This window comes from Rhinoderma darwinii, chromosome 4 (assembly GCF_050947455.1).
Source record: "Rhinoderma darwinii isolate aRhiDar2 chromosome 4, aRhiDar2.hap1, whole genome shotgun sequence".
Classification (NCBI taxonomy): Eukaryota; Metazoa; Chordata; class Amphibia; order Anura; family Rhinodermatidae; genus Rhinoderma; species Rhinoderma darwinii.
The window spans coordinates 374,613,355-374,685,443 of NC_134690.1; the positions used below are offsets into that span (position 1 = coordinate 374,613,355).

General features: G+C 43.6%; 1 protein-coding gene across 3 annotated transcripts; it reads right to left on the reverse strand.

Annotated features, from left to right (window-relative positions):
• Window positions 1–29,415: 29,415 nt before the first annotated feature.
• On the reverse strand, window positions 29,416–43,691 carry LOC142761363 (uncharacterized). 3 transcript variants are annotated; one of them, XM_075864548.1, is made up of 11 exons: window positions 43,647–43,691; window positions 42,196–42,331; window positions 41,458–41,491; window positions 37,241–39,502; window positions 37,028–37,162; window positions 36,844–36,909; window positions 35,762–35,853; window positions 35,606–35,670; window positions 34,090–34,241; window positions 32,602–32,754; window positions 29,416–29,791 (listed from the first exon to the last, which is right to left on the reverse strand). In XM_075864548.1, the coding sequence occupies exons 2-11, from the start codon at window positions 42,307–42,309 to the stop codon at window positions 29,472–29,474; spliced, it is 3,393 nt and encodes a 1,130-aa protein (XP_075720663.1). In that variant the 5' UTR covers window positions 42,310–42,331; window positions 43,647–43,691; the 3' UTR covers window positions 29,416–29,471. The 3 variants fall into 3 exon arrangements, with proteins under 3 accessions (XP_075720663.1, XP_075720662.1, XP_075720661.1); XM_075864547.1 differs by having other exon boundaries at window positions 29,416–29,773; window positions 37,028–39,502; XM_075864546.1 differs by having other exon boundaries at window positions 37,028–39,502.
• Between the last annotated feature and the right edge of the window lie 28,398 nt (window positions 43,692–72,089).

Genomic DNA, 72,089 nt, shown 5'->3' on the forward strand with positions numbered 1-72,089 from the left:
TAATAAAGTTTAAAAAGATACAAGCATATAGAAAAAATATTTTATTGAAATAAAAAAACACAGCCCTCATTAACCATTTTATTGAGAATAAAAAAAACGCCGTCATTGAAGTCCTCGTATCCGAAGTCCAACAACCGAACCTGTAAAAAAAACACAAACACAAAAATAATCAGTAACACATAAAGAAGCAAAATTATTATTCTTACCTATCCTGGGTCCAGCGCTGGAGCCGCAATGTCAGCGAGCTGGGCCCTGTATCTAATCCTATCATGTGTGATACAGTTTGCTGAGCTGTGTATCTAATCCAATCATGTATGATACTGTCTGCTGGGCCCTATATCTAATCGTATCTTGTGTGATACTGTCTGCTGGGCCCTATATCTAATCCGATCATGTGTGATACTGTCTGCTGAGCCACTGTATCTAATCCTATCATGTGTGATACTGTCTGCTGAGCCACTGTATCTAATCCTATCGTGTGGTACTGTCTGCTGAGCCACTGTATCTAATCCTATCGTGTGGTACTGTCTGCTGAGCCACTGTATCTAATCCTATCATGTGTGATACTGTCTGCTGGGCCACTGTATCTAATCCTATCATGTGTGATACTGTCTGCTGAGCTGTGTATCTAATCCTATCATGTGTGATACTGCCTTCTGAGCCACTGTATCTAATCCTATCATGTGTGATACTGTCTGCTCAGCCACTGTATCTAATCCTATCCATAGTTTATAGGGTCGTAGTGCTATAGATATGCTATGCTGTCTCATATACACACTTTTTTTGGGGGCGGACACATATGTATTGGGGCTATTTCCCGGACATTTTAAGCCCTGAGGGTATGTTCACACGGCAGCGTCCGTTACGGCTGAAATTACTGTGCTGTTTTCAGGAGAAAACAGCACCGTAATTTCAGCCGTAATGGCATGTGCAGGCGTCTTTTGCTGCGTCCATTACGGAAGTAACTGAAGCTGGTTTTCCATGGAGTCCATGGAAAACGGCTCCATTTACGTCTGAAGAAGTGAGAGGCACTTTTTTACGCGCCGCCTTTTGACAGCGACGCGTAAAAAAAAATGACCGTCGGCACAGAACATCGTAAGACCCATTCAAATGAATGGGCAGATGTTTGCCGACGCTTTTGAGCCGCATTTTCGGACGTAGTTCAATGCTAAAACGCCCGAATTACGTCCGTAAATAGTGTGTGTGAACCCAGCCTTAGTGACGCCCCGGCTGCTAGTGCTGCATTGTTGGGTCACTTAGGAGACCCAGCGATGCAGCTGAAAGCGGACCGTCGGCCATGAGAAGTTTGCGGGGGGGGGGGGGGGGCCCAGTAAGAATTTTTGCATCGGGGCCCATGAGCCTCTAGCTACGCCCCTGTTTGGATCTGTGGCATACGACATGGATCCTGAATATAATCGTTGTGTATGAGCCTAAGGCTATGTTCACATGGCAAACCAAAAACGGCCGTATAATATGGAGCTGTTTTCAAGCGAAAACAGCCCCTGATTTTCAGGCGTTTTTTAAGCAAATTGCATTTTTTTGCGGCTTTTTTTAGCCCGTTTTTTTTTCTATTGAGACAATGAAAAAAAAATTTTTTACGGGCCATTTTTTACACGCCGTTTTTACAAACGGCACGTAACAAAAAGCCCCGTGGGAACGAAACATTGTTGAAATCAATGGGCAGATGTTCAGCCCCCCGTATTTTCAGCCATTTTTAGGGGCGTTTACGGCTAGAAAAACAGTTGAAAATAGGCTGTGTGAACATACCCTTAGGCGACTTTCACATGGTAGTATTTTAGTGAATATTTTGCATCAGTGCTGTATTTGGAGACCAAAACCAGGAGTGGTTCCTAAAAAGACTAAGGGTATGTTCACACAGAGTGTTTTCAGCCTTTTTGCGGGCCGTAAACATCCCGAAAAACGGCTGAAAAATCTGAAGAAAAACGCCTCCAAACATCTGCCCATTGATTTCAATGGGAAAAACGGTGTTCTGTTCCGACGGGGCATTTTTTGCGCGGCCGTTTTTCAAAGTTCTTCTTCAGCCGTTTTTGGAGGCATTTTTCATTGACTCTATAGAAAAACAGCTCCAAAAACGGCCGTTAAAAACGCCACAAAAACGCGACTTTGATTAAAAAACGTCTGAAAATCAGGAGCTGTTTTCCCTTGAAAACCTTTGTAGAGAAATTTGTTATATTAGGTTTATGCTAATGAGCATTTAGGTGTGACGAGGGCATCAGGTGTTCATTGACCGTACCATTACGTGGACTTTGGGAAATGGCCGGCCTGGAGGAAGAAACAGACTTCTGAGTAAGTATAAGATTTTTTTTTTTCTTACGAGTTGCGAACACATGAGGTTCTTTATGTTGCTCCATATAGAGCAGCGCTCTCCAATCTTTTCTTAACCAAGGACCAGTTTCATGCAAGACAAATTTTTCAACGGACCAGCGGAAAGGGGGGGGGGGCGTTGTTTCAGGGTTTAGGGTCAGTTCACACGATTCATAAATACTGCGGATTTTCCGCAAAAGGAGTTAATTGTGGAAAATCTGCAGCATAATAGAGTAGCAGCAAAGTGGATGATTTAATAGTGAGCGGAAAAAACTTTCAGAAATGTACCTGCAGTGCAGAGTTGTATTCCGCAGCATGGCAATTGTATTTGTGTAAACGCTGCTTATTTGTTGCGGGCTTTCCCCATTGAATGCAGTAGTTGTTGCGTTTATTGGGGCGGAATCGCTGTGATTCCACCGCAAAAAAACGCAACCCGTAATAAATAAATAAATCTTATACTTACTCAGAAGTCTGTTTCTTCCTCCAGGCCGGTCTCCTGGGATGATGATTCATCCCATGTGACCGCTGCAGCCAATCACAGGCTGTAGCGGCGGTCACATGGGATGAAACGTCATCCCAGGAGGCTGGTCTGGATGACGTCAGAGGGCCGGCCTCCTGGGATGATGCTTCATCCCATGTTACCACCACTGCAGCCAATCACAGGCTGCAGGGGTCTCCTGGGATAAAGCAGGCCGGCTGAATGCTCAGCAGTTTACTGCAGCTGACATTCCAGGTGAAAAACTGCACCACAATTTGGTGCAGTTTTTCGCCCGGTATTCCCTACAGCCACCAGGGCGGATACCGTGGCCCGGTACCAAATAGTCCACGGCCCGATATTGGTCTGCGGCCTGGTGGTTGGGGATCACTGGTATAGAGCATTACATAGGGCTGTTCATACAAGTACTGTTATTATTTCCACATACAGTGATTCTGACAATTTCTTTGCAACATGGTATCAATTTAATCTATTTTGCAGACAAACCAATGCTTGATTTTTGCATTATGTTAGGCTAGGAATTTCACTCTAAATTGCTCTGTGCATTGCCTGCAGTGTAAGAAGGAAACAAAGCTGTTCTTTGTGAATCTAGGCCCACACACATTCCTCTGTAGAAAAAAAAAAGTTGAAAAACACGAGATACCCAGTCGTTAGACAGTTAATTTGTATTCTTAGAATGCACAATTTCCAATTCTAGAACTTTTTCTCAACACTATGAAAATCTAGCAAGTGTCTGAAATGACAATATACGGCAGCTCATCTGCTGTGTCACCCCAGCTGCTTCCTTCCAAATCCTTCCGTACACTCATATCACCCGACAGAGCGAATCACGCATCTTATTTGGAAACATTTTCTGTTTAATTGAAATGCAGACTGTAAAGCTTTTAAAAGTGTAAAGCTTCAACATGACAAAACCCACTGAGCTCTTCCTCGAAATGAATCATTATTTATATTACGTCTGACAGGAACATTTGAGTAATGACTGTGAACAGACATGGGTTTCCATTAGAGAACTAACACCATTACATTGCAATGGATTTTTAATATCCTATGTTTAGAGAAAGTGCACAAGTGTTATTCTTAAAGGGAACCTGTCCCCAGCATTTCACCTATTGACTCTCCTCACCCCTCGCTGGCCGCTGCTGTCAAAAGTTCATTGCCATTATCCCCTCTCCTAAACTCCTCCTCTGATCGTAAATAACGGTCAGCAAATATTTTGCGCCTTTTATTTTAATAATCCGGCAGTATCGTTCGTTCCTCTTTTTATGCCGCCCACCGCCGAAAACTGGCCCACCCTGAATTCCAAAATCTCATCTGAGATAGCGCGCATGCGCCCGTCATGTATGATCCGATACCCTTCCCTGCTTTGTCCGATCCTCAAATCTAGTTACTGCGCATGCGTCGTTTTGATGTCCTGTTTTGCGCATGCACTAGAGCAGGACATCAATGCGCAAGCGCAAGATTTCATGTGTGCTGGTGTGCTGTGTGCTCATTAGCATACAGCACGGGAACACACAAAAATGGAACTCTAAAGGTACAGAGACTATTTAGAAGATAATTATAGGTTACATAAAAATTATTTTTCACTGACTTCCACTAGGTATTAGGATAGGTCTTAATGTTTTATCGGTGGGGGTTTGGCCTGCGGGACCCTCATTAATCATCACAATGCAAGTGCTGTACATACGGTTGTGGCTGTGCCTGGTACTGCAACTTAGTCCTAGTCAACAGTATGAGACTGAGCTGCAGTACCATGCAAAGCTACATGTATGGACGAGTCGCTATGCCAGTGTAAACAATGAACGGAATCCGGAGGTTAAACCTTCACCAATCAAACATTGATGGCCGATGCTGAGAAAAATCCATCAGTGTTTGAGTCACGGAGAACTCCTTTTATACAAATCAACTGCCTGCATATCGAGGACAACTATGTATTGGTGAAATCAAGACCTTTTCTGATCAGTCTGACACCATACATTGCTGTGTCGAGATGTTAAAACCATCTATCATACTGTATATGGAGTTTAAGGGAAATTCATTAAGTCATGTTCATTGATTCTTTTTCAACCTCACAATAGGCTAAATTAAAATGGGCTAAATTGAGCAAACAACCAAAACCTTATAATCAGCATATCATATAATATAATATAATGTCTATAGCAGGAAAGGACTCTATCAAATGTTACTACAACAAAGCATAAGGATCCCAGATGTTTCCAGAAGACTTAGTTCCTAAACCCTTAACTCAGGACATACAGATTCCTTCTGTCCCTCTAGCCCTGATTCTCTTCCTTTCCATTATTAGATGGGGTTGTCCACTTTGGACAATCTCTTTTTGTTAGAAGTGTCCCACTACAATGAGCTGATCTCCCAGTGTCCCGCTGATGGAGCCACCAGCGATCAGCTGTGAAAAGTGGCAGATTAATTATACCATAGTACCTGGGCTGTTCCCCAAACTTTAGCACCCATCCCCGACGGTCGCCTGCCACGCAGTGTCTATAGTCAACACCACTTTTCTGTACTAATTTGCTGTATTTACGCTACGTGTGAACCTGGCCAAACAGGAGATCACACTCTCCTCCTGTGGAGCTTTGTTACTCTGTCCTCTGACTTCAGGATCTGCACAGATATGGTCATGTGACCTTATTCGTGCTGGCCGTTCCGCAGAACCTGTATAAAGTGCACAAAGCAGTTTTGTCGCATTTGTTTACGTGACTTGTGGCAATAAATGCGATGAAACCGCAATGGGCATTAAACCTTCAAATGGCCATGGGCCTCCAGGGAGCCTCAGGCCCCGGGTGGCCTCCCAAACCACCCATATGGTAATCAGTTACTGGCTGTAATTTTTGGGGGAATCCAGAAGCAAGTATTCAATTCCACTCCAGCAGAACCACAAGAAATATGAAGCAATTCCCCAGTAATAAAAGCCTTGAATTTCTATATCACACAGCATTTAAAGCTTTAGGCCCCATGCACACGACTGTAAAACCGCAGGCCCATTCGGTTCTATTGGTTGCAGACACCTTTCCGTAGCGCTATGGATGGGTGTCCATGCCGTAGAACCGTGCCAGGAATTATGGAGCATGTCCGTTTTTTCGTGTTTTATGGGCCGTGCTCCTATACTTTGTCAGGGTCAATGCACCAAGACATACTTGGTTTGAATACGTCCTTGTTTTTACATGGTTTACGACAGAGACTTTACATGTGTGTTGACAAGACTTTCCTGAATGTACCAATAGGTTTTTGTTACTTTGTATAGGAGTGTGGTCCGAAAATGCGGGTGGCCGTCAGCAGCCGGCCATGCCCGCAATCGTGGGCTGTTATTACGGGCTCGGTCATCTCCATGGGGCCTTACTGTTCGCATGTTTAACTATAGGGCTTGTGTTTTATATTGACCTCAGTCAAGCAACAGTCACATGACATTTGTGCTCCAATAGAGCTAAATGGGGAACAAGGCAGCCACGCCGAATTTTCCCATTTACTTTTATTATAGTGTGACCCAAGCAGTGAAAGTTGGGCAACTTGAATTGCAGAAAAGTCATGTGGAATGTAGGAATATCAACAATTTAGGTGGAGTGGGTGTTACAGCACCATCAATTGCTGAATACATATGTTTAGAAAAAAACCTGATTTAAATAATGTAATATTCTTGCCGCTTTGGACTTTCTTATTCTGTGTGGCTTGAAAATAAACTGATCACAGGGTGTCACACTGCTGGGACTCCCAGCGATCACCTGTAATCTGTGTTTAATATCCCTGACTTGCCACCACAATGGAAATTAAGCATTACATGATTCTCATTGAAATCAATAAGTTGTCTATGTAGTTGGTGGAGACATTTTTTGTAGCTGCTCTCCACTCTGGCTTATTGATAGACGTTCCAAATTAGGGCACGGCCAGACGTGGCAGAGTTTTTCCACTGCAAATGTTGGTGCAGATTTGGTGCAATTACGCAACGAATCTGCACCAACCTTTTCATATTTGACAGGTAATTCAGACGTTGCAGATATCACAGCGGACTTGCCAGAGATTTCAGTTTTTGCATTGCAAATGCTGAAATCCACAGTGAAATTCCGCTTCTTCTCCGCAACAGCCAGTGCATGCTGCGGAGGGAAAATTCCGCACCGCAGCCTATGGTCCGCAGCGGTGTTTTCCGCAATGTCTGAACTAACTTGCCTAAAAATGTATTGAAACAAATGTAAAAAACGGCCGCTGGAGAATTCCACTGCAATTCCGCCACGTCTGGCCGTGCCCTTAGGGAGTCTCCTCTACTAGGGCAGTTTAGAAAACCCATTTCCATATACCCTATTAGAGAATTAGAGAGTTAATAGAAGGTAGGGGTCCTCTGTTCAGTATCCTCATCTCTTGGCCAGAATGGAGGGTGGTTACAAAGAGTGTTTCTCTCTCGCTGGAGTACCTGTCCTGTCCTACATTACACAGACTACCCATTAATATGAATACTACGTAATGCTTAATTTCTCCTGTGGGGTTGCTGTAGAGAAATGAAACACTAAGGCTAAGTTCATCCGAGCGTTTCCATTTTGCGTCCGCAAAAAATGCAGCGTTTTTGCTGCATTGCAGTTCCGTGTGGCATTCGTGTATGGTACGCGTCTGCACGTATGTCATGTATGTCATCCGTATTCATTGCGTTTTTACGTCTGCAAAAAAAAAAATGAAGGAGGTAGCAACTGGTGTTTGAATCATGGACAGCACACGGATGACGTCCATGTGCTGTCCGTTGTTTTCACGCAACCATTGACTTCAGTGGGCTGTGTGGCGCTCAGTTTAGTATGAAGCGAGGGAATTTTATCCCTTTAAGGAGGTTTATTCATTAAAACCAGATTACAGTATTATAAAGTCATTTTCTGAAAAAATATATAAAAGACTGGCAGTTATCAGCAGGAAGACGCAAGTAATGATGTTAATGGGGGAAGAAGCCATTTTATTGGAATCAACCGTTGAAGAGAAAACCTCTTTATGGAAACATAATGTCTGATTAATATACTCCAGAGAATAAAATGCCAAACTGGGATGAGAATGACTCCAAATGATTCATCTGTGTAGATAACTGACGAGTCAGATGAGAAGCATTTCCTGAGATCTCCTGTATTCAGCACAATGTGGAGACATCATTTGTAAAACCTTTATTTTTCAAAAGAGACGATTCTCCGCCAGGGAAGTGGAGCAGACGCACTGGTTGATGTGCGAGATGAATGCATTAAATTTACGATCTTGAGGTTTGTTTCCTCCGGAGCACTGTCCACACATTGTATTTATGGAATAATGCACTCATAAAAATATTATATACAAGTGCGGAGAGGTTGTGTGACCATATAATGGTATCAGGCTGTAGGCAGAGTGCTTATCTATCTACGTCTATGGTACTAAAAACCCATAGACCTATGAATATGTGTCCCCATGGTCAGAAAAATTATCATTCAGGGTAACATTTTCTCAGATATTAATGATAAGCTATGATTGTGTTAGCTATGATATAAGAAAAAAAAAAACATATAGATCAAGGCAGATGTGCAATATTGCCATATGTGGACACACTGCTTTTGCAGGCAGAAAAATCTGCCTTAAAATTGCTTTAGGAATTTTGACCTGCCTGCAAATTCTTGCCACGATTTTTGCGGGCAAAAAATACAGCAAAAGATGCTTCTCTGCCTCCCATTAATGGGAGGTCAGAGGCAGAAACGCGGCAAGAAAGAGCATGCAGCTTTTGTTTTACCGCAAGTGGCTAAAAACCGAGCGGAAGAAAAACGCCTCTGCCTCCCATTGAAATCAATGGGAGGCAGTTTCGGATGTATTTTGCTGCTGATCCCGACACGGTTTACACGTTAAAATCAGTGCCAAAAGACTCTGTGTGAACTGGCCCTAAGGCTACATTCACACAACAGTTAAAAACGTTCGTGCGACGGCCGTTTTCAGAACATTGATGTTCTATGGGTGTATTCACATCGCCATTTTTTTAACGGCCCATGAATATTGGCCATCAAAAAATAGGACATGTCCTATTTTTGGCTGTTTTCATTGCCAGACGGCCCCCATAGAAGTTAATGAATCCGTTTTTTACGGCCGTCAACACATGTAACAACCGTTAAAAACGGACCTGTGACATGGGGATTCAAGAGGCAAGGGAACTATTGGTTCACTTGCTAGCTATCGGCGGCACGATAACGCTGAATGCCCTACACACTCACCGATGCAGCACCGTCTTCTGAAGGTGTGGTCTCTAGTCTTCACGGGTTCTGCGAAGGCGACGCGATGACGTCATCTCGCCGCCTTCGCAGATCCCATGAAGATGAGAGACCACACCTGAAGAAGACGGCGCTACATCGGTGAGTGTGTAGGGTATTCAGCCGAAAGTTTAATAAATGTCGGGCTGTGTGGCATCATATACAGGATGGCTGTGTGGCATCTACATCGGGGCTGTGTGGCATCATCTACATGGAGGCTGTGTGGCATCATCTACAGGGAGGCTGTGTGGCATCATCTACAGGGCGGCTGTGTGGCATCATCTACAGGGGGTCTGTGTGGCATTATCTGCAGGGAGGCTGTGTGGCATCATCTATAGGAAGGCTGTGTGGCATCGTCTGCAGTTAGAATGTATGGCATCATCTACAGTGAGGCTGTGTGGCATGATATATATGGAGGCTGTGTGGCATCATCTACAGGGGGGCTGTGTGGCATCATCTACAGAGGGGCTGTGTGGCATCATCTACAGGGAGGCTGTGTGCCATTATCTATATCAGGGCTGTGTGGCATCATCTACAGGGGTGCTGTGTGGCATCATCTACAAGGGGGCTGTGTGGCACCATCTACAGGGAGGCTGTATGGTATCATCTACAGTGAGGCTGGGTGGCATCATCTACAGGGAGGCTGTGTGACATCATATACAGGGAGGCTGTGTGGCATCATCTACAGGGGGCTGTGCGGCATCATCTACAGGGGGGCAGTGTGGCACCATCTACAGGGAGGCTGTGTGGCATCATCTACAGGTAGGCTGTGTGGCATCATCTACAGTGAGGCTGTGTGGCATCATATACAGGGAGGCTGTGTGGCATCATATACAGGAAGGCTGTGTGGCATCCTCTACAGGTGGGCTGCGTGGCATCATCTACAGGTGGGCTGCGTGGCTTCATCTATAGGGGGGACTGTATGGCATCATCTACAGGGGGATGTAAATAGTGTCTAGGTGAACATGTGACCTTCCTTTGGGTGTTTTCAGGGGGTTGGGAGAAAAAAAGCCTGACAAATGAAATTCATCAGTTTTTTTTCACGGCCATGAAAAACGGATGTCAAACGGCCATTAAAAACGGACAGACGGACAGACGGACTGGAAATGAATGAAAATGCAAAGCGGCCATGAAAAACTTTTTTCCACTATCGTGTGAATGTAGCCTAAGGGTATGTGCACACGCTTACTAAAAAAGGTCTGAAAATACAGAGCTGTTTTCAAGGTAAAACAGCTCCTGATTTTCAGCCGTTTTTTAAGCATACTCACGTTTTTCGCTGTGTTTTTTACGGACGATTTTGGAGCTGAAAGACGGCTCCAAAAACATCTCAAGAAGTGACATGCACTTCTTTTTTATGTGGCGTCTTTTTACGCGCAGTTTTTTCAAAATGGCCAAGTAAAAAAACGCCCCGTCGGAACAGAACGTCATTTTTCCCATTGAAATCAATGGGCTGATGTTTGGAGGCGTTCCGCTTCAGATTTTTCGGCAGCTTTTCGGCCGTTTACGGCCCAAAAAACGGACAAAAATAAGCCGTGTGAAAATACCCTAAGGCTCAATGCACGCGATGCATATTACGTGCGTTTTTTCCACACAGATTTGCATATGGCAAATCCACAGTGTAATACAGTAGCAGTATAGTCAATGAGATTCCAGGAAATCTCATGTACACACTGCAGTATTTTTTGTTTTTTAGAATCCGCAGCATGTCAATTTATCTTGCGTTTCCGCTTGTGAATTGTATCTGCCTAGTGCTGTGGAAAATCACACCAAAATCCGCAGCATGAAAAGGCTCCGAAAATGCATAAAAACTTAAAAACTGCACAGAAAAACGCATAAAAAACCGCATGATTCAGTGGGGTTTTTACCTGCGAATTTCCTGCGCATTGCTACGATTTTGGTGCGGATTTTCCACAGCAAAATATGCAACGTGTGTATTTAGCCTTAGGCTGCAAAGTATCAGAGATATTTGAAAGATTCGCTAATTAATAATCACAACAGGAAACATTTTCTTTGTTACCAGAGATTCCCTAACAGTTTTCTTGTCTTTGTGTCTTTCTTCCCAATACTAGGACCAGCGGGAGAAAAATTCACAATGTGCTGACAAATGCTTCTCAGAGTCGTCATTGATACAAACAATCAGATCATTTAAGCAAACAAGTAGCTAGTCGCAGTTCTGACATCCGGAGAAGTCAATAACTGCTGCATTCATGGACACTTGTCACTTTATAGAGAAAAAACTCTCAATAACAACAGTACAGCTTTGTTGTGCAGCTCAGTAAATAGTGCAAATCTGTGCAACATGTGTGATTAATGAGTAACACTAAGAGCTCATTCACAGGAACGTAGCCCACCTTGGACGTGAAAAACTGCCGTTTTCCACGTCCGAGGTGGACTTGTGCGGGATGCGTTGTCACGGATCCCCCACAGACTACATGTCCTATTTTTCAACGGAGCATTCACACTCTCCGTTGAGACAACGGTCGTGTGAACAGCCCCATTGAAATGCATGAGTCCGTGTGACGGCCATTGTTTTAACGGCCGTCACACGGACGTGATTCATGCTCGTGTGAATGAGGCCTTACCCTAAGGCCGAATTCAGACGACTGTCGTATACGTCTATGTAACGGCTGTTGAAACGACGGCCGTTACACGGACGCATGTATTTCAATGGGGCCATGTGAAGGGTCCGTTGAAAAATAGAACATGTTCTATTTTGTTCCATTTTCACGGATCCCTCGATAGAGTGAAGTCTATGGGGATCTGTGAAAACGGGAACCGTACGGGGGAACTTGCTTTCCACATACCAGTTTCCCCACGTTCGTGTGAATCTGGCTTAAGGCTGTGTTCACACATTGCGGTCTATTTGTAGATTTTGCTGCGATTATGCAAAAAGCGTGGCAAAAAATGCAAATTGACCAAACCCTAAAATTCATTATGTAGTTACATAGCACAGTTGAAAAATAACATATGTCCATCAAGTTCAAACAAAGGAAGGGAGAAGATGTATAAAGGGAAGAAGAAGGGGTTATGGCAACATCATTTTGGCAACACAAACAGTGGTAGTAACCGTAGATTTGACTTGAACGAGCACCTGCCTAGAAATTTTATTGGGCTTAGAAATTGTAATAACATACTCACGATGCAAGTTGTTACATGTGGACAAATCTCGGTCCTTTTGTTTTATTTTTGTTTTCTCTGTATTTCAAAGCCGAGAACGCTAAGTTACCCATCTCATGCCTCCTCACCTCATTTTGGGAGAGTCTGCCCCCTTACTCATGCGTGCAGGTGAAGTGGATAGAAAGGCTTATAGGGGTTTTCCACCTTCTGACAATTGATGACCTTTCCACCGGATAGTGGGATAATCCCAGTAGTGAACAGTGTAGAATGGAGACTGTTCTTAGTTATATGAGGGCCCTGGCTGCTTTTGCGGGGTCCTCAGTGGCTTCAGGCCCAGTTGGAGCTGGCTAGACAGGGAGTGGAAGAGGTGGCTGCAGTCCCAGCACCCATATAGCGCCCTAGGAGGTCTCGGCCTCCTGTGCAGCATAGTCCAGAGCTCAGTCCCAGGACCACGTGCCGGAAAAGGAGCCCTGTCAGGGACCCTCTGAGACTGGGGGTGAGCCACGCCTGTTTCCGGCCTCCCGGCGCTTTGGGAGGAATCCGCTGCGTCGGCGCGGTCCTCCGGGTGGGGACCCCGTTACTGGGTCTCCCCCTACCCTACGATTGGAAGGCGGCCTGCCACAGCGGGTGGCCACGTTACGTGGTCGCGCCATTCTGGAAGTGGAGAGGAAGGATGTCAGGGCCTCGGTGGCCGCATGGATGGAGGAGCTGCCCTCGCCTTTGTCTGCTGCGCGGCGGGCAAGTGGTGTTTGTGGAGGGCGTGTCGTGAAGAAGGCTGCTCATCCCACCCATGCCATCAGAGGGGAGCCTGGTGCTGGACTTGGTGGTCGCCAGTCTCCGCCCCATCACCTGTCCAGTGGAGTGGAGAGGGACTTGTTTGCAGGGATCCGCAGCCTGCTGGAGTCGGCGAGGACCTTTTAGAGCCTGAGACATATGCTGAGAAAGGACAATTATCGGATGCTGAGTATACTGGAATCGACCGTCGCGGACTGTATGCAACGGCTGTTTCGGGGTTAGCTCGTAGTCAGCCTGGTAAGTCTCATGGCATGTCTGCACCCTCGATAGGTGTATGTTTAGTTGATGGTGTTGAGAGACGTGCGCCAGCTGTGTTTGCGGTTAGTGAAACTGCTGGATGTGAGACTGGTGATGCTGTGTCTTAGTTTGTGAAACTGATGAGGGATTTGTTGGTGCCTAGTATTGTGCCTCGGCAGTTGGGTGTGAGTCCAGGTAATGTTTGGCAGGCAGTGTAGTCGGTGGGGGAGAGTGTGGTTGCGCCACCGCCGGTATTGGCTGGGGCTAGTGGCGTGACTGTGGCTTCCCCAGCAGCTGGGACATCTGCTGTGGACGTGGTACGGTTGGATGATCGTGCTAGACGTGAGATTTATGTCTGTTTTGATGGCCCGTTAGGAGAGCATTTGAAACAGGATGTACGGGAAAAAATTTGGCGTGATGAGTATGTTGAAGTTTTTTCTCTTTTGCTCCTTGAAAAGTTTAACCTGGACCGTGTGAAACCTGACGAGAGTAAGAAAGAGGAGGAGGAGAAGAGGCCTTATCGTCTCATTCTTTATGCGTTCGCCATTTTGGCTAGTGCTGTGGGGGAAAAGTCTCCCCAGAACTGTTTAGCTTTGTTTTGTTATTTGGATTCTATAGGGGAGGCTTATCGTGTTTATGGGGGCACTGCGTGGCGCCTATATGATGAGCAGTTTAGGCAGAGAAAGGCTTTCAGGCCTAGGTTGAAATGAGACCACAAGGATATCAGCTTGTGGATGCGCATTATGGACGCTCCCCGCGCGCACTTACAGCCCTTTCATGCTGGGGGGGGGGGGGTGTTCTGGCAACGCAGCAGGACCCTCCACAGGCCTCCGAAAGGGTTCTTGTTGGCGTTTCAATGATAAGGACTGCCGCTTCGGCTCCTCATGTAAATTTAAGCACGAGTGCCCCGGCTGTGAGCGATCTCATTGTTATGTGAAGTTTTTTTTTTTAATAAATTCTCTTATTTTCCATTTTCAAGACCACACAAAAGAAAATAAAGTGCCTACATGAGAAGCACAAACATCGGCACACAGGCCAATATATGCAGTTACATTAAATGTGAAAAACATTATCGAGCAACTGAAAACGTTACCAGAAAAACCATCCTATGCGCAAAGTGTTTTACGAGGGGAAAAGGAAAAGCTGGCGACTCTTCATCAAAGGGGATCGACTACAGGATGATTCAGTTTCTAAATAGGTACCCTGATAGCAGTGGCGGATTATCATATGGGCGATTCGGGCGGCCGCCCGGGGCCCGAGGCTCCAAGGGGGCCCATGGCAGCCCGAACCGCACATCTTCCAAACCTATTCAGCGCGCTAGCGCTGCTAACTTCCGAAGATGAGGAGGGGAGGAGCAGGGAATTGGCCGGGAAAGGGGTAGGACACGCCTCCCTGACAAGTGCGCCATTGAGTAACAGAACAGCGACGGACGGCTGTTCTGTTACTCCAAAGCTGCAAGAGAAGAGAAGAGCCGGGCGGTCACCGGCGCTGAGGTTAGTTATCCTCCTACCCAACTGGTTCCCGACCGCTGGCTGTATTTTTACGGCCAGCGGTCAGGGATGGGTCCTTAAAACCCGAGCCATAGACTTTCTACGGCTCGGGTTTTAACTTGCTGCCCGCGCGATCGGGCAGCTGAATGTCGGGTCTCCGGCTGTCAGTGACTGCCGGGGACCCTGAGGAGAGGATAGAAGCAGCTTTCGCTGCTTCTGTCTTCTCCGATGTCTTCTTACACAGCGTTCAATGAACGCTGTGTATAGGAATAGAGACAGCAGCAGCGGCGCTGTCTCTATTCCTCCCGGTGATCATGTGACTGGTCACATGATCACCGGGTGCCGTTAGTGACAGACTGTTGCTGGGTCTAACTAGACCCAGCACAGCCCTATTAGTGACAATAGTCACTATGAGAGGGCTGATTTCCCCTGTAACTGGGGCTGCTGTGCAGCCCCAGTTACAGTGGAAAAACCTGGTGTAAAATAAAGAAAAAATATATATAAAGTTCCCCAAAGGTCTTCTTTGACCTTTGGGGGACAGACCATAGTAATAAAAAAATAGTAAAGTAAAGTGCAAAAAAAAAAGAAATAATAAATACACATAAAATACCCACCCCAAAATAAAAACGTTCCCCCCCCCGCCAAACATTGTTGTAACGCTAGCGCTGACCCAATTACCCTAATATAGACATGTAATATATTAAAATTTACGGTAAACAATGACGATTACAAATAAAAGGTCTATTTTAGGGTAAAACTGTTATTACCAAAAAAAATAGCTGAAACGTAAAAAAGCTTATTTTTTTACTATTATTTTCAAACTTTATGAATAAAAATTCTAAAATAGCAATTGTCTACGGAAAAAACGTCGTAAAAATCACGTCGTTTTTTTTTTTTTTTTATAAAAATGTGTGTTTGGTGCAACTTGTAATTCCGTTTTATTAAAAAATATTTTCACTTTTTGAGATACAGCTGCTTTGTATCCTGTATCCGTCAGGTCAGCAGGACTGACGGGATCAGTGAAACGGGCCCTGCGCTAAATTCTAATCTTAGATGTGATCGATTTGAGGTGGATCCTGCGTGTCACTGATCCTGTCAGTCCTGCTGACCTGACGGATACAGGATACAAAGCAGCTGTATCTCAAAAAGTGAAAATATTTTTTAATGAAATCAATCAATCACACACATACTTATATATATATATATATATATTTATAATATAAAGTTTTTAAATGTGTACATAACCTTGTGCCACTATATACAAGGGGGAGCGCTGTGTTGCCACTATATACAAGGGGGAGCGCTGTGTGCCACTATATACAAGGGGGAGCGCTGTGTGCCACTATATACAAGGGGGGGGCTGTGTAGTGCTATCCACAGTGGTATGTGTGTGGCGCTCTTTATAGGGGGGGCTTTTTGGTGCTATTTACAAGGGGGAGGGCTGTGTGGCGCTCTCTACAGGGGGGCTGTTTGGCACTATCTATAGGGGGCTGTGTGTAACGCTCTCTATGGGGGGGATGTGTGATATATAGAGGGGGCTGTGTATGGCGATATCTATGGGGGTGTGTAATATCTACAGGGGCTGTGTGTGGCACTATGTACAGGGGGCTGTGTGTATGTGGTGTTTTACAGTGTGTGGTATAATTATATTCAGGCACGCAGTGTTTGGTGCTATTATATTTAGGGGCACAGTATGTGGCACCATGATAACTTTATTTTCGTTTATAGGTGTGGAAATGTTGGAAAAGTGAGGAGACGTCTGAGTGGCAAATTCTGCAGAAATGAGTCATGGCCGGGAGAAGTCGTCATGAGCGCTGGACCGGATGGAGAAGAAAAGAGGAAAAAAACTACTAGAATCTGAGACGTCGTCACCTGTGAGTCACTAGATTTATAGAGAATCTGTCACCTCTCCTGACATTTTTATTATAGGAATCCTTGTATTTCACAAAAAGTCTTTCTGCAGTCCAGGACTGATAGACAATTCCCCTTGTCAGGAGGTTGTGTCCCTGCACAGTGTGATACTGTCAGTATGTAGGGACACCGCGCTGTGACAAGGGAAATCGTAACACTGTTAATGCTTGCCCAAAAAGGTAGTGTTAAAAATAGTTACGGCGCGGCAGGGTGGCGGTGAGGAAGGGGGGCCCAAGTTTGGGTAACAGCCCAGGGCCCATGGTCTACTTAATCCGCCACTGCCTGATAGGGCAGCGGCTGCGTTGTTAGAGGAGGGTTTCACTGTTGTTTTCGTATTCCGTCTACGGCCGGAACTTTGCATTTTCGGTCACGGAATTTGAAATTGGCACGACTGTAGTTACGGAAAAACTTGAAAAGGAAGTCGCTTTTCCAAGGATGGCGGGTCCGTTTGCGGAGCTGCCATTTTCCCATTTGCGCATTTCCCTACTCGTGGTGGTACCCAAGAAGGAACTGAATACGTTTCGGTTGATTCATCATTTGTCGTACCCGGAGGGCATGTCGGTTAATGATGGTATTAGCTTGAAATTATCGCCAGTTTCTTATGTGCCTTTCAATAAGGCAGTTGATTGCGTTTGCCGTCTTGGGGTGGGGGCCTTGATGGCTAAAACGGACATTGAGATTACCTTTCGCCTGTTTGGGGATTCCCAAAAGGCGGTACCTATATGGTAAATGGTATGTCCCTACTGGGCTGATGTCTCAGCGGGACGATAATTTTGGCGCAATATTCAGCAGGAGGGCCCTCGAATCGGCGATATGCGGCTGAGGGCGGAGAGGTGGTGCTGATGTTGAAAGGGAGTGTATTGGTGACTTCAAAGACCCCTTCCTGTATTGTTTAATTATTAAATAATTCTGATATATCTAATTTTTTATATATTATATGGTTTATTTATATGTATATGTTTGTGTATATATATATATATATATATATATATATATATATATATATATTTCCTGATCGTCCTACGGCAGCACACTTAAGGGTTAAGATACTTCATCTGACCGGATAGAAGAGACATATTACTCGGCAGTAATCAATTAAACAATTAGGAGGTCCCAGGTAGCCTTAAATAGAGCCCAAATCCCTTCAGAAAGCGTATATTTTCTCTTCTATGAACATGGATAGCTGAAGAAATCTATACCCAAATGGTTTATACAGAGGGTTTCCTCTGTCCCTAAGCTGCGACCCATGAGGACATGGGGGGCTGTATACTGGGGGTTTCCTCTGTCCCTCGGCCTGGCTTCTAAATCTTACTTGGAGGTGTAGAAAAGCCACGCTTCTATTCTGGAGCGGCATACAGGTTTACCTGTCCCTCGGCTCCTAGATGTGGATCCCATACACCTCCAGATGGGTGTTCCAAGATGGCCGCCGCCAAAGTAATGTGTACGAAGTCTTCCAGCACATGCGCCGTGCACTCTCCCGGCTTTGGTGCGGACTGCGCATGCGGCGGTTCAAGAAAGAACCACGAATCCGGGACTACGGCGCTGGTTAAGCTGCTTGACCTTGGAAAATTAAGGTACCTAACTTTCATTGTGATAATGTTAGAGAGGTTTGCTTCCTTGAGGCCACTTACAGATTAGATTGTAAATTGAATGGCTCTTTTCCCAGATGGCAAGTCCTGCATTTCAAGGGAAATGCAAGAGGAAATCCAAGCACAATATGTGTAAAGGTGGTCAGCAACCATTGCCAGGGGATTGGGACCAGAGTTTCTGCTCCTCTTGCAGACCTCCTGAACAATCCCTCGATACTGAAGCCAAGGGGTTTCTGTCCTGATTAAGGATCAGCTTACAGATACCTTTCAGGAGATTAAGTCGGCTGCTATGCCGAAAAAAATCTAAAAGGTAGAAAGCAGACGCCTTCTCTGCATTCGCCTTCTGGATATGATATATCGGAGGATGATCTGGATTCGGAGGTCTCTGATGGGGAACCTCTAGATAAAATTTATCTGTTAAAAACAAGGTCCCGTACTTGCTGAAAGCAGTCAAACTAACCGTCGAGACCAATAAAGATGTGTCTCATAAACCCAAAAAGGAACAACTTTATTATTTTCCGTTCAACAAAGACAGATTCCTTCCTTCCCATCCTGTTATTACAGATTGGGTCCAGAAAGATTGGGATAAGCCGGAGAGACGTATCGATCAAGGGGCAAGGTTTAAACACACCTACAAAACAGATCCCAAGTTCAGTTCTAAATGGGATGTTCCGCCCAAGGTTGATCTAGCTATCGCCAGATTATCAAAGAAATCTGTGTTTCCTTCAGAGGAATCCTCACTCTTAAAGGATCCAATGGATCGAAGAGCGGATTCGATATTAAAAAAAGCCTACTCATCGTCGATTGCGGCATGTAAAGTGGCATCGCCTCCAACCCGGTTGCCAGAGCCCTTCGTATATGGCTTAGTCAGCTATCACAAGATCTAGAGGACGACGTACCGAGAGAGAAGATCTTACATAATATCCCTCTCATGAAAGCGACTGCAGAGTTTTTATGTGACGAACCGCTAGATGTCTTGAAGTTTTCTTCTAGATCCCTGTCTCTCTCTAATATGGTGCTTAGAACCCTTTGGATCAAGCAATGGACAGGGGACGTGCCATCCAAGAATCATCTCTGTTCCCTACCATTTCATCCCTATTCTCTCTTCGACCCTCAGCTGGAAGACATCCTTAAGTTGATAAAATGATGAAAGAGGGATTACCTTCCCACGCCCTCCAATGAGGCCGCCATTTAAAACCTTTCAAAACCGTTCCAAAAGGTCCCCTATGGGTCAAAAATATTTTCGTGGGGGTCACAGGCAGCGTAGGTTCAAAAGCAAGTGGAGGGTAACCCCTCCTTCAGGAAGAAGTCCCTCTTTTAAAGAAATCCTAACATATGACGCCAAGAGAGAGGAGTATCCAGTAGGTGGAAGGCTAGGAAAGTTTGTTCACCTATGGCTAAAAACATCCACAGACGCCTGGCTCAGATACACTATCCAGAGTGGCTACTGGTTGGAACTAAACACCATTCCAAAAATCTAATTCTGTATAAACAGGGGAAGAAATCCGGTGGTTCTCAGTCTCATTCAAGACTTCATAAGGAAGGGAGCATTGGAAGAAGTCCCGTATCATCAGCGATGTCAGGGAGTGTACTCCCCTATCTTTGCCATTCCAAAAAAGGAAGACAAGTGGCGGTTAGTGATAGATTTGACATGCCTGAACCAGTTCTTTGTAAAGAAAAAGTTAAAAATGGAATCTATACAATCAGTCATAAATATTATCCAGGAAAGAGATTTTCTAGCCACTATCGATCTGTAAGATGCATACCTTCATATCCTGGTCCTGAAGAAACACAGGAAATTTCTTCTGGTAGAAGTTCTTCTTCATTATCAAGTCTTACATCTTCAGTTCACCTGCCTGCCCTTTGGGATAACATCAGCATCCCGAGTGTTTACGAAGGTAGCGGTGGTACTGTCTGCAGTACTACACATGAAAGAGATCTTCGTATGTCCTTACTTGGACGATTGGCTGGTGAGAGCCCCGTCAGAAGACATCCTTACAAAGCACCTAAAAGTCACTCTAGACATGCTCATCTTGCACGGTTTCATGATAAACCTCCAAAAGTCTCATCTAACACCATGCACCAGGTTGAAATACTTAGGCTTCATGGTAGACACACAGAAAATGTCGCTGACATTGTCCAGCGACCGGATATATTCTATCCGTCAAGGAGTTCAACGACTAATATCACTGCTCTATCCGTCAGGCCATGAGAGTGTTAGGCCTTCTAACATCGGCTATCGAGGCGGTACCCTTGGCAACGGCACACATCCGAATGTTAGAATCCAACATACTGAAAAGTTGGGACAAGAAAATAGTGTCTCTCCACACCCTAATGTCAATGTCTCCGGACGTGAGCCGAGACCTCCAGTGGTGGCTGGTACCCTACCATCTTGATCGAGGCAGGTCTCGGAGACCAGTTCATCGGATTCTCCTCACTATGGATGCCTCAGGCTCATGCTGGGGTGCACATGTGGGAACATCATGGGTGCAAAAGAAATGGTCCAAATACGACATCTACCTTTCATCCAACATGAAAGAGCTCAGGGCGATCAAACCAGCCCTATTACAATTTCAGACTGTACGCCATCGTCACGATGTCCAAATTCAGTCAGACAACCTACCCCCAGAGTGTTTTATGTGAACAAGCAGGGGGGCACCAGAAGCAATTCCCTCAAAAAGGAATGCAGTCAGATCATGCGGTGGGCAGAACACAATCTGAGATCAGTCTCCGCAGTCCACATTCGAGGAGTGTTGAATCTGAAAGGGGATTGGCTGAGCAGGAAGCGGATTCACCCAGTAGAGTGGATCTTGAATCCGGAAGTCTTCCTTCAAATCACCAGGAAGATGGGCAAACCATCTTTAGACATCATGGCGACCGCAAAGAATACCAAATTAAGGAAGTTTTGCTCCCTCAACAGGTCGGATCACCCATATGCCATAGACAGTCTATTATTGGGTTGGGGAAAGACCTTCATATATGTCTTTCCCCCCCCATTCCTCGGGTATTGAGGAAAATAAGGGACGAGAAAGTGAAGGCCATAGCGATCATTCCTCATTGGCCCAGAAGGGCATGGTTTCCGCTCGTGTTGAGTCTCTCAAGCGGCAACTTCTGGAAACTTCCATTGCATGCAGATCTCCTGCTACAGGAGGGTTGGTTTCATCCCACATTAGACAGGTTACAGTTAACGGCATGGAAACTGAACGACAGTCTCTAAAAAATAAGGGCTTCTCTGATGAGGTAGTCAATACCTTATTAGCCTCCAGGAAACCCAGTACAATGAAAATATATTCTCGAATATGGCTTACATTTTCTAAATGGTGTCAGGATAATGATAGGTTACCAGATACAGTGTCCACAGTATTGCAGTTTCTACAAGAGGGATACCAGAAAGACCTCAAGCCCAATACGTTAAAAATGCATTTTGACGGCCATTAATGCCAATTCAGAGGGGAGGCTCTCCAACCATCCACTGATAACCAGATTCCTGAAAGCAGTTCAAAAATTAAGGCCATACTATCACAAACCTCTGCCCTCTTGGGAGTTGCCCATTGTTTTGAAACACGTCAGCCGTGCCCCATTTGAACCACTTCACAGCATAAGCCTTAAAGAGACTCTGTCACCACATTATAAGTGCCCTATCTCCTACATAAGGAGATGGGCGCTGTAATGTAGGTGACAGTAATGCTTTTTATTAAAAAAAACGATCTATTTTCACAACGTTAGGAGCGATTTTGGTTTATGCTAATGAGCTTTCTTAATGCCCAAGTGGGCACCACTTATAATGTGGTGACAGAGTCTCTTTAAGCTTCTCTCATATAAAACCCTATTTCTGATAGAATTACTTCCGCAAGATGGGTTGGCGAGTTGCAAGCTCTGTCCTGTAAAGAGCCTTATCTTAGCATCTTACCTGAGTGTGTTATCCTTAGAACAATGCCAGGGTTCTTACCAAAAGTACCATCCAGCTCCAACTTAAATCAAGAGATAGTTTTGCCAGTCTTACCAGTAGATTCAGCCTCTAATACCCCTATTGATTCACAATGCTAAGACGTAAGGAGGTCCCTACATGCGTATTTGGAAATAAAGGGCTGTTTCTCCAATTCCAGGGGCCAAATAAGGGGAAAAAAGCCAGCAAAGCTTCACTAGCTAGATGGCACAAAGAAATCATCAGGGACTGCTACTCCTTGAAAGGCCTAGAGTCCCCCTTAGATATTCGGGCCCACTCAACCAGATCCACATTGACATCGTGGGCAGAAAGATGCCATGTCCCCTTAGACCAAGTCTGCAAAGCAGCCACTTGGTCCTCTTCCTCGACCTTCATTAAACATTATAGGTTCGAATTATTTTCTTCCGAAGGTTCTGGCTTTGGCAAAAAATACTACTGGGAGCATCCAAAGCCTAACCCCCCCCCCCCCCCATATTCTCATTGCTTGTTAGGGAATATGGCGCTAGAAATTAATTTTCTTTTTTTTAGTTAAAAAATTATTATTTGAGTGATTACACATTGTTTTAATTTATTTTTATTTTTTCACAAGTCAGGAAATATTATAAATTATATTCTGATTTATAACATTTCCATGTGCTGGGCACTAGCAGGAGCAGTTCCAAAAAATTGCAGCATGGTCAATGTGGTAAAGCAACCTCATTGCTTTATGCTGCAAATTTGGGGTAGACACACGCTGTCTAGTGTCCTCACACAATGCCCCCTCCCTTATTCTGGCTGGTGCCAGGAGAAGGAAGGTTTTCAAACCTCCTACACTGTGTGCCACCATGTTCTGAGTGACTGCACAGTGTAGGAGGATTAGATACAGTGCTCAGCAGACAGTATAACACGAATGTAATACACACATCACATACACAAACATAATACACACATCACAACCCAAACATAAATTACCTGCTCCTGCCGCCTCCGCTCCTATGCCTTGCGCCTTCGCTTCCTTGAACATATGGCCAGAAGCCGCGGCTGGAAGTCGTCATCTTACTGTCCGGCAGCGGCTTACGGTCCACAAGAAAATGGCGCCGGATTTTGCTCTGCGAACGAACTTCGTTTTGGTCTGTATGGGAGCGGCGCATGTGCCGTTCCCACACAGACAGCGTGCGCTGCAGAGAATGGAACGGCTCCCGTTCGCATTCTCTATGGGGTTGTATGTGCCGTATTCCATCTCTGTATGTGTCGTTAATCGACACATACAGAGATGAAAAAAAAATGGCAGCCCCATAGAGAAGTAAAAGTAAGAAAAAAGTAAAAAGTAGAACACAAGAACACAAACAAATAAAATGTATTTTAATATCATACTAAAAGCAATATTATAAAAAATAAAATAAAATCATGACACCTTCCCTTTAAGTCCCTTAAGTGTGCTGCCGTAGGACAATCAAGTAGTGGACAATTTACCTGAAATTTTCATTTCCTGGAGTCCGTAGGCAGCACAAGTTTCCCTCCATATATATATATATATATATATACTGCTGCATACGTTACGCTTTCTGAAGGGATTTGGGCTCTATTTCAGGCTACCTGGGACCTCCTAATAGTTTCATTGATTACTGCTGAGTAATATGTCTCTTCTATCCGGTCAGATGAAGTATCTTAAAGAGGCTCTGTCACCACATTATAAGTGGCCTGTCTCCTATATAAGGAGATGGGCGCTGTAATGTAGGTGACAGTAATGCTTTTTTATTTAAAAAAACGATCTTTTTTCACAACGTTAGGAGCGATTTTGGTTTATGCTAATGAGCTTTCTTAATGCCCAAGTGGGCGTACTTTTACTTTCGACCAAGTGGGCGTTGTACAGAGGAGTGCATGACGCTGACCAATCGGCATCATGCACTCCTCTCCATTCATTTACACTGCACTAGCGATATAGATATATCACTATGTGCAGCCTCATACACAAGCCCTAACATTACTACAGTGTCCTGATAATGAATACACATGACCATCCAGCCTGGACGTCATGTGTACTCAGAATCCTGACACTTCTGACTCTTTTTTTGTGAGATTCCGGCAAGTGACACCAAATCTCGTTTAGTCCGAGATCTCGCGAGATTTCGTATCCGTTGCTGGAATCTCACAAAAAAGATTCAGAAGTGTCAGGATTCTGAGTACACATGACGTCCAGGCTGGATGGTCATGTGTATTCATTATCAGGACACTGTAGTAATGTTAGGGCTTGTGTATGAGGCTGCACATAGCGATATATCTATATCGCTAGTGCAGTGTAAATGAATGGAGAGGAGTGCATGATGCCGATTGGTCAGCGTCATACACTCCTCTGTACAACGCCCACTTGGTCGAAAGTAAAAGTACGCCCACTTGGGCATTAAGAAAGCTCATTAGCATAAATCAAAATCGCTCCTAACTTTGTGAAAAAAGATCGTTTTTTTAAATAAAAAGCATTACTGTCACCTACATTACAGCGCCCATCTCCTTATGTAGGAGACAGGGCACTTATAATGTGGTGACAGAGCCTCTTTAACCCTTAAGTGCGCTGCCTACGGACTCCAGAAAATGAAAATTTCAGGTAAATTTTCCACATATATATATAAATGGTTAATTTTTCCAATAAATAAAGAGGCTGCTGTGGCCATTTTATCCAATGTCACGCGGTCTTGGTCTTTATTTCAGGTAATAGTAAGGTGGGTTGGGTTTTTGTGAAGTTGGGTTGTTTTCTCTATTTTATAGTAGGGTCAGAAATTGTCAAACATTCCAAGGTCAAGTAATTCCTGAGAGTCTGTCCAAAAGGATGGGTCAAACACTTAGGCTGTGTTCACACAGGGGAATGTTCACACGCATTCTGCACCAAAAGTCACGTGAAATGTGTTCTCAAACCGCCTGTTTTTAATAGCAAATCTCCGTGGTCCTTCGTTTCAAATCCATGTTGCAGGGAAAAAAAAGAAGTGACATGTCACTTCTAGATCTGTATCGGTGGGTAGCCGCTCGCAAACTAGTCCCATTGAATGCAGATAAGCAGCATACCAAACTGCAAATCCGGGCCAAGGAAGAGGAAAGTAATGGGGGACACTGGCTGTCACTGCTGTGGAAACACTCTTGCTGTTATGGAGTCCAAAAAATATTTGAGGGCATTTGTATAGTATGTATAAGCAGTTCATCACATGTCCTGTCTACGGAACGATGACTTATAAATGGCGGAGGGTGAGAGGCGATTCTTTTACTCATAGCAGATAGGATCAATTTTTTTCTTCTGTTTTTAATTAAATGATAGGAAAGTAGTCAGAAGTGATTCCTGTGGTAATTCATAGGGGTTAATACAATAGTGACATAACCGATTGAAGAGGAGAGGTTGGGCCGCCACTCCACTACATCTTCCTGCCCACGATATGATGGACCAATTGCCCTCATGGATGCACTCATAAATACCACTCGGTGTTCACCACAACTAACAGTACAAAACACACAAAACAAATTATTACAAACAGGAGTCACGTATTGATTAAATGGATTTAATCCGGACGTGTCTCTAATAGATTTTTGCGTCAAGACATAGTGGTGTCTATTATCTTATCTTTGGTGATATCGTATTAGGGTCAGTTGTATGGACCCCCTGTGAGGACTTGCACCACGCTTACGGACATTAACTGGCTTTGCATGCTGCCCGCTTTCCTTAGGCCCAATGCACACGACCGTAAAAAATTTCCGTAATTGTGGACCGTAATCAAGACTGCAGTTACGGACCCGCCCGGTTCTATTTGCCGCGGACACCTTTCCGTATTGCTACAGATAGGTGTCCATGCCATAGAACCGTGCCGGAAATTATGGAGCATGTCCTACTTTTAGTTTTTTACGAGCCATGCTCTTATACTTTGTATAGGAGCACGGCCCAAAAATGCATCCCGCGGCCAGATGTGCTCGCAATCGCGGTCCGTGATTACGGGCACAGCCGTGTGCATGAGGCCTTAACCTGTAAATAACAGAAAACAGTGACATCTGGTGGTAAGAAAATAAACTTCTGTATGAGCATTGATCCCATCCAGTTTTCTTTTTAAAGACATGAGATTGGACTCTAGCAGATGGAAAATGGCAAACCTAGATGTATATTAAGTTGCTTCTAAACACTAAATATATGCAATGTTTCTGGCACTGCAGTAACTTACAGTTAGGCTGGATTCACACGAGCATGTTCAGTCCGTAAAGGACGGAACGCATTTCGCCCGCAAGTCCTGGACCGAACACAGTGCAGGGAGCCGGGCTCCTAGCATCATAGTTATGTACGACCCTGGGAGTCCCTGCCTCACTGCGGGACAACTGTCCCGTACTGTAATCATGTTTTCAGTACGGGACAGTAGTTCCACGGAGAGGCAGGGACTCCTAGCGTCGTACATAACTATGATGCTAGGAGCCCGGCTCCCTGCACTGTGTTCGGTCCGGGACTTGCGGCCGAAATACGTTCCGTCCATTACGGACCGAACATGCTCGTGTGAATCCAGCCTAACTTTCCGCAGCGGATAGATGTTACACCGCAGTGGTGTTTTTTGTTATCCCGTTCACACAGAGCATTTAAAACTGCACAGTTTTCAGGGAATGCCATGATTTATTTTTTTTATTAAAACTGCAGCATGCCCTATTGGTCTCTGGTATATTGCTGTTTTATTTAGATTTTTGCTGCCAGTATCCCAATTGACCTTTGTAAATATAGTGACCGGGTTTGAAGAACGTTTTCGTAAACCTGTCCCTTTAAAAAAAAGCACAACTGTGACTAATGAAAAAACGTGTCAAAAAATGCACGTGGTTTTAGCTGCAACTTTAAAGACCAGTTCACACAGCGTTTTTTTAGTTCTGATTTTAGCCCAAAGAAACCCCCAAATCTCCCTTCATTGGTTTCAATTGGAGGTAGAGACGTTTTTTTCCCCAGGTGGCTTTTGTCTGCTCGCGAAAAAAAAAGCGTTATACCCTCTGTTGGAGAGGTTTTCACCTCTGAACCTACATTGAAATCAATGGGAGGTGGAAAAAAAACGCCTTGTTCGTTTGGAGCGTTTTTTTTTAAAGCAGTCTTCAACCAAAAACTGGACATGGTTTTTGCATTTGCGAAATTTAAAAAAGTGGATTTTCTCTGACGAAATTCTGTGTGGAAATTCAGCAGCATTTACAGTAGCAGAAAAGATGATGAGAGTTCTGCAAATCGCAGCCACACACTGCAGGGAAAAAATGCACAAAACTTGTGCAGAAAGTGTTCTGCGGTGCAGCTTTAAAATCCGCAGCATAAATAAATGTCAATTTATGCTGCATAATCTGAGCGGAAATGCTGTGTTTTTGGGCTACAGTTATGAACAGGGATCATAAATTCCGCAATGAATGCGCAAATTGAGTTTTGTTGCAATTTGTACAGCGTTTACTGTGACAACCACTGGAAATCCGCAGGTGTACATAAACTTTGCTACAATCAATGCTTTACACTAAATCCACAGGTAAAACTGCTGCGGAAAATCTGCAATGCACTATTTGCGGTAGATTTCTGTGACTAATTCACCTGCAGTTTTTTTAGATTTCGCTGAGATTTTTCGTTGCAGAAAAATTGCAGCATATCTGGCTTGTGGGAACATACCCTAAGAGTAGGAACACACTTGGCGTATAAATTGCGGATTTCCCGCAACGGGTTTGACTGCAGAAAATCTGGAGCATAGCACAGTAGCAGCAGAGTGGATGAGATTTGAACAAATCTCATCCACACACAGCAGAAAAAATCTGCAGAGAAACAGTTCATAAATCGACCTGCGGTGCGATGTTGTTTTAACTCTTCTGTTGCAGGTTTTTCCCATTAAATAAAACCACCCAACAAATGCTGCAATTCCACTACTAAATCGCAAATGAGAAAAAAAGATGCTTTTTTATGTAAAATTTAAAAAAGGTTATATTTACCCACGGCCGAAGTCATTGCAACGCGTCCCTCTGTTCTGAGGGCAGCGCGGCCTCCTGGGATAATGTTTCATCCCATGTGATTGCTGCAGACAATCGAAGGACTACAAATTCATTCCAGGAGGCTGGGCTATGCTCATAACAGGGGGGCACGTCACCATGACAACACCCAGCTGGCAAGTATGAACTTTTTTTATTTTTTATTCCAGCAGTATTTCCGCAGCAGATATGACGCCCGAAAAACTGCACCACAATTTGGGTACTTTCACGCAGCATAGCTGCCATGTGTTCCTACCCTAAGGTTGCAGTCACACGCGGCAGATTTTGTTGCTGAAATTTAGACTAAAAATCCGTTCTATTCATATGAATGGAACTTGCCCCAGGTGAATTTCTACTAAAAAATCTGCATCAATTATGCCATGTGTGAATCCAGCCTTAGTGTCCTTTGTTTATAGACCAGTAATCCCCCCTCTCCTTTATGGTACTGCTAAATGAAGGGAGAACAAACATATGGGGGAGGTGAGTATAACAGCGTTAGGGACCAATCACACTTTTTTAAGCTTGAGTAGTGGATGCAAAAAAAAAAAAACAAAACACAAAAAAAAACCCATAAGTATAAGACTGGGTTGGTCATTAGTTCTCCTCCAATCAGTGGGTCAGAGTGCATTCTGGCAGCAGCGCTTATAAAGGAAAGCTGCTGACTGACAGGGCTTTCCACCAGTAGAAACCACCAGCATGTGCTTTTCAGAGGACTGAGCAAGAAGCTTCCAGCACCCCTGAGCTTTGCACCTCCTATTCGATAAGGAATTTTATAGATGCCTGTATGTAGAAGCGGACTACACCATACGACATAATCATCCATGGGAACGCATTTTGTTGCATAATTTGTTCATTTTAACATGAGACTCGTGATGCTTTCCATCATCACTTCCTGCAAAGTGGAGAAGTTGCTCATAGGTGGGCCTCATCGCGAGACACCCCCGAGTTGCTGGAAAGGCAGTTTTGACAGGCAGTGATCATATGCTACACAATTGTTTTCATTGGTTGCATCGATTTCTGGTTTTGTAACATAATTAACTCTTTGTGTGCTTTTTTTAATGTTATACTGGGCTCAAGAGACAAAAGATAAACTTAGCAATATTTTTTATATTTTTCGACCAATGGTGAGGCCCTGGCATGATATTCCGGCCTAGGAACGTAACAACAGGGAGTGTAGAAGTTGAAGTTGTGCCTGGACCCTGGTGCATGAAGGGTTGTGAGATATTAAGTAAATGATAAGAAACCCGATTAATGGCGAATGTCTGTAAAACAACATATTCCAGAATTTACTAATATAAAGCATAGCACAATACCTCCATTGTTTATTCAGATGCAGCGACTGCCATACAATCATTAGCATGCAGTTTGTTCAATACATATTTTAGTAAGCTCAAGTGTGCTTGACATCTCTCTGGCAGTAGGGTGCTCCCTGCCATGCCGGGGTGATAAATGCATGGTAGGACTGAAAAGAGGTTGAGCAATTTCACTTTGGCGATCACTTCCTAAATGTGCTCCACGTTCTCTTGTTATTGGGTCTTGCAGGCAGAAGTTCGCTTTGGCACGTCTCTTTTTTTGGACAATACAGAGGATGAGGATAACAAGCAGCAATGTGACGGCGCCAGTAACGACTGCAACAATGAGAATCTCCAAGTGTTCTGAAAGAGAACGTATCTCTGTTTATGGGGAAAGAAGATGGCAAAAAGGTGTTAAATGAGAACTGAAAATCCATACATAATACAAAGAGGAATGTCAATGTCACATATGGCAACTGAGCTCAGCGAGAGAGCATGATCCCGGAAAGAACCCAAATGGCCTTTTGCTATCCATTTACCAATGATGATGCATTAGTGAAAAACATAAAATTTTGCCTTGCAATAAAACAGAATGGTAAAAAGTGCATTTAACGGAATTCACAGGATATTTCATCATCATCATCATCATCATCATCATCATGTGTTAAATAAAAATTTTGGCAAGGGAACACAAAGTTCCTTGTGGGTATCACACTCACTCTCCCCCCCCCCCCCCTTCCTATGTGACTTAGCAGCAGCCCAAACATACTGAAGCCTCTGCCTATCATTAAACTCAGCTAGGAAATTAATACAATGGGAATTTGACATTTTTAAAATTCTGCTAAACAGTTTCTTAAAAAGGTAACACTAACCATTAGTCAATTCCTCACCAGGAGAATGGCAGTCATTCAGTATTTTATTAAGTTGTGGCAGTGGGTGACCAGCAGTAGAGCCTTTGTTGTAGATTAGTTTATTTGATTACATGCCTATACACAATGAGACGGATTGACTAATGCGGTCTAAGATTTAGACAGTGTACAACTAAAAGTACTTTTACGCCTGTCAAGTTTGGCCGGTGCAACGAGCGACGATCAACGAGACAGCTGGTTGATCGGCGCTAGTTTTCTCCTTTCACAAGGAGTCAGTATGTGGATGAGCGATTGTTACTCCGATCTCTCATCCCCATACATTTGTATCATGTCAGCAGCACCTCTCCCTGTTTACACAGAGAGATGCGCTGCCAACAACGATAATATTTGACACATTTAAAACGATACAATCAGCAGATGATTGAGCGTTTGCTTGTTCATCTGCTGATCGCTGCCCTGTTTACTCAGGGCAATTATCGGGAGCGAGCGTTCTTTGAACGCTCGTTTGCCCAATAATTGGCCAGTGTAAAAGGGCCTTAAAGGGGTTGTCCGAGATTTTCTTTTTTTGTACATTTAAAACCACATTGCAGATATTTACAAATTCATAATATACTTACCCTTGCAATCTTGCTTCTGTTCTCCGCTCTGGCAGCTTTTTCCTGCTCATGACATGACCTCCGACGTCACGTTTTCTGCCTCCTCCACGGTCGTGTCGTATACCCATCACATGGTCTCGGACCAGAGAGACCTCAGATGGTATATGACATGTCACTGGTGACGTGTCGATTCTGCGAGTGCTGGTTCTTTAGTGCCCACCCAGCCTATGTAGTTGTTCACTGTGAGCGCGCCTGTGCGTGTTCACAGTGAACAAGGACGGCACCTGTGTATGACTATCCCGGTCTACAAGGTACAATGTCAGCAACGGCACTTTTATGTTTTAGAACTACATACACTGCCAAAGCCTACACATAGTAGGCTTTGATAAAGGGTTAGGGAGAGGACAGAGCAGACCCAAGGAGGAGCCTCACAACGCTAGTATAGGCTCTGCTCCGATGTCGGGGATTCCACAGAGTCCCGGAGCAGAGCCTATAATAGTATACTGTATAAGATTACTGTCTGCTGGGGTCCTGTATCTAAGCCTACATTGTGTTAGGCTTAGCTACAGGGTCTAACAAACAATGTCACACATGGACCCTACATGCACGCTCATTATAGCCTGCAATGCATGCAGGGAAAAAAAGTTTAATCAGAAGTAAACATCAACAAACCGGACCTGGACTGCATGTAAACAAACGGCGCAAAGTACTGCTTTATTTAGGTGGTCTGTATAAGGGGTAATGTATGACACACTTTTTGAAAATTTTATCGTATCTCGGACAACCCCTTTAAGACCAGGCAGTCAGAACACACACTAAATTTATCACAGTGGTCCAGGCTGCATGATAAATTTGGCGCATCTTCCTAGACATTTTTCTCTAATACCACTGCTTGGTTGGCTCAGTTACATTAGTTTTTTGTACCCGAATTTGGGTGCATTTTAGGCTTTACACTTCTTCTAGTGAGGCGCAAACATCTGTTCTTTTTGGAGCAAATCAATAATAAAATTTGTCAAAATTAGTAAATTTGCCCCAATTTTTTCCACTACCCAAACCGGTCATATTGTGCCACTATACAGACAGGAAATTCCGTGGGAGATTCATCAATACAGCAGCAGGATGTATTCATTTAAAAAATGATTGCACCAAATTCATCTAAATGGCATAACATGATAAAGTTGTAACAACTCGCTAGGTATGTTAGGCACCACGTGTCTGGTGTACAAAACTTTTGAAGGAAGCGTAAACTTTGTCTAAAATCTTACAATAAATTTGGTGCACCACATGTATCTTTCCAAACAATACTGACAGAGTTGTGGTGCATTTTGCTTAGTAAATCGGGTCACACCAAATGCAATACTTTCACCCCCTACCCAAAATTGTTTTATAGCGCCGACATTTTTTTTTAAACTGGCAAATGGAGGCATGGCGGAACGTGTTTCTCCTGAAATTGTGAGTTTCCCATTCATTTATAAGGGAAATTGTCTAGTCTTTTATTTTTCCTCTTGGGAGAGCAGAATGGCAGTGAAGGAAAATTACGTGGGTGTTTTTATTATCAGGTTTTTTTAACCAATTGAATTACAAATTTATAGAATTGGCTGCGGGGTCATAAACATGCCCCAGCTAGTTTATTAACATTCACAATAATACTATAGAAATGTCAGTATTTGGCGGAAGGAAAGCCATGTAATATGGAAGAAGACTGTGTGAAAGTTAAGGAGATTACCTGCAAACTGGAAAGAGATGCACACAGTCCCTGGAGCCGCAGGGGAGTGGTCCTCATATCCCTCCATACAATAACAAGAATAAGAGCCAGCCATATTGACACAATGAGCATTTTTATGGCAGTTCTGTATTCCAAGCTGGCATTCATTCACATCTATGTGGGGGTAGAATAAAATTCATAAAAACAGAAAAAATCTCATTGAAAGAGAAAAAAGGCGAGAGAAAGCAGTAGAGAAATAGGGAGCTCTTAATGGGAATCACTCAGTAGTTTTAAGCCCTCAAAACCGCTGACAGTGCTATATATACGAGGTGAGGAGTGTAGGATAATTATACTGGTGGTGTGGGTCCTGCAAGTTGCATGACCGAGAAATCAAGATTTTGATGTTCAAGTGCTCTGGGCTCTCCTCACTGATCGCGGTCAGTCCCTCCGCTCTGAGTGACAGCTTTATCGTCCAATCAGGAGAACATCACAGGGCTTGGAGCACTTGAACATCAACGGGCCGCCTCCGTGGCACTTGTAATCGCAGCATTGATGGTATTAAAACGATGACACTGCCGCTAAAGTTATGCTACACTTTCCACACGATTTATGGCGCTATTAGCAGTTTTGAGGGCTGACAGAATCCCTATAAAAACATTAACAGCACTCTACTAGATCCAATCTCTATTAGATCGCATGCAAGGGACCGAGCTAATTTATTTATGTACTACATACAGTAATATTCAATATAAATAATATAAAATATACAAAACCACTCTCTGTATATCAAGTTAATATTCACAGGTTGCCAGTATTCTTTTATAAAGTCTATGGGGGAATTCCTCATCTTTCTACGCCAGTTTTCTGTCATAGAAAAGTCACAAAAGGGTCCAAAAGTGGCAATTTTGCCTTTTTACGCCGCCCCTGACACTTTTGTGGAAAAAGGGGTGTGCCGTCCTGAAAGGGAGCAGGCTATCGCGGCCCAACAAACTTATTCAAATTTAATCCAGATAGCGGGTGTAAATGAAAGTGGAAATCTATGCCTCTGGGGCATAGCAAGGTAGAGGACCAGTACCTTGCCCACACAGACCGGACTTCCCCTCCCCTATTGGACATAAAAAAAAAAAATTATGCTTACCTCACTGCTCCTGTTCTCTTTTCCGGGTCCCGGCCACGTCTCTTACAACGTAATGATGCCGGCAAATGTCAGGACGTGGTATGTTACACACCACGCTGAGGGAACCCGGAGGGGAGAAGAGGAGCGGTGAATATACTTTATTCTATATCTGATGGGAAAGGGGAATGGATGGCGCACAGCCGTGGTCATTGAATCTCAATTGTGGAGCATGGTCGGCCACACTTTTTTCGCATCTTACTCTAACTTTCGTTATATTAAAGACTGGCGTATAAAACGCTAGTCTCCATAAATTCCCCCTATGTGCCAGTTAGAGCCTTGGAAAGCAGCAAGGATGGTAAATGCCACATATACAACAAAATATTTTCTAATACCTTCAACTGTGAAGGATACCAGACTTGCATTGGATGACCCAAGGGGTGAACTTTCTAGAGATTTTAGTTGAGTTTTTAGGAAGTTTCTCATTTCTTTTCCTCCTTGAATCAGTTGGAGCCAAAAAGTTAGTGTTACATTGTTGACATTTGTCCTGAAAGAGAGAAAAAAAAACAAAAAACATTTAAACTACTGTATATCACCATGTTATTTACTATGTTCATATATGGTAGAACCAAAAAAATAATAATTTCTACAAAACCTAGTAAAATATCAGTTTTATTACTTTATGTGTCTCCTTCTCCCTTTGGTGACCATCATGTCAGGGTCTAGTGTTTCAGCTGCAGTTTCAAGCAAGACTTGTTTTCCCCAGTCCCTGGACATACCCCCAGATTATGGTGACCCAGTGACATTGCTCCAGCAGAATTGTATCAGTTGGTTGTAGGTAACTGCCCCATTGTCAATGATGAAGAATGAGTGCTCAGGCAGCTGCACCCCAAGAGGTAAGCTTACCATATGTTTGGGGCACTTATTTTGAGATCTGATAAAAATGCCTGTGGAGCCAGGGGTGTAACTACCTACATAGCGACTGCTACGGGGCCGGTGGACTCAAGGGGGCTGTGCATTGGTCTTATCTATTAGATTTGATCCAATAGATATCGGCCAGTATCACTTACTGCTCCTCACTCCAAGTCCTGTTCTCCGGGTGCTGCTGCATACAGTGCAACCAATATCCTGATACTGGCCATAGTCAGGACCCTGCGTGTGGGACGGTGCCCGGAATTAAGGTAAGTAAATTGAGGAGTCTGCTCTGACTTTATTTTGGGGTCTTGTCTGCACAGTATATCATAGGGCAACATAGTATTTTTCTGGGGGCACATATGGCGGCACAATATCACTCTAAGACACAGTAGTCTGGATGATAATCAATTGTCAGAACATGCTGGGAGTTATAGTTACAGAGTACATAGTTAGTACGGCTGAAAAAAGACACATGTCCATCAAGTTCAACCAAGGGACGGGAAAAGGGAAGGAAAAATTTCTACACATAGGAGCTAATACTTTTTTGTTCTAGGAAATTATCTAACCCTTTTTTAAAACCATCTACTGTCCCTGCTGTGACGGCTCCTGCGGTGGCTATTCCATAGATTCACAGTTCTCACAGTAAAGAAGGCTTGTCGCCTCTGCTGGTTGAACCTTTTTTTGTCCAGACGGAGGGAGTGCCCCCTTGTTTTTTGAGGGGGTTTTACATGGAACAGGATTTCACCATATTTTTTGTATGCGCGATTAATATATTTATATAAGTTAATCATGTCCCCCCTTAGTCGTCTTTTTTCAAGAGTTGTAAAAAAAAATTTTCACCATGAATCAGCTGGCAAATGTACCCTCAACCCAACATTTACACAGAACCGTTAAACGCAGGGGGATTCAAAAGTTTGCTATGGGATCCACCAATTTCTATTTACGCCTCTGTGGGGCCCAGGCTTATCTTACACCCCTGGTATTATTCCTGATTACCATCTGATCTCCTTTAGGATGAGCGAGTTCACTCCACTTGGAGAATAAATCATCCTTTCGGTAATCTACAGGGTAAAAATAGGTATATTTAAGTATACAGACCTACTGTAAATATTCTCATCTATTAGTAAGTGATATTTTGTATACTTCGCTCACCTTTTCTCTGACTGATTCGACAAGATCTTTTTCAAAATTCCTTAAAACAACATCTTTGTGTTCAATCTCAGTGGTTATGACAAACAAGGAGTCTAAAAGTAAAAATTCAAGTTAAACAATCATGCAGAAAAAAAAAAAAAAGATAAATCAGGAAAAAAAATCCTAGTATCCAGTTCTGAGACCCCCACTTTGAATTTGTGAAGGACCCTAGGGAAAACCTGGTGGGCCCCCTTTCTAGATTTCGGAAGGAAAAAAACCGGGTAATACTGCCCAAATATTAATAATTATACTCTGCTCAAATACTAAAAAATAATTAGTGTAGTAGAGGACGGACCATAGTAGGAGACAAACGTGTTGTATTATAACGGTACTGTGTAGGGTCATTGTAGCAGTAACTATGCCGCGGGTACTACTAGGTCATTATTTTATGGCCACTGCTATATAGCTGGCACAAATTTGTGTGGCAGAAAATGAAATGGGCAATTCTATGTGGATGTTATTACTGCACTGGCACTACTATTCTGCCTACAGCAAGTACTCTGCAATGGTAAATATCTTATTTATGTATTTTGGCACCAAAGATAGTTTGCTTCCGAGTACTAGTTTCTGAAACCATTCAGGGATGGGATTGGCATTTCTAGGTCCGAGACAATATTTAGATTTTAACAAGGGTGGATTTGAAAGCGTTACTGAATCTAGGATGGGGCTTTTATCTATAAAAATGACTTCCTTGACCAAGGATCTGGAACAGAAGCCATTATTGTGGCTCCCACAAGACAGCCAGCCAACCACCCTTGGTATATACTTATAAACATCGTCCTATTGTTTTTCAGAAACAAGAATATATCCAACCTATTTGTCATGTTTCGGTAAAATTTACTATTTTTAGCCCTAGCCTACTTGGCACGCTCAACCAGAGGCGTTTGAATTTTATTTGAAGGATTTACTTTTTCTCCATTGTGCTATTATATACTTGAATGAAAACATACATCATGAGTATATACCTATCAGCATATTATTAGCAAACACTTGTCAACACATAAGAAAACTTTCACAGATATTGGCAAACAGTTCTTACTGACCTCCGGGCTCGTGGGGAAAATCTAAGTTAGATTGATTCCCAAAGAAATAAGTCACATCCTGTTCATCTAGTAAAGAAAACACATTTTTTTATTATGTATTTTATTTTAAACTCTTAGACAGGTTGATAGAATGGTCCAGCCCTTTGTAGCTTTGTCTTAGTTACAAAAATGATGTTGTACTTACCGAAGAAGTCACCTCTGGGATGACCGGCAAGAATTTGGTGAAGATCAAGATCAGAATTTGTATGGTAGGAATACGTGCTCGTCTCATTTCCCCCACTGATCAATTCTATAGTGGTTATGTTCACGTTTGAGTTATCTGTTGGTTGAAGGAGAGACCGCTGGGAGGGTGTACCCTGAGGTTCTATATCTTCTGAGGTGTTGGAAAAAGTCTTACCTTTTAATAATTCTTCAGAAAAGGACAAATAGGACACAGGTGTACTTATGGGATTTGTGGATATTCTAGTTTTAGAATCTGTGGCTTCTAAATCCAACACTTTTGTGGGTTTTTCAAGAGATTGTGTGAGCTTGTATTCGATTGTCGGTACACTCTGAGTTTCCAAACTTTTGAGAGAGAGATGTTCATTTACAGTCGCTATTTTGACTATCTTTTCGGTCACAAGTGCGCTCTTAGAATATATCAATTCAGTTGGAATTTCTGGGGTGGGATGAAAAGCAACAGTACTATCAAGCATTATTTGTTGCTTTGAAGTTATTGCAGTGCTTTGTGGAAATGAAGGATCAAGCGGTTCTTCTACAGTGGTCCCCAATGTTGAGTGCACCATTTGTATCTGAAGACCCAAAATAGAAGATCTGATTCTAGGAGAGAAGATCGGAGGTGCAGTGTCAGAAGGAGTAAACCACGGTGTAAATGATTCTACATAATCCGGATCAGCTAGGTCAGTTTTACCTAGGTCAGTTTTACCTAGTATCTCAATATTCAGTGGCTTAGTTGGAACAAAATGTGGGTGGAGAGAACTTCCATAAGTTGGTATAAAAGGTTGCTCAGAAACATGACCATGTAATAATGATGCATGGGTGTCTGTAAATGAGGTGTCATCAGGTGACTTAAGTGGTAAGTTATTCAAAGATTCTGGGTATGGAGTTGGAGGACTAGATTCTACGTGCCATGGATACACGGAAACTGTTTTTTTTGGATGAGATACTACATTAATAGTCGATGGCAGTTTAGTTAATATTTGTAGCTGTGCGCGCCCTGCAGTATTTAATACCACAGATTGTCCTATAGTATGGACTACACTAAAATGCTGCATTTTAGGAAGGTCCCCATTATTGGTCAATTGCTGCGCTGGCGTAAGTTCTGCGTTGTCGGTAACTGTATTGCTATTTGATAACTTAGTAGGCTCAATATATCTAGTTAAACTTAAAGATGGGGTCCCTGGGAGCTCAAAAGAATTGCCTATACTGACATTTAGGATCTTATCGAATTCAAAAGCATGACCTATACTGAAATTTGGCATGTTTTCGGTAGTTTGATCTATGCTAAATTGTACTGTTTCAGTGAACTTAGTGGTATGTAATTCACTGAAATGGGATATATCACTTGAAAGTGAAGGCTCGGGGAAATCTGTATTGAATACATGGATAAGTGAGGGTTCTGGTGGATCAGTAGCAAGGCCTGTAAAAAAATGTGGGACCTCAGATGGCTCAATAAAATCAGTAATACTTAGATGTTGGCTCTCGTTAACATTTGCTATTTGGTAACTATTCGATAGTAAAGTTGGTGTTTCAGTGACAAATTCAGAGAGAGTGGTTTTCCATTTCCAAATAGAATGCGTCATGGTTTCCAATTTTACGATATGACTTGGTTGTAGGTCTTCTGCAATTGGCAGGACTGTGTGACCTTCATATACACCAAGTACAAAGGAGCGTGTCACTGCTGGGACCTTGGATTTAGATCGGCTATAACCGGTTGAAAGAGTCGGTGTTAAAGTGCTTGTAACACGTAACGTGTCATTTTCATGAACGGTCGTAGCGATCAAATCCTCTATTGTGAGGGTTGGCTTGTAGGTTTCCATTTCAGTAAGTGGCTCTTGAGAATGATGAGCTTCAGTAAGATAAGGAACGCTGCTGTTAAGAATTTTGCTAGGAGAAGATTGTGGAAATGCAGAATAATGTAGATGGGATTTAGCCGTTGGCCTCACTTCAGGAATTGGGCCTTGAATAACATCGCTGGATGATATATTTTGTTTTCTGGTTAATGTGCAGTTCCTAGAGTCAGTATTTGGTCCAAAGACAGGATCATCGAAGACATAGAATCTTCCTTCAAAATATTTATTAGAACCAATATTTGAAAAACTGCGCCAAAGTAGCACAACACTGACTGCTGAGGCCTCGGTGGCAAACACATGGGTATGCTTATTCCAACAGGCATATACAATGGTGTTTTCTACAGATGATGAAATTCCCTCAAATATTATTTCATCAAGGTTTTCACTGCAGGTTTTATTTGTTCTAAAGCCAGTAATGTAGATGATAATATGCTTCCCCGGAGCAGCCACAACAGTCCAATTACACCACAGATTTACATCTATATTCCCATAGAAGACTGGAGGGGAGAATGTGCCATGATCTCCGCTAAACTGTAAATGGCAGCTTCTTGCAGGCACAAAAGCCAACACTGCAGATGGATTAAACTCTGGAAAGAACAGAAAATAATAAAGTAAAAAACATAAAAATATATATATCAACAAAAATAGTAAAATTCAAAAGCGAGTGATACACACGAGATAATCACCGATCACTCAACTGTCCCCCTATATCTGCAATTGTTAAAAATCGTACATTTTTTCAATTATGTCGAGATAAGGGCTATAGCTGACACATATAACCCTCTCTCTATGGCAAAAAAACATGCATGAGTGGCCAATCCGAGTGTGCATGCTTATGAGGTAGATAGCTCGAGTGTATGGCTAGTTTGAAGAACTTCTGTACTTTTCAAGAATGCTGGCAAATTCCTAGGATTTACCATCAATGTGGGTCCAACCACTCTGACCCTACTCAGAATGAAACTGGGGTCCAGAGTCTTACCAGAAACAACACCGTCGAAAATAATAAGTACAGATGTGTCCACTTTTACCTTTCCGCATATTTCTCACGATACAAATTCAATATCGCGACACAACAAAACCCTCGAGATTATGTAATTCACATCATAACCAGTGGGCGGCCACCTTTAGACACATATAGCATAAACAACTCTGGACAAAATCATGTTTTGGTTTAAAGCTGATCATCTTGCGCCACTCTTGGGAAATGTCGAGCCAATGAAAAAGTAAGGAAGGATATTAAAATATTTCTACTGCAATAGTTATGTATATTATTTTTTAATTTTCCTAGACTTAAAACTAAAAGTGGTCGTCTGGAATTCTTCATTATTTATTCATCATTTCTTTAGCAACTGTTGCGTGAATCACGGACAGCACACAGATCATGTCCGTGTGCTGTCCGTGATTTTCACGCATCCATTGACTGTAATGGGTGCATGATGCGCAAAAAACGCACATCTGTATAGGACATGCAGTGAGTTTCACGCAGCGGACACACGCTGCATGAAAAACACTGAATGTCTGAATGGCCCCATTGAATTACATAGGTCCGTGTGACGTCAGTTGTTTTAACGCATGTATCATGGACGTGAAATACACTCGTTTGAATAAGGCCTTATAGTTGACAGAGCAGAAAGCAGCTACAAAGGGTCTCATACTCTGGAAGATTTGGCATGTCCTTGCATTACACAGACAGCCCATTGATTTCATTGGCACCTGTGTAATGCTTCATTTGCCCTGTGGTGGTGCTGCTGGTGAATTAAACACCTGGTTTTAGATTCTCCACAGATCACAGCTGACGGGCTTTTCAGCAGCGTGAAACCCTGTGAGAAGATTATGGTCTGTAGACTCTTCTTTTAAAAAGAGATTGTCCAAAACCCTTCAAATTTAGAACTATCACCATTTCTATAAATCGCTAGAACACAAAGCTGTAAATAGAACAAAAAAAAAACAAAACACAAAAACACAGCTACAAAGCTTTCAGACAACTAACAGACTTTGAGCTCCCTACGTCTATGTTTACACAGCATACATTCAGGCTGAAAAATACGAGGCAGATTTCAAAAGAAAACAGCCTCTGAATGCAGACGTTTTTGGAGCTAATTTTCAAAGCATTTGTTTATTTTTTCAAGCGTTTTATAGCCCCTCAATGACAACGCTAATTTGAGTTTTTCATTTTTGTTTTTTCCTCCACCTTCCAAAAGCCATATCTCTTCGTCGACATAGCCATATGAGGGCTTGTTTTTTGCATTCCCCCAATCCCGTGATCATTTTTATCAAAAATCCTTATATGTAATATATAACATAATAACTAATGCAAAAATAAATTCTTTCAAGTAAGAAGTTTATAGCCAACAAATCAGAAATGGACATATGGTCTCTGTTTCCTGAGTTGTAACCCTCTCCCCCCCCCCCCCAATAAGACCCTGTTAACGAATGTTTAACCAGCATTTACATTAACTTTAGCGAGTTGGTTTAGTTGACATGGTTAGGAGTCTCAGTCATCAGATTGGTGTAACATTACTTTGCAGAAGAACAGACTTACCTACATGGAAATCAGTTTCTCCAGAGTGACTCTCCTACGAAGGAACAAATGACTAAATTAATATGAAGAATATATATTATTGGATGGTGGGCCCAGTAGACATTACTATGGTGGCAGTACGGTCGCTTCCTTGGCACCCAGATTTATATCTCTGGCTCCTAGGAAAGCTGCGTGACAAGCACCGAAGGAGCGCTACAACAACTTTATGCTTGTTTGATAACTTTATTTACTTTAAAAAAGCAAGAGTTTTTTGTATATAGCAGAAATACAGACCTATATGTATCCATGGTTACAGACTACAAACAATACACGTGTAGTCTGATCAGGTCTAGTCACGTGTTACTTACTACCTATCATGTGTCCCCTCTAACACTGGTGTAGTTTAGCATCTCAATATTCCAAAATCAGACTATTTTTTTTGCGTCACTTTTCAAACCCCACTTAAAGTTTTTATTAAATTATTAAAACTTGTACATTAAAATGGATTGCGATATTGCATGCAATGTTAGCCTATAGAATCAAATAAAATCACACGTGTACATAGGAACATGCGTCTGCGTGATTGCAAAATATTAGAAATCACATTAAAATCCCTCCCCTGTTGCCAAGAAACGCAGCTCACATATCGCACGAGATCGCAGCAGAATACATTGTTGGCTATAAGTCGCCATGAAGCCCTGTCCTAAAAGTATGATTTATTGGCGGTTAGTAAGCCCGATCACCACCACTTGTACTTACAGTTTTATCACCGTTATAGCCAAGATTCCAAAAGTAGTCTTGATATGCGTTTCCTCCCAGCACAAATAAAAGCAGGAGCTGATAAACCAACCAACATGGTCTCATAGCGAACATCCTCTGTGTTCTTCATGAAAAACTAAGAATATGGCAGAAAGTTAAATAAATAGAGAGTGCCCTCTAGTGGACGATACAAGGCATTACAAGTCACTAAAATCAGAACGGGGCCAAATGCTTTTTTCTTTTCTAATTTTCCCATTCTTCTCTCATTTCTATAGAAAGGGTTGTAGTTATAGGGGGGTTCTGGGCCCTGGTATATAAGGGGGCCAAAAGGTACATAGTGGGGGGGGGGGTTTATTATTGCGTTCTAAATACGCAGCAGAGTACAGTAGCAGCAAAGTGGGTGAGATTTTACAAATTGCATCCACACGCTGCATAAAACTTCCAAGCAGAAATTCACCTGCGGTGCATATTTTTTGTACTTTCCTGCTGTGGAAAGTGGACTGAATTGCTGCGTTTTTCAGAGATGTCACCATCTCCTAACATTGAGAATAACGCTGCAAAATATGCGACATTTTCCGCAGCGGAATTTCTGCTAGTTTCTGTGAAATTGCAGAAATTTTCTGCAGCAATTCCGTTACGTGTGGACAAGCCCTAACTCTGACAACTTCTCTTATTACCGGTTTTACTTGGGACCAACAACAATTTTCAACCAGATTTTCTATGGGGAAATCCTGCAGTACATTACTGTAGCAGCAAAGTTAACATCAGCCACACGCTGCAGAAATCAAATCTCCCCATGTACTCACCTACCATGTGATCCCAACCTCAGTCAAGGTTCACATAGTGCAGTTTTTGATGCTTTTTTAAGGTGAAACAGAGGATACAAAAAAAAAAGTTAACATATTCTTTTCTTTCCCATTTCCCGCATTGCAATGTGGCTATGAATACCACTAATCACATGCGCTGTACTGAACTTTGTGCTGAGTTAGTACCGAAATTCCACAACAAATCTACCATGTGTGAACAAGGCCTTACAAAAGGGGAACCTACAGAGAGGAAAAGTATAAATTGCACTGTGTGAACCGGATATCAGGGCTCAGTTACGGCTCAGGCACACGACCGTGGTTTTCTTTAGTGTCCGATCAGCTTTGTTTTTGCGGATAGCACATTGAACCATGCACACTTCCGTTTTGTTTTTTTTTGCTGATCTGTGTGTCTGTTACGCAAATTATAAAGCATATCCTATTCTTGTCCGTATTTGCGGTCCGTCTCACCTATTAAAATGTATAGGTCCGCAAAAAAATGAGCAGGTCACGGCAGTCACTAGAATCCGTGTTTTGCAGTCCACAAAACGGGAACGGCCGTGTGCATGGTGCCTTACGAGGTGGTTTTCCAAAAATTGGTCAGTCAGTGTTCAGACTTAAAAAAGCAAATCTGGGTTTAATACTCACAGGAACGAAAGACTTGCCATGTTTTTCCTGATGTTTCAAAGTCCCTACTGACCTGATCAGCAACTCAGTAATCACAGCTGACCCATCTAATGCCAGGCCATCCCACCAAAGCTGAGAAAGTGGTTAACCCATTATTCATCACAAGGATACAATTACAAATGAATGGATTCTGTATAAACATCTACACTGATAATAGGACTTTCCCCAGATATTTAAATACACAGTACGCGTGCCCTATCTGTATCAGATTTCTTGATGATATTTTGAAGAACTCCCCAATTTCAATTGCATGGGGAAATCCACTTCTGAATCTGCATGCAACAATATTTGGGTTTACAATGTGGATATTATGTGGATGAGTGGCAGCTTTTATAGTGTGCGAACACACCCTAAGGGCTTATGCGCATCACCGCTTTTGTGGATCTGTCTGGTCCTATTTTTGCCCGTATTTGCTGTCCGTTTCCAGTCTGCAATACGGAAACAGTTGTGTTCATGAGTCCTTAGACTATATGCACACACTACAGATTCTTCATGCAGTATAACATGAGAAAATTGCCATTGACAAGCTCAAACTGCAGCATTTTGCAGAGAATCTCTGGGCAAAACAAACAGAATGTGTTTAGCACAATTTTTGTAATCATGGCAAAAACCAGATTGGTTTTTACAAAAATGGTGCGATTTTGCTGCAATTACAAAAATTCAAAGGAAAAAATAGAGAGTCATGTAAATATATCCTTTGGTGTTCTTTGAATCCTTGTGTCATGCCCCGCCCCCTTAGGACCATCACTAGACTTAACAGGGTGGCTTTCAAATTGAATGTTAATAGCTACCACCAAACTGCCTGTCCTTTAAAGGGGTTTTCCACGTTCTGATAACTGATCATCAGTATATGATCGGTGCGGGTCCGGACCCAGCACCGATCCGCCACTCCAGCTGCCTCCGGGCTCCGGATGTTTGGAACGGGATGCAGTAGTTGCAGCCAGAAGCAGATGGCTCCGACCACTGCATAGCAGCCATTCGGCAGAACTGCAGCTCTGCTCCTATTCACTTGGATAGCTGCAGAGTTGCAGTACTGCAGCCCGGCCGCTATTCTTTAACCGGAGTCATCTGCTTCCAGCAATATCGCCCAGTGTCTGTAGGCAACCGGAGTGGAGGATCATATATCGATCATATACTGGTGACCTATCCGCTGGAGAGGTCATCAGCTGGCAGAATGTGGAAAACCCCTTTAACAATCAATTTGAAAATATTGCCTATTTGAAGTAAAACCGCATGACGATACGGTTTTCCACCGCTCTGTGACCCTTATGTGTGAATTCACCTCAGGTGCTTGGTGTGACTGTTCTAACAAGGAGTTTTTATGGTATACCTGCCAAGTGAGAGGCCGGATTCACACGTAGCGTAAACACTGCAGATTTTTTACAACGAATTTCATTGTGGAAAATTGGCAGTGTAATACAGTAGCAGCGGAGTGGATGAGATTTGAACAAATTACATCCACACACTGCTTAAAAATGCAACCGAAAAACCGTTAGTAAATTGACCTGTGGTGCAGTTTTTTAACCTACAGAATGCCAATTTATGCTTGGGAATCGCTGTTTTGCGATTTTTTTGCGGTGGAATCGCAGCTTTTCCACCTTAAAAATCGCAACATCTACTATTTGTTGCGGGTTTTACCTCCTCATTTAATTAAATGGGGAAAACCCGCAACAAACAGCAGATTTTGTGATTTTTTGCGGAGGAAAAGCTGCAATTCCACCGTAATATATCGCAACTCAGAAAAAAAACCTATACTTACCTAGATCACTATGCTCCTGCGTCCAAGCCGGCCTCCAGGGATGACGTTTCTTCCCATGTGACTGCTGCATCCAATTACCGGCTGCAGTGGTCACATGCAGGGGCGTAGCTAGGGGGGGCAGGCGGGACATGTGCCCCGGGCGCAAGGGAAGGGTGGCAGCCGAAGAGCAGCTGATCGCTGCTGATAGGCGCCCCGTATGTTTACACAGCGGCGTTCTAACTGGGGTCTGTGACGGCCAGGGAGTGGACCAGTCCAGTTACCTGACCTGTCACCTGACCTCACGTCAGTGACATGAGGTCAGATGACTCAGGTCAGGGGACAGGTCCACTCCCGTGCTGCAGCCTTCCAGCATCTGCCTCTACTCTGTGCTCTGGCCGAGAAGCAGAGAGGAAGCTCCGCCCACAGACTGTCCTGACCTGCCAGCAAGGAGACATGGTGAGTGTCTGTGTGTGTAGTGTGAATACAGTGTGTGTCTCTGTCTTAGTATGTGTATATGTTACAGTGTGTGTGTGTGTGTGTGTGTGTGTGTGTCTGTCTGTGTCTCTGCATGTGTTTGTCTCTTATATCTACTACATTATCTGTAATCAGAAAGTTATCACTGTGTCATCTGTGGTGTTACATAGGACTACAGGTAACATCTACTACATTATGTGTAATCAGAGAGTTATCACTGTGTCATCTGTGGTGTTACATAGGACTGCAGGTAACACTACCATCTGTATTTAGAGAGTTATCACTGTGTTATCTGTGGTGTTACATAGGACTGCAGGTAACACTACCATCTGTATTTAGAGAGTTATCACTGTGTGTTATCTGTGGTGTTACATAGGACTGCAGGTAACATTACTACATTATCTGTAATCAGAGAGTTATCACTGTGTTATCTGTGGTGTTACATAGGACTGCAGGTAACATCTACTACATTATCTGTACTCACAGTTATCACTGTGTTATATGTGGTGTTACATAGGACTGCAGGTAACACTACCATCTGTATTTAGAGAGTTATCACTGTGTGTTATCTGTGGTTTACATAGGACTGCAGGTAACATCTACTACATTATCTGTAATCAGAGAGTTATCACTGTGTTATCTGTGGTGTTACATAGGACTGCAGGTAACATCTACTACATTATCTGTGCTATTTACATATGTGCCTGTGTGGGTATATATGGGTCTGTTTGTGAATGTGTCTTTGTGCTTGTATATTTGTGCCTTTTATGTATTTGTATATGATTCTGTCTGTGTATTTATCTGCCGGTGTGTGTGTATATGTGTCTGTACGTCTATATATTTACCTGTATGTATATATTCCAGATGTATGTATGTATATTTTCCTGTATGTCTAAATATCTATCTTTATGTATGTACAGTATATATGTTCCAGCGTGTCTATATATGTGGTTAATTTTTTGTTTGTGTAGGGGACGGCAATAGAGAGTCTCGCACAGGGCGCCATCCAAGCTAAGGCCGGCCCTGGCTGTCACCAACCCTAGTCAGAAGGAACTCCGTCGCTGCCTGCGCCGCATGACCTCCTCGGCTCCTCCGGTAAGTCACACCAGGCAGAGCGGAGAGTGGTAGAGGTAGGCTACCGCTCACCGGTCTGTTCACAGTGTGGCGCTAAGTACAAGGGGCGGGGTGTGGCGCTATTTAAAAGGGGGGAATGTGGCACTATTTACAAGAGGGGGGAAATGTGACGCTATTTACAAAGGGGCAGCGGGCTGTGTGTGGCACTATCTACAAGGGGGGGGAGTGTTCCGCTATCTACTAGGGGGAAGCGGGCTGTGTGTGGCGCTATCTACAGGGGGCTGTATGTGGCCTCTTTAATTTATTTTCTTTTAATTTATTTTTATGTTAATTACATTATAGAACTATATCGCTTGTAAAATGTAGAAATGCTTTTATACTCGAGTTACATTAAAAAAAATTGTGAAAAACAATTACACCTCATTGATTGGTAGAGAAAGCAAACATGGCGAGGGGGAAGGAGATGTCGGGAAATAAGTTGGGGGGGGGCACCAAACTGAATCTTTGCCCCGGGTGCAGGAGAACCTAGCTACGCCTCTGGTCACATGGGAGGAAGCGTCATCACAGGAGGCCGGGCTGCAGGACGTCAGAGGGACACGTCGCCATGAATATGGGTAAGTATAGACTTTTTTTTTTGTGCTGTTTTCTGCAGCGGACATTCCAGACAAAAAACCCTGCAAACTTTGCAGAATTCCCTGCAGGTACCAGGGCGGAATAGTTGTGTGCTTTTAGGCAGCATATCCGCCCTGTGTGAACATACCCTTAGAGCAGGGGTCTCAAACTTGGCGAGGTAAATGGGCTGCACATAGAAAAAATGTGAAGTTGACGGGCCGCATTACTTTCAAATTTGATACAATACAAAGGTATTGTTAATCAATTAGTTATTTGAACTACTATAACAATACTACATTACTATAATAATAATAATAATAATAATAATAATAATAATAATAATACATTACTATAATAATACTACATTACTATAATAATAATAATAATAATAATAATAATAATAATACATTACTATAATAATACTACATTACTATAATAATACTACATTACTATAATAATAGCGCTGGGTTTAGACTTAACGGAAATGTGAGAGTTTACTCCATGTGCTTATTTTAACAATTCAGTTTTCCAGTTTTAAGAGTCGCTAAATGCAGTCTGGCTGCTCAGTTAGCAGCGTTTGGCAGACAAAAGAATATCAAGATTGGGCAGCCCCTTTTTAGATAGTGCCACAGTGCCCTCTGTAGATACTGCCACACACCCACCCGTAGACCGTAGATAATACAGCAGTGCCCTCTGTAGAAAATGTCACACACCCCCTAGATAATGCCACAGTGCCCTATGTAGATAATGCCACAGTGGCCTCTGTAGATAATGCCACAGTGCCCTCTGTAGATACTGCCACAGTGCCCTCTGTAGATAGTAGCACACACACACACACACACACACACACACACACACACACATACACACACACACCCTATAGATAGTGACACACACACACACACACGCACACACACACACACACACACACACACACATACACACACACACACACACACACACACACACACACACACACACACACACACACCCTATAGATAGTGACACACACACACACACACACACACACACACACACACACACACACACGCACACACACACACACACACACACACACACACACACACACACACACACACACACACACACACATACACACACACCTCACTGTAGATAACTCCATTGGGGCTCCCACTAGGAGTGGAATCCCCAGCCAGAGCGTTGCCAATGCTTAGGTCGGGGATTCCTTTGCTGGAGGAGCCCCTGACGTCACTATCCATAGACAGTGACGTCAGGGGATCCTCCAGGACAGGAATGTGATGTCAGGTACAACCCCAGAGCCGGAGTCCCAGAGCAGAGCACTAGTATAGGCTCTGCCCTGCAACTCTGGGAAAGCCCCTGACATCACTGTCCATATGTGGACAGTGATTTCAGGGGCAAGCTCAGAGCCAGAGTACCGGGCAGAGCACTCTGCCTTGGACTCAACCTCTGCTCCTGATATCACTGTCCATATATAGACAGTGATGTCATGGGCAACCTCAGAGCCGGGTACTACAGCTCTGCTCCTGACATTACTGTCCATATACAGACAGTGATGTCAGGGGCTTCCCCAGCAGGAGTCCCGGAGCAGGTCTGCTTCTGGCACTTTGCCTGGGACTCCAGCTCTGCTCCTGACATCACTGTCCATATATGGACAGTGATTTCAGTGGCTTCCTCAGAGCAGGAGTCCCGTAACAGAGCGCTAGTATAAGCTCTACTCTGGGACGTCATGTAGGAGCGCCGGCGCACTCCTCCTTCAGCCTGATCTCGCCCCTCCCAAGGGAGCTACGGTGCCCCACGGGCCGTAGATGACAGCCTCAAGGGCCGCATGCGGCCTGCGGGCCGCGCGTTTGAGACCCCTGCCTTAGTGTATATTCACAGGTGGCATATTAGCTTCAGAAATTGCTCAGGCTGAAAATCTGTTTTATACATCCGAATGTGATTGTTTCCTCCGCAGGTGAATGGATTTCTATATATTTTCGCCAATAGACTACATCCAGTAGTCCAAAAGTAAGAATCCCCTCTAACTGCAAGTGTATTGTAACTTAACTTTTGTTACTCGCAATTAAAAGGGTGCATTCACACAGTGCAGTTTTGCTTGATTTTTTTGCCGTGCGGGCGAAAGCCGCATTGCAAAACCACATGATTTTTTTTACCGCGATTTGCTGTTGTTTCCATACTAACTGTAATGTGGGTATCGACAGTGCAGCAAAAAACGTGCCAAAACCGCACTGTGTGAATACACCCTTTTAATTGTGAGTAATATAAGTTACGTTTTGATACACTTGCATTTAGAGGGGATTCTTGTTTTTGGACAACTGGATGCAGTCTATTGTTGAATAGTATGTATGTACGTTAACTAATAGATCACGTTGCTTTGGTGTTCTGCCCTAGGACATATTTTTCTTTTGTTTCTATGGTTTCCTGCATGCCATATTCAGATGAACTGGATAGCAACAAATATTTTTACAGCAAATCCGCTGTGTGTAAAGGCAGGGGCGTAGCTAGGGGGGGCAGGCGGGTCATGTGCCCCGGGCGCAACTAAGAGCGAAGGTGGGGCGTCCACCCCCTCCGCCACTATAGGCGATGAATGGCCGGGTACATTCCGTGCCCGGCCATTAAGAGCCTTTCAATGACTCAAGCAGTGCAATTACTTCTTTGCGCCGCTTGCCTCATTGCAACTCATAGTGCCCTGCCAATCAATGCGCACCGCTTGTGTCTATGAAAGGCGCTGATTGGCAGGGCAGAATGCGTCGTTCAACCCCAGCAGACCTGCTCCGAGGAGAGCATTTCTGCATTGCCACAGGATGGCGCGGGAACGGGATTAAGGTGAGTATGTAAAGTTTTTAGTTTTTTTTATCCTAATAAAAATGTGAGTGACATTATCTAAAGTGGGGGCTCTATTTACAGGGATCGGCTCTATACAGGGTTGGGCTATATGTGGAGCACTATAGGGGGGAAACTATATGTGAGGCACTATATACAGGGGTGGGCTATATGTGGAGTACTATTTATAGGGGGAATATATGCAGGGCACTATCTACAGGGGTGGGCTATATGTTGGACACTACATATAGGGGTGGTTTATATAGAGCACTATAGGGGGAGCTATATGTGAGGTACTATATACAGGGGTGGGCTATATGCGGAGCACTATTTATAGGGGGAGATATATGTGGGGCACTATTTTCAGAGGGGGCTATATGTGGGGCACTATATACAGGGGGCTATATGTAGGGCACTATCTACAGGGGTGGCTATATGTGGGCACTATCTACAGGGGTGGCTATATGTGGGACACTATCTACAGGGGGCTGTATGTGGGGCACTATCTACAGAGGCTCTATGGGAGTCACTATCTATAGTGGGATCTATTTAGGGCACTATATCTATCTATCTATCTATCTATCTATCTATCTATCTATCTATCTATCTATCTATCTATCTATCTATCTATCGACCCAGGAGATGCAAGTTATTCCTCTGCATACAGTGTTCGGGTCAGGTTTTTATGGTTCTGGGTGTACTGTCCTTTTTAAGGCTTTATGTCAGCCGCTGTCACAGGGACGCTGTGTGCCATGGTACCATTCTCAGTCAGGTGAGATATGTGGGAAAATTTAGGAACAAAGCTTCCAGGGGAAAATATTTTAGACCCATCCAATGAAACATGCTTTAATTGTTTTCTGACTCATTCATGCAGAATCTAATCTCTTATGTCTCCACATGAAATTGGAGGCATGTGGAATTACTGTAGAGGCCCATACACCTCAATGGGTGCCCTATAATGGCTCTGTACAAAACGGAGGCGTAGTATGGACGTATGCATGAGTCCTTTTGAGGGCATTGTGGCCATCACTTTATTGAGAGGTGTGGCTTGGTCACTTATGAGGGTCTCTGTGGCTGTCACTGTTATGGGTACAATGTGTCATCTGGACAATTATACCTGACCCGTCTTCCCATCTTCAAATGTTTGGAGGTATAGTGCGTTTATCATGGTGGTGCATTGTGAACATATTGACACATCAGGGGCATTACTAATTTTCATGAAGACTTCTTGAATTAATTTAAATCTACATATATACAATGCATTCAGAAAGTCTTCAGACCATTTCACTTTTTTCACATTTTGTTATGTTGAGGCCTTGTACTAAAATAAAAAAAATCATGTTTTTCCCCATCATTCTGCACTCAATACCCCATAATGACAACGTGAAAACGGAATGTTAGTAATCTTTGCTAATTTATTAAAAAGAAAAAACTAAAATCCTACATTGACATAATCTTTCAAATCCTTCACTCAGTACTTAGTTGAAGCACCTTCGGCAGTGATAACAGCCTCCAGTCTTCTTGGGTATGATGCCAGAAGATTTGCACACCTGGATTTGGGGACTTTCTTGTTGGAAGGTGAACATTTGGCCCAGTTTGAGGTCTAGAGTACTCTCGATAAGGTTTGCATTAAGAATATCTTTGTACTTTTCTCCATTCATCTTTCCCTCAACCCTGATCTGTCTCCCTGTCCCAGCTGCTGCCACCACCATGCTTCACTGTAGGGCTGGTATTGGGCAGGTGATGAGCAGTGCCTGGTTTCCTCCAGACATGACGCTTAGAATCGTAGAATTGAGGCCAAAAAGTTCAATCTTGGTTTTATCAGACCACAGAATCTTGTTTCTCACTGTCTGAGTCCTTTAGGTCCTTTTTTGCAAACTCCAGGCCATTTTCATGTGTCTTTTACTGAGGAGAGGCTTCTTTCTAGCCCCTCTGCCATAAAGCCCAGATTGGTGGAGTGATGGTTGACCTTCTGGAAGTTTCTCTCATCTGCACACAGGATCTTTGGAACTCAGCCAATGTGGCCATGGGATTCTTGGTCGCCAATTACCAAGGCCCTTCTCCCCTGATTAATTAGTTTGGTGGGGCGGCCAGCTCTGGGAAGAGTCCTGGTTGTTCCAAACTTCTTCCATTTAAGAATTATGGAGGCCACTGTGCTCTAGGAAACTTTCAGTGCAGCAGAAATGTTTTTGTACCCTTCTCCAGATCTGTGCCTCCACACAATCCTGTCTCTGAGCTCTACAGGCAGTTATTTCTTCCTCATGGTTCCTTTTGCTCTAAAATTAATTGTCAGCTGTGAGACCTCATATAGACAGGGGTATGTCTTTCCGAATCATGTCCAATCAAATGAATTTACCACAGGTGGACTCCAATCAAGGTGTCCAAACATTTCAAAGCTGATCTAGAGAAATGGGAGGCCCCAGAGTTAAAGTCCAAGTGTCATAGCAAAGGGTCTGAATACTTATGTCCATGCGAAATTTGAGTTTTTCCATTTTTAATAAATTTGCAAACATTTCTAAAATTCCGTTTTTACTTTCTCATTTAGGGGTTATTGAATGCAGATTGATGTTGAAAAACTTGTAATTTTTTTATTTTAGCACAAGGTCTCAACATAACAAAATGTGAAAAAAGTGAAACGGTCTGAAGACTTTCCAAATGCACCGTATAATCACAGAAAAACACATATGCAATGCAAGTTTTCATGCACTGATTTCCACATAGCCTTAAAGGGCTTTTCTAGCTTAGAAAACCTATTTCTATATACCCTATTAGTGAATTCTTAGTTATTAGAGGGTGTTCTCTGTTCAGGATCCTAATCTCTTGGCCAGAGTGAAGAGCGGTTACAAAGTGCGTCTCTCACTATGAAGGACCTGTCCTGTCCTGCATTACACAGATAACACATTGATATGAATGGGCACTGTGTAATGCTTAATTTCCCCTGTAGTGGTGCTACAGGCAGTGGCGGATCATCATAATGGTGAACCAGGGCCGGCGTTAGGGGCTCTTAGGGCCCAGTGGCATCGATAGCACCGGAGGGGTGGTGTATCTGCGTCCTCAGGGCACAGATACAAATGAATACCATAGGCAGCAGGCCACATTAGGCCTGCAGCCTATAAGTCACTGGGAAGACTCCCGCGCAGGCCGGCGTGATGACGTCACTGGATCGTGCTGGTCTGCGCAAACGTCCGGCTCAGAGGCTGTGCAGCGCTTCGTCCATTGCGGGAATGGGGCGAGGTAAGTACAATTTCTTTGGGGGGTGGCTGTGTTGCAATATACAGGGGGGGATTGCTGTCTAGTACTATATACAAGGGGGGTCTGTGTGGAACTAGGTACAAGGGGGGCTGTGTGGCACTATATACAAGGGAGGGCGGTGTGTGGCACTATATACAAGGGAGGGAGGCCCGAGTGACACTATACACAAGGGAGGGAGGGCTGTGTGGCACTATATACAAGGGGGGGCTGTGTGCCACTTTATACAAGGGGGGCTGTGTGGCACTATATACAAGGGAGGGCGGTGTGTGGCACTATATACAAGGGAGGGAGGCCTGAGTGACACTATACACAAGGGAGGGAGGGCTGTGTGGCACTATATACAAGGGGGGCTGTGTGGCACTATATACAAGAGAGGGGGGCTACGTGGCACTATATACAAGGGAAGGACTGTGTGGCACTATATACAAGGGGGGCTGTGTTGTGGCACTATATACAAGGGGGGCTGTGTGACACTATACACAAGTGGGGCTGTGTGGCACTATACATAAGGGGGGAGCTGTGTGACACTATATACAAGGGGGGACTGTGTGGCACTATCTACTAGGGGGGCTGTATGGCACTATTTACAAGGGTGAGGGCTGTGTGGCCCTATCTACAGTGGGCTGTGTGTGGTGCAATCTAGAGCAAGCTGTGTGGCACGATCTACTAAGGGGGGACTATGTGGCATTATATACAAGGGAGGGGGGCCCTGTGGCTATATATGCAAGGAGTGCTGTGTGGCACTATATATAAGGGGGTGTGCTGTGCGGCACTATATACAAGGGGGGGTTGTGTGGCACTATATACAAGAGGGGGCTGTGTGGCACTATCTACTAAGGGGGGCTTTGTGGCACTATCTACTAAGGGGGGGCTGTGTGGCACTATCTACTAGGGGCTGTTTGGCACTATATACAAGGGGGAGGACTGTGGCGCTAGATACAGGGGGCTGCATGGTGTTATCTGCAGGGGGGCTGTGTGTGGCTCTATCTACAGGGGGCTGTGTGTGGCACTATCTTCAGGGGGCACAAAGGGGGCATTATTTCTGTGGGGGCACGGTTACTGATGGGGCACTGTTTTTGTGTCAAGCACTGGGGGATTATTATTACCATGGGGCACTGTGGATTACAAGTTTGTTTAGAGGATGGTGTATAGGTGTGGAAGGTGCTGGAAAAGCAAGAAACCAACATGTCTGTGTGTCAAATTCTGCAGAGACGAGTCGTGGCTGGAATAAGTAGTCACAGTGGTTTGGGCCGGATGGAGAAAAAAAAGGGAAAGTGAACGACTCTAATCAGAGAAGACATCACCTGTGAGTTTCTAGATATAAATGTGTTGTAATCACTTATATTGTCTGCAGAGCTCCTGTGTATAACTGGAATCTTCCATTATATGGTCACTACATGGTGATAATATTGGTCTTTGTATAGTGGTTTTTATTCAGTATCAGTATGGTGTTATTCAGTCACTATGTGGTTATGGTGTGGAGGTATTGTTCAGTAACAGTACAGGGGTATTACTCAGCCACTATGTGGTTATGATGTGGTGGTATTATTCAATAACAGTATGGGGTATTATTCAGTCACTATGTGGTTATGGTGTGGCGGTATTATTCAGTAACAGTATGGGGTATTATTCAGTCACTATATGGTTATGGTGTGGCGGTATTATTCAGTAACAGTATGGGGTATTATTCAGTCACTATGTGGTTATGGTGTGGAGGTATTATTCAGTAACAGTATTGGGGTATTATTGAGTCAAAATGTGGTTATGGTGTGGCGGTATTATTCAGTAACAGTATGGGGGTATTATTCAGTAAAATTATGGGGCATTATTCAGTCACTATGTTGTTATGGTGTTGCGGTATTATTCAGTAACAGTATGGGGGTATTATTCAGTCACTATGTGGCGGTATTATTTGGTTCTTATATTGTGTTATTATTTGATAATATTGGTCTTATAATGGTGAGTTGTGTTCAGTAATAGTATACAGGTAATATTTCATCTGGTATAGTGGTATGATATAATAACTGTATATGTATATAGATAATTTTTTGGTGTGAGAAGGGGGACATATGCATTGGGGCTTGAAACACTCCTGGACACGCTAGAAATCAGCGATGCAGTTCTCTGCACACCACCTTCTGAATTGACTGCAATATTGATACAGTAAGGGCATGTTCACATCAGTGTTGGGTTTCCATTGATGGGTTCCGTGTAGTGTCCACGGCCGTGGACTGTCATTCCTACTCACCCCTCGGCGGTCACGGCCATGGATCCGTGAGTGCTGGCCGGCATCTCCTTCCTAGGAGACACCAGCACTCACTTCCGCTCCGCTCGGCTGTGTACCACAGGGTCCGATCTTAAAGGGCCAGTGCGCGCACATGAACTTTATTACAAATCAGCCCCAATCTCTCTGGTATATTCAAGGAGCCCTCCCCTTTCAGTCCCTGCCTGAGCGATGTTAGTAATTCCCATGTTAGTCTATGCAAATGGTCCCTCAGTGTTATCCTGTTCCCAAGTGTTCCCGTACCTTGCTATATGTTCCTGTATCCTATGCTGTGTTGGTTCCTGAGTCCTGTCTAGTGTTGGAGTCGTGTCCTGCTGCACCTACTGTCGTCCACCACGTCTGGCGCAAACTGCTGCACCTGCTGTCATCCGCCACATCTGGCGCAACCTGCTGCACCTGCTGTCATCCACCACATCTGGCGCAACGTGCTGCACCTACTGTCGTCCGCCAGATCTGGCGCAACCTGCTGCGCCTACTGTCGTCCGCCACATCTGGCGCAACCTGCTGCACCTACTGTCATTTGTCACATCTGGCGCAACCTGCCACATCCAGTCCCATCCGGGCTAAGGCCTCTGCCACTGTGTGGACTATTTAGGTACCCTTGTGCTGGACTTTGTATTGATTGGGTGCTCTGTTGTTTGGTCATCTGCCTCCCCGCTACGTTGGTGCAGCCTAGTTTGTCCATATACCCACAGACCGTGACATTCCGTCAGACCTTTCCGTTCGAGGAACCTATCAATGGAAAGGCAAACGAAAACCATAGCTTCCATTTGCATTTCCATTGTTTCCATTGCAAATGGTTTCCGTTTGTCTCCGTTCCATAAGGTTTCAGTTTTTTTGGTGGAATCAATAGCGCAGTAGCTGAATGCCAAGCGAGCGGTGTACGGACTCAAAGACTTTCTATTGAGACCATACACTGTTCGGAGGAATTCGAATCAGAAACTAAGTGGCACAGCGCTTACCCAAGCCCTTCTGCCGCTTAGTTTTAGCGACCGGTGGGGCCACAGCGCTTGGATCCCCACATATCGAAACTTCTGACGTTTCACTATGACATGTCAAAAAAAAAATTAAATGTGTAGGTACACTTTAAAGAGGGGTGTTAACATTTTTACTTTTTTTATTTGATGTGTTGAAGGCTATGTACACCTTTTAAAAACTAGAGATACAGCTGTTGTGTATCCTGTATACAAAGCAGCTGTATCTAGCACTAAAACCTGTATCCGTCAGGTCAGCGGGACTGACGGGTTCAGTGACAACGTGTCCTGATCGAGCTGTTATTGATCACATCTAAGTTCATATACTATGGTTTTACATTTGAAAAAAACTTATTACTAGGATTGTTTGTGTTAAAGTTTTAATAAAAGTTTAAAAAGCAATGTTTAGGCGTCCCGCAAGGGGATAGGGGGTTGGGGGGGGGGGTTGCATTGCATGTAAGGGTGAAGTAGGGGGCCCATGTTATGTCAACAGCCCAGGGCCCATGGTACATTTAATCCACCACTGGCTACAGGTAAATTGAACACTTACTGCCAGGTTTCCCCACAGATTACAGCTGATCGCTACCCTTCAAGGGTTATTTGGGTGGAGACTTTGGACGTCTTGACACATATGTAGGTGATTAGGGCCTTGGATAACAACTTAACACCCGCCTTCTACTCTACATGGTTCCCTTGGACCCAATTCAGAGGATCCCCTGCATTCTCCACTTGGCTATCAGATGATACTCTACCACTTTGATTTACTAACTCTAATTTTTTTGTGAAATGCTGTCATACTTGTGAATTTATCTATTAACTGACGACTAAGAAAAATGATTGTACCATAATAAGTTAATATACAGTTCTCTTAATTTTGTTCCTACAAACCCACCATCATGTTATATGAAATTTCCAGTTCCATTATATCATGTAATTTTATTTTTCCAGCACAAGGTATCTCCAGTCCACTTACTGCAGATTTGGCAGCACTAAAGTAAATCAGTGTTTCTCAGGGCTTCTAAACCAAGTAATCCCAAGACTGTGATGCGTCATGATTGTGAAAAAGAATGTTTCCCTGTCATGATATTGCAATGTGATGTAACTATTAGTGCCATGCTGCCTATAAGCAACTGACTTGACTCATGTTTTGGGTGGTGGATTCCGTCTTACTTCACATGGTAAAGCCACATAGTTAAGAGGTATAGGAGCATGAAGGGGGTGAGTGAACATCTCCAGCTTTTGTAGATAGGAAAGGGGAACATATATACAGTTAGGTCCAGAATTATTTGGACAGTGACACAATCTTCATGATTTGGGTTCTGCATGCCACCACATTGGATTTGAAATGAAACAACTGAGATGCAATTGAAATGTAGACTTTCAGCTTTAATTCAAGGGGTTAAACAAAAATATCCTGTGAAACGTTTAGGCTACATTTTCATGACAGTGAAAAACGGCCGTGCAAGTTCTATGGGTGTATTCACACGGCCATTTTTTTAACGGCCCGTGGAAACTGGCCGTCAAAAATAGGACGTGTCCTATTTTTGGCCATTTTGATGGCCCCACTGCTCCCATAGCATTCGTTTTTACTGGACGTTTTTTATGAATCAATTCCTGTCACGGCCGGTAAAAACTGATCCTGGCCAAGGATTCCCCGCACACAGCGCTACTTTGAACGCTGAGCCCAGGGAAGCCTTTGACAACTGTGGCGTCTCCTGCCGGAGCATAGCGAGATCTCTGGCTGGGGACTCCTGCCTCCCTCTGATACCCCTGTAGATAGCACCTTTTTAAAAAAAATACTTTGTAGGAAATCTTTTGCAGACAATAAGTGCCTGAAGTCTGGAACCCATGGACATCACCAAACACTGGGTTTCCTCCTCTGTGATGCTTTGCCCGCCCTTTACTGCAGCTGTCTTCAGACAAGGGTACACAGAAGCTAAGGGAAATGGGGCAGTTGCCCACGGCAACACCTTGAGCAACAAGAGTAGTGAACGAGCCGTGTCAAACCAGGAGTGTACAAGGTACCAAACGCAGAGCAGGAGCGTAGTCAGTAAAGCCAGGGTCGATATGAAGCAGAGGTCAATAGTATTAGCAGGAACAGCAGAGCCAGGAAACAAGAGAGAATCACAGGCAAAGACAAGAAGCAAATGAAGGTATACATAGACCGAGGGCGGGAGCTAGAACCGTCTGGCCAGGCTGTGATAGGTTCTCCCACTCCTCAGCTTACCAGCCTGAGTGGTAGCAGCTCGAGTCACTCTATCAGACCTAGGAGCAGATGCAGACTGATTAACCACAGGCGTCGACACAGAAGCTGTGTCTGGCAGATCCTTTACAGAAATGCAGCTCGATCGGGTTAAGATCTGGTGATTGACTCGGCCATTGCAGAATATTCCTCTTCTTTGGCTTAAAAAACTCCTGGGTTGCTTTCCATCAGAGAGATAACACAAATGTTAGGAGTGGCCAAATCAACAGTTTGGTACATTCTTGAATTAAAAGAGTACACTGGTGATCTCGTGAACTCCAAAAGGCCTGGACGCCCATGGAAGACAACAGTGGGGGATGATCACAGGATCCCTTCCATGGTGAAGGAAAACCTCTTCACAACATCTACCCCAGTGAAGAACACTCTCCTGGAAGTAGGTGTATCAGTATCTAAGTCTACCATAAAGAGAAGACTTCATGAGAGCAAATACACAAGGTGCAAACCATTAATCAGTCTCAAAAATGGAATGGCCAGATTAGACTTTTGCCAAACAACATCTAAAGAAGCCGCCTAGTTCTGGAACAGCATGAAACTAAGATCAACCTGTACCAGAATGATGGGAGGAAGAAAGTATGGAGAAGGCTTGGAACGGCTCATGATTCAAAGCACAACACATCCTATGTAAAACATGGTGGTGGCAGCGTGATGGCATGGGCATGCATGGCTGCCAAAGGCACTGGGTCACTAGTGTTTATTGATGATGTGACTGAAGACAGAAGCAGCCGGGGGAATTCTGAAGTGTTCAGGAAAATACTTTCTGTTCAGATTCAAACAAGTGCAGCAAGGTTAATTGGACATCACTTCACAGTACAGATGAACTGTTGATTTGGCCACTCCTAGCATTTGTGCTATCTCTCTGATGGATTTCTTCATTTTTTTCAGCCTAAAGATGGTCTGTTTCACTTGCATTGAGAGCTCCTTTGACCTTATGTTGTGTGTTCACAGCAACAGCTTCCAAATGCAAATGCCACACCTGGAATCAACTCCAGACCTTTTACCTGCTTAATTGATGATGGATTAACGAGGGAATAACCCATGCAGCCCATTAAATAGTTTTGGAGATAATTGTCCATTTACCTTTGGTCCCTTGAAAAAGAGGCAGCTACATATTAAAGAGCTGTATTCCTAAACCCTTCCTCAAATTAGGATGTGAATACCCTCAAATTAACTTTAAGCTCATATTGATTATATAACTGTATATTCAATATGTTTTGGTAAATAGCTAAAATGCCAAACTTTGTGCCACTGTCCAAATAATTCTGGACCTAACTGTATTTTAATGCGACGTAGGTTTAGATAGCACCAGGTGATTCAGTATAAGGGTGCATGAATAGGGGCCCAACCCTCCAACGACTGTAGAAAGTATTACACACACCAATAAGGGTAATTTTGCAGGTAAAATCTTTAATCTCTCATGCCAGGGTACAACTTTTCGATCCTAGCACGGACCTTTCTCAAGCACTTCTATATACTGGTAGGACGGCGTGACGGTGCAAAGAAGAGCGGTTTACCGCTTATGAGGGCGCTCTTCAGTGTCATGAGATCAAATGAATATTTGTTCAAGATCTGTTCAAATTGTGAACAGTACTCTGTGTTTTCTTTAAAGATGGCTGGTCGTATTGGCATACGCAGAACCCGTGGAATTCTTTGGACCTGGATGTATTCAGCAAGGGTAGCACTATGGAGTTCCTGGTTTATCAGTCGTCGTGATGTTCTTTCATCGTCCCTCCAGCGGGTCTCTATGGGAGCCGTCTGTAAGAAATCTCTTGAAATGGTGACTTGTGACAGGATGCTATCCGTTTCTTCCTGGTTGTATGAAAAGGTGGGGTAGGACATACTTCCACCTGTGCAAATCCAAACGGGTAATCCAATGCGACGTAGGTTTAGAAAGCACCGGGTGATTCAGTATAAGGGTGCATGAATAGGGGCCCAACCCTCTATAGACTGTAGAAAGTATTACGCACACAAATAAGGATAATCATTAAGGGTAATGAGGGCGTTCCCTCATAAGCAGTAAACTGCTCTTCTTTGCGCCGTCACGCCGTCCTACCAGTATATAGAAGTGCTTGAGAAAGGTCTGTGCTAGGACCGAAACGTTGCACCCTGTTATGAGAGATTAAAGATTTTACCTGCAAAATTACCCTTATTGGTGTGCGTAATACTTTCTAACTGTATGTCTTTTGAATAGTGGTAGCTTGAAGTTGTCCCCACATAAAAGAGCCACCTTGCAGCAGTCCCCACATAAAAGAGCCAACTTGCAGAGGTCCCTACATAAAAAACCCATCTTGCAGCTTTCCCCACATAAAAGAGCCAGCTTGCAGCAGTCCCTACATAAAAGAGCCATCCTGCAGCAGTCCCTACATAAAAGAGCCATCTTGTAACAGTCCCTACATAAAAGAGCCATTTTGCAGAAGTGCGCACATAAAAGAGCCAGCTTGCAGCAGTCCCTACATAAAAGAGCCATCTTGCCGTAGTCCCCACATAACAGAACCAGCTTGCAGAAGTCTCCACATAAGTCAGCTTGTAGCTTGTCCCCACATAACAGAGCCAGCTTGCAGCAGTCCCCACATAACAGAGCCAGCTTGCAGCAGTCCCCACATAACAGAGCCAGCTTGCAGCAGTCTCCACATAACAGAGCGAGCTTGCAGCAGTCCCCACATAACAGAGCCAGCTTGCAACAGTCCCCACATAACAGAGCCAGCTTGCAACAGTCCCCACATAACAGAGCCATCTTGCAGCAGTCCCCACATAACAGAGCCAGCTTGCAGCAGCGCCCACATAACAGCGCCACCTTGCAGCAGTCCCCACATAACAGTGCCAGCTTGCCGATAACAGAGCCAGCTTGCAGCAGTCCCTACATAACAGAGCCAGCTTGCCGATAACAGAGCCAGCTTTCAGCAGTCCCTACATAACAGAGCCAGCTTGCAGCAGTCCCTTCATAACAGAGCCAGCTTGCAGCAGTCCCCACATAACAGAGCAAGCTTGCAGCAGTCCCAACATGACAGCGCCACCTTGCAGCAGTCCCTACATAACAGCGCCAGCTTGCAGCAGTCCTCACATAACAGAGCCAGCTTGCAGCAGTACTCACATAACAGCGCCAGCTTGCTGCATTCCCCACCTAACAGCGCCAGCTTGCAGCAGTCCCCACCTAACAGCGCCAGCTTGCAACAGTCCCCACCTAACAGCGCCAGCTTGCAGCAGTCCCCACATACAGCGCTAGCTTGCAGCAGTCCCCAAATAACAGAGCCAGCTTGCAGCAGTCCCCACATAACAGAACCAGCTTGCAACAGTGCCCCATAATTGTTGAATAGTTTTTTTCCTTCACTAAATAAATAAAGCAAAATTTCGAAAGTTGGGGGATTAAGACCTTACTTTAAGTTTCATATATTTTGAGTCTCAAAGTGTCCACGTCTTTTAAATAGAATAGTTTTGAAGCTGTTTCGTGATCTGCTTCAGAGTGGTGACCTGTCAAGAGTTTATTCTAGCATCTAAAGCCATACTTCTAATGTCACATAAAACTTGTGTAAGGGAATTTCTCTTAATGAGGGCAAGGACTCCATGTGCTGTTCTCTATGGAGTGTGTTCTTTGCTCTATTTTTAGACTCGATGTGTCATCAAAAATAACTGTAGGAATTTACTAGGGAAATTATTTACTCATTGCTTATTGACTTACATTAAAGGGAACCTGCCAGCAGATTCATGCTGCCCCTAACCACGGGAAGTGAAATACCAACAGGCTCCCTCATTACAAAGAACTGGGTTTTAATCTAAGATGCTGCAGAGTTTCAGAAAAAAAATAGTTTTGGAAACAGCGATGTACAGGGAGAAGTATCCACCGAGCGGCTCCCCACCTCCCTGGCTTGGCTTGATTGACAGGTCTCTTCCTATATGCAAATATATATATACTAGCCCTTCTCAATGAATTAGAATATCATCAAAAAGTTAATTTATTTCAGTAATTCAATTCAAAAAGTGAAACTCATATTATATAGATTCATTACGCACAGAGTGATCTATTTCCAGCAGTTTTTTCTTTTAATGTTGATGATTATGGTAACACTTTATGCCGATTTAATTTTAAATGTATATTGTAAAATGGTGCTCAAAGGTGGACATCCTCTTTAAAGTTGTGAACATGAGCAGTAAGTCTAATGGTACGCAAAGAGTTCCATAGTATGGGTGAGGCGTGAAACAATGCCATGAAGTCGAGAGAGAGAGTGAGGATGTTATGAGGGAGAATGATAGCTGTTTTTCATTGATCGAGTAAAGAGCAGTGGGTTGGTAGACAGAGACGAAAGCTGAAATGTAGAGCCTGGATTAGAAATGTCAATCATGAGCTAGGCATAAAGATGTTCTTTAGGTAAAAGCAACCTGGAGTAGGAGAATGCAAGTGTTACACTCTGTTCCCATCACGTATTATGTTTATGTATGGCGTAAATGCCAGGGAAATCTCTCGACGTATGCGCCAAATGTAAACCTACATTTGCATACATCATGCATAGGTTGCCATGTTAAAAAAAACATATACAGCTCGGTATACTTTTGTTGTTGGCAGGCGATTGTATAGTAAAATCTGCACTTTCCTCTACAGCAAAAAATATTGGTAGACCAATGTATACCTCCCAACGGATGCCAAAAGGACACTCTTTTGTCATCAATCGGGTCTGTAGGAGTCTATGGAGACATGCAACGTATATGCTCCTGGAATATTTACCAGACCGTACACTGAACATGCAATGGTTAAGAAATGACCTTATTTGCCCTACATTCTCTTGCAGGCCTTGGATCCTTGTTTTCCTTCCTAAATACAGAACCATACGTCTATTAACTTCTGTATAGGCTTCATGTGTCGGTGAGTGAAATCAGAGCGGAGAGTGGCAGCAGTAGGGCCGGCTACCTCTTATAAGGGGGTTGTGTTGCGCTACCTACAGGGAGCTATGTACAGGGGGGCTGTGTCTGGCGCTATGTACAGGGGGGCTGTATCTGGAGCTATCTACAGGGGGGCTGTATCTGGAGCTATCTACAGGGGGGCTGTGTGTGGAGCTATGTACAGGGGGGCTGTATCTGGAGCTATCTACAGGGGGGCTGTGTCTGGCGCTATGTACAGGGGGGCTGTGTGTGGAGCGATCTACAGGGGGGCTGTGTGTGGAACAATCTACAGGGGGGCTGTGTGTGGAGCAATCTACAGGGGGGCTGTGTGTGGAGCTATCTACAGGGGGCTGTATCTGGAGCTATCTACAGGGGGGCTGTGTGTGGAGCTATGTACAGGGGGGGCTTTGTCTGGCACTATGTACAGGGGGGCTGTGTCTGGCGCTATGTACAGGGGGGCTGTGTGTGGAGCGATCTACAGGGGGGCTGTGTGTGGAGCTATCTACAGGGTGGCTGTATCTGGAGCTATCTACAGGTGGGCTGTGTCTGGTGCTATGTACAGGGGGGCTGTGTGTGGAGCGATCTACAGGGGGGCTGTGTGTGGAGCGATCTACAGGGCGGCTGTGTGTGGAGCTATCTACAGGGGGCTGTATCTGGAGCTATGTACAGGGGGGCTGTGTCTGGGCCTATGTACAGGGGGGTTGTATGTGGAGCAATCCCAGGGGGGCTCTGGTGGATGATTTTTCCATTGACCGGTAGCAGAGTTAGACAACTGGAAAAAAAAAATCCCCATCGTGTAACTCTGCTACCTGTCAATTGAAAAGTCATCAATCACAGGGTCTCCCTCTTGACTTTCATTGTTCTCAGCCTTTTGGTTTGTCCTGCAGCTGCTGCCGTGATGAGCAAATGTTATACTTAAGATAGGAAAAGTAACACAAAGACGATATAACCGGATCCATAATATCTGTGATATCCAGACAGTCCAGAGATCCGCAGTGAGAATGTGTGCTTGTTATTTGCAGAAGGATCTGGCCGTGATTTGATGTATTGATGCGGGATAATGGGCGTGGTTAGGGGGCGTGGCTTAAAATGCCCCTCTTTTCCAAATTCAAAAGTTGGGAGGTATGCATAAAAGTATACAAACACTTCTTGGTTTCTCTGTCTGCCCTGAAGTGGGTCGTGACCATGGGGGGCTAGCAATACAAACTCCTTTGCTTAGGTTTTTCATTCATCTCAATGAAAGTAGCAGTCAGGCACAGTCTTGGCATAAGTATAAAATATTTTAAACTTCTAGTAGTACACAGTTAACTGAAATGCCTATATCTGTGTGTATTGCTTCACATGCTGAAGAAGATGTCTCCTGGGACATATCCGCACTGTTTAGAAAGATGAAAGTCAGACAAAGAGTTTTTGCCATTTTTGCAAGGTCTGAATAATTTACCTGAGCAGCGCTGAGTCAACCTGTCAAGGGCACGCATATCATATTTTCTCACCTATTCTCTCTGAAACATATATGTTTATTAGCTATTGTTAGATGTGATTAGGGTCTAGTTACAGGCCTTCTTCCTGTTACCTGTCTGACCTGGCACCACAAAGAAGCAAAAAACACAGACAGGTAAAATATTAATACGCATATACTTAAGGAGCTTGTTAGTCCTGCTCGCATAAATCCAGCAAATTAAAGATTAATTACATAAAGGCCGTGGCACGGAGACAAATAACGCTCCATTTTGGGTCCAGCTGGCTCCCTGAACAATAATTGTATTTCCTTCCCTGATATTCATTTGGTTTAAACAGCAGCGCTCGCTCTTAACTATTAATTAATTTTCCTTTCCTTCCTGATTCATTTAGTGAACTGAAAAGCCATTATGAAAATCACATTTGCCTGCACTTTGTTCGGATATTTCTGTTTTGCGGCTCCATAATCAGAAGAACAGAATTTATTTTTAATCTGTGTGTAAGTATGTCAGCTCCAAAATACATCACAGAGAATATATTAGACATATCAATTATTACATGTCATGTATTAAGTATAAACAGTTTTGCATTGGCATATATGGTGCACTTTTTTGAAGGGTGCCCCCTTTTCTGGGACTCATACGAACCAATGGTCAGGGCCCCTGGGGGTTCATCCAACACTTCCTATTTGGTTGGCTACTGAGGGAGGATGTTTTGACGAGATTTGAGAGACAGCTAGAAGCAATAGAAACCATTTTTTACAATCTGTCTGCAGTGGACACAATCTAGACTGGAGAAGGTGTATTCCTTTTTTACAACCTCCTACATTGTTAAATAAAAATAGGTACAACCCCCTATTCCTAATATACATACACGCACACTGCAGTAAAACCCTTCGCAGGGCTCCGACTCAAAAATATTTTGATTTTTGGGGTCATTTTATCTCCCTGCGGAAATTAAATTAATTAGACTCTTGTTTCGCTGCAACAAATTCGTACCAAGAACGATTTCTGCTGGGTGTCCACCCAACACAATTCCCTACACCCCTTTAAATCTATCTATACCATCCTATAATGTGAGAAAGCCCATTCGTCACCTCATGTCCGTACTTGCCTCCATGTCATATTTTTAAGCTGGGCTTATAGGGCCTGAGAGTACTCTTGCACGTTTCTCTGAAAGGTAGTTTCCTGACAGCTATTTGTTGCTGAATTCCGCCCCCCTTCTTTTCCATCTTCTCCATACCCCTCTGAATAACTCTGAGCCGTCTGCACATTGCTCTATCATTTACTATAGACTGCCACAGTTGCTCTATTGCCCGTATATTTACCGCTGCGTACTTGGCATGTAAGATTAATCTCGTCTCGCACCTGCTCAAATTTGACTTTTCTGGTTCAGTTGTAATAATCTTACGTGCTTTACTGCTGAATTAATGTAAAATAGCTCTGTTTTGTTCTAAAATTTGCTACCGACTGCCATAGTTGTCCTATTGTTTGTTTGTTGTCTCATATATGATATGTAGAAACTGATCCTGCTTCATACACCAACAAATGTGACTTTGTGTTCTGTTTATACTTAACTGCACAATTCTTATTACATTTTTCTAATACTGTGGTCCCTCAAGTTTAAATGTTTTCAGGTTACAATGATCTTTCCTGGGCCATTGTAACTTAGGGTATGTTCACACGGCCTATTTACGGACGTAAATCGGGCGTTTTTGCCCCGAATTACGCCCGAAAATAGCGCCTCAATAGCGCTGACAAACATCTGCCCATTGAAAGCAATGGGCAGACGTTTGTCTGTTCACACGAGGCGTATATTTACGCGCCGCTGTCAAATGACGGCGCGTAAATAGACGCCCGCGTAGAAGAAGTGACCTGTCACTTCTTTGGCCGTAATTAGAGCCGCTATTCATTGACTCCAATGAATAGCAGCGCTAATTACGGCCGTAATTGACGCGGCGTTCAAGCGCCTGCACATGCCGGTACGGCTGAAATTACGGGGATGTTTTCAGGCTGAAACACCCCCGTAATTTCAGCCGTTACGGACCCCCGCCGTGTGAACATACCCTCAAAGTCTATGTACACATTTGAAAGGATTTTTTTTTAATCAATATTTTATGTGATTTAAAAAATAAAATTGACTTTTACAAAACTTATGTTTTTACTTTTTCCGATAGCTGCACTGATGGCTTGAATGAGAGCAGGTCCTGCGTGTCTCTGACACACAGGATCCAGATAATAACAATCACATCTAAGTTCATAACTTAGATGTGATCATTATTAGCTGGATTCTGAGTGTCAGAAACACGCAGGACAAGTTTTCAGCCAAGCCGTCAGTTCAGCTGAACTGATTGAATAGGATTTGACTAAATTGTCTTTGACGGAACCATACAGCTTCTATGTATATAGGACACATAGACGCTGTATATTAAAAAGTAAAACAATTTTAATAAAAGACCATTTAAAGGTTGTTCAAATTCACATAAAACATTGATTTATTTAAAAAAAAATCCTTTCAAAGGATTTCATAACCTTGAAAATCAAATTTAAGACGAAGACGCATGCGATTGAGCGGAAGTCCCAACCAATCAGTGTCGACATTTCACTGGTAAAATTTCTGTGAATCAGTGCATCACATTATGGGCAAGTAGCGCGAATCAATCGGCGATGTATTACTGAAGTGCATGCACTGAGTTGTAGCGCTTCTCTGCTGTACAAAAGAGTGCTACGTGTCCTGGTCTGCTCTCTACCTGTGATTTATCAGCTTCCAGCAGCTCTTTCAGACTTTTATATATAAGGATCTGCTTTATATACTGTATATCATTTGTAGCTGCTTATTTTTCTTTAACCCCTTCGCGACATCCGCCGTATATATATGGCGCACGTCGGGTGAGGGAGTATGGAGCGGGCTCACAGGCTGAGCACGCTCCATAGAACGAGCGTGTCGGCTGTATCTTACAGTCGACACTTCCGTGTAACGAGCGGGATTCCGCTCATGCAAGATGCCGCTGGTTTAACCCCTTAGATGCCACAGTCAATAGCGACTAGTGTAAAGTTGCAATGGCCCCCCCTGTGACGTAATCACGGGGTACCTATGGTTGACATGACAGCCTGGGGGCATGATGAAGGTCTTCATAGGAGACTGTCAGTATAACGATATACTGCAATACATTCATTTTGCAGTATATCATGCAACCAATCCACCGATTGCTGGTTCAAGTCCTTAGTTAAAAAAAAGTTAAATACAGTAAAATAAAACATTTTTAATATAAAAAATAAAAGTATTAAAAGTGAAAAAAAACACTTTTTCCCATTTTCCCGCAAGCACAAAGTGAAAAAAAAGGAACATAACTAGTATCGCTGCGTCCGTAAACATTATTTAACCCACACGTTAAACCCCGTGAAAAATAAAAAATGAAAATGCCACTTTTATCACTTTATCTCCTACAAAAAAATGGAATAAAAAGTGATCAAAAGGTCTCATGTACCCCAAAATGATACCAATAGAAATTACAGCTCGTCCTGAAAAAAATAAACTGCTCAATCGACGGAAGAAAAATTATATGGCTCTCAGAATCTAAGGACAATACTCTAATTTTATTTTTAACAATCAGTTTTTTCCTTGTAAAAGTAGTAAATCATAAAAAAAACTATATAAATTTGGTATCGCTGTAATTGTATTGACACGCAGAATAAAGTTAACATGCCTGTTTACCGCACAGTGAACACCGTAAAAATTAAACCCCCCAAAAAATTGAGGAATCACTGATTTTTCCTATTCCACCCCGCAAATAATTTTTTTCCAGCTTCCCACTACATTATATAGTACAATAAATGGTGCAGTTCCGCAATCTACAACCTGCAAAAATCAAGAACTCATACGTCTATATCGAAGAAAAATAAAAACGTTCTGGCTTTTGGAACGCGGGGAGGAAAAAACGAAAGTGAAAATCCGAAAAATAGCTGCGACGGGAAAGTGTTAATCTTCATTGTGTATTATTTCAATTTGATACTTTGCTGGCTTCAGAATTTGAGAGACCACTGTATATGGAAAAATGCAGAAGTTTAATAAAACAAATGTTTTCGTTTTTCAAAATGTTATATTTTTAAAATGTCTCACATTTTTATATAATGAAAATGAATGCTCACCTCATCGCTCCTCTTCTCCCCTCAGGCTCCCTCAGCATGCTGCAACTCATACAATGACATTGAGTGCTGCGTCGCATTTAAAGCCCTGACCCTGGTCGAGATCAGGACCATGTATGAGCCACGGCATGCAGAGGGAGCCTGAGTGGACCTGGAGGGGAGAAAAGGAGCGATGAGGTTAGTAGACTAAGGCCTCATTCACACGGCAGGGTTTCCCGGCCGGGTGCCGGCCGTTCATAAATCGGCCGGCACCCGGCTGCATTAGGAATAATAGACCCCTAATGGGGCTATTCACACGACCGATTTTTTGACGGCCGGGAAAACCGCCCATCAAAAAATAGGACATGCTCTATTTTCGCCCGGGTACCCGGCCGCCCGGCTCCCATAGAAGTCTATGGGGCCGGGTAATACCCGGCCATCACCGGGATGTGTCCCGAGTGACGGCCGGGTTTTCCGGCTCTTGCGCTCTATCTCCTCCTCCTCACAGTGCAGAGTGCATGTGAGGAGGAGGAGTTGATGCCATTCTGACGAATGGCATCGCTGTACACGGTGTGGCAGGGCCGGGGTGTACAGCAGGTGGAAGAGAGCGCTGCGCTGGCTCCCTTCTCCTGCTTGTTTTAAAAGCGCCCTGGCCCGGCGACACCTTTGATGGCGCCGCTAGCAGCTGCAGCTGCTGCTGCTGCGGCTGCTACTACTGTAGCGACGCCACTATAGCAGAGCAGGGAGGTATCTCCCCGCTCTGCTATGTGCTAGCCGCACTTTAGCTCCTTGAAGGAGCGGAATCCCCGTGTGTTCGGGGATTCCGCTCCTGGACAGAGTGCTTGATGTCTCTGTCCATATCTGGGCAGTGACATCAGGGGAAACTCCTGAAGCGGAATCCCCGAACACATGGGGATTCCCCTTCAGGAGTTGCCGCTGATGTCACTGTCCGGATCTGCCCGGCCCGGCACGGATGCATAACTTTATGCAAACCGGCCGGGCAGAATGGCCGATTTTACCGGCCGGCACTCGGGCTCGGACGCGACCCGGTCGTGTGAATCCCGCCTTATTTTTTATAATTTTGTCTGATGGAAGGGGAAATGGATAAATGATTTTTTCCCTTTTTCTCTTTTCTTGTCTTCTTTCTCAAAGATTGATTTTCTTATATTTTGGTCTATAGGTGGCACTAGTAAAACATTTCATTTAACACAAGAATATTTGGACCTCTTTATGGAGGTTAACTTGTAAGTCCATCACATATTAAGTAGCAGTGTTGATAACAATTATAACAATGACCAGAGAAACAGACATAGAACTTTGGTAACATGGACAGGTTAGAGCAGAAAATACAATGATTTGGCAGCATTAATGCGGGTTAAGCTAAATCCTGGATCACATTCAAACACCATTAAAAACAAGACGCCGATGAGACCTAGTAGAGAAGCAGAATAGCGTCTTATAACAAGTGCATATATACATTTATTATGTAAATACAGTCTTTGACAATAGTTAAGCCTTTATTACACATTGGATCTTTATCAATTTGGACTTTATTATATGCAACTTTAATCTTTCTAAGCTTTTTTTATTGATACTTAATTGCGAAATAACATCATTCATTTGTGATGACCACTAATCTGTTTTTCAGGATACAACATACAAATATATTGTGTGTATGTTCATTGTTTATTCGCTGTAACCACAGAATCATAAAACAGCAGATTTCATCAGTAGTATAATCATAGTGCAAAGGCAGAATACGTTATCGGTCAATCTCATTGCCACTAGAGTGCCAATAATAAACGGTGGAGTTTCTACTGTACATTTCTATCCAGAATATTTCTAGTTATCTATTAAAAATTTCTCCTAGAGATGTGACTGAGGGTACACTATAAAAACACCATATAACACCTTTCTTGGCATGTCTTACCATATTTTATAGCTATTACGACAGTACATGTGGGCTGTTATGTGGGTGCTTCCATTTGATCCCAGTAAACAGTAGTCATCCAAACAAAAAGTCATGCACCTTTGTCTAAGACTCTGTACAAACTATGTTTTGGCCCCACTTTTAAAATGTATGCCGGGAATGCTCTTGATGTACACGCTAAATGTATCCATGGGGCTCCATTAGCCGGCAGAGGCCAAAAGAGTGTACTTTTGGCCTCGCTTAGTCTGTAAAACCTTTTCTTTGGAGGATAGAATAGCGTAGTGGACTAAGTTTTTCCATCCCGGGTAATCCCGCAAAAAAATGTATACTTTTTTTTTAACATGGTAGTCTACGGGTGACATATGGCACAGTATGGCATACGTCACAGGTATACTATTAACGCATGGGCTTTTTTATAGCCTTTTATGATGTATATATTAAACGGATACCATTATAATCTATGGGCTACGTATGCGTTAAACGGATGCTTAATAATGAGATTCATCCCCCATAGTATCCGTTTAAT

Coding starts and splice junctions, on each gene's coding strand:
- LOC142761363 (XM_075864546.1), bottom strand. CDS start 42,309: ATGTTCGCTATGAGACCATGTTGGTTGGTTTATCAGCTCCTGCTTTTA. Junction 35,671..35,761: donor TCGAATCAGTCAGAGAAAAG/GTGAGCGAAGTA, acceptor TTTACCCTGTAG/ATTACCGAAAGGATGATTTA. Junction 34,242..35,605: donor ATCCTAAAGGAGATCAGATG/GTAATCAGGAAT, acceptor TCTCTCTTTCAG/GACAAATGTCAACAATGTAA.